This window comes from Myotis nattereri, assembly GCF_964212035.1.
Source record: "Myotis nattereri genome assembly, chromosome: 12".
NCBI classification, from domain to species: domain Eukaryota; kingdom Metazoa; phylum Chordata; class Mammalia; order Chiroptera; family Vespertilionidae; genus Myotis; species Myotis nattereri.
Genome location: NC_138087.1, coordinates 53,623,649 through 53,674,803, shown reverse-complemented (window position 1 = coordinate 53,674,803; position 51,155 = coordinate 53,623,649). Strand labels below are relative to the sequence as shown.

At 48.2% G+C, this 51,155-nt stretch overlaps 4 protein-coding genes and 1 long non-coding RNA gene across 5 annotated transcripts; 2 read left to right on the top strand and 3 right to left on the bottom strand.

Annotated features, from left to right (window-relative positions):
- Positions 1-264: 264 nt before the first annotated feature.
- VCP (valosin containing protein) lies at positions 265-16,665 on the top strand. The gene is made up of 17 exons (XM_081103273.1): positions 265-601; positions 5,142-5,253; positions 5,439-5,611; positions 6,652-6,794; positions 7,308-7,438; positions 7,952-8,083; positions 9,659-9,761; positions 10,367-10,500; positions 10,579-10,714; positions 11,297-11,409; positions 11,816-11,980; positions 12,078-12,200; positions 12,461-12,673; positions 12,866-13,174; positions 13,448-13,603; positions 15,667-15,821; positions 15,992-16,665. Exons 1-17 carry the CDS (start codon positions 585-587, stop codon positions 16,095-16,097), a joined length of 2,421 nt encoding a protein of 806 aa, XP_080959399.1. The 5' UTR covers positions 265-584; the 3' UTR covers positions 16,098-16,665.
- Positions 16,666-22,609: 5,944 nt separating this feature from the next.
- SPATA31G1 (SPATA31 subfamily G member 1) lies at positions 22,610-24,046 on the bottom strand (the record flags this gene model as incomplete). The annotated part of the gene is made up of 1 exon (XM_081103142.1): positions 22,610-24,046. One exon carries the CDS (start codon positions 24,044-24,046, stop codon positions 22,610-22,612), a length of 1,437 nt encoding a protein of 478 aa, XP_080959268.1.
- A 793-nt stretch (positions 24,047-24,839) lies between these two features.
- Positions 24,840-26,425, bottom strand: LOC308527727 (spermatogenesis-associated protein 31G1-like; the record flags this gene model as incomplete). Its single annotated transcript, XM_081103141.1, has 3 exons — positions 26,260-26,425; positions 24,950-25,774; positions 24,840-24,845 (listed from the first exon to the last, which is right to left on the bottom strand). Exons 1-3 carry the CDS (start codon positions 26,383-26,385, stop codon positions 24,840-24,842), a joined length of 957 nt encoding a protein of 318 aa, XP_080959267.1. The 5' UTR covers positions 26,386-26,425.
- A 5,433-nt stretch (positions 26,426-31,858) lies between these two features.
- On the top strand, positions 31,859-38,259 carry LOC308527847. The gene is made up of 2 exons (XR_013996653.1): positions 31,859-34,884; positions 37,798-38,259. It is a non-coding gene; the product is annotated as an uncharacterized lncRNA (long non-coding RNA).
- Positions 38,260-38,978: 719 nt separating this feature from the next.
- DNAJB5 (DnaJ heat shock protein family (Hsp40) member B5) lies at positions 38,979-46,647 on the bottom strand (the record flags this gene model as incomplete). The annotated part of the gene is made up of 4 exons (XM_081103272.1): positions 38,979-40,372; positions 40,505-41,106; positions 43,926-44,170; positions 46,466-46,647. 4 exons carry the CDS (start codon positions 46,645-46,647, stop codon positions 40,139-40,141), a joined length of 1,263 nt encoding a protein of 420 aa, XP_080959398.1. The 3' UTR covers positions 38,979-40,138.
- Between the last annotated feature and the right edge of the window lie 4,508 nt (positions 46,648-51,155).

Here is a 51,155-nt window from a genome sequence, read left to right as displayed (position 1 = left end):
TAAACTCAGGAGCCAATGAGCTGGAGCCAAGTGGGAGATCCCGCCTCTAAGAGATTGAACACTCCTTCCGCCAGTCGAGCTGGTCCCATTCCTTTTGTTGATTGGTTGAGAATACCAATCCGTCGAGGAAGCGTAGCGTTGCAGCCAATTGACGTGGCGATGCATACTTAAGGCGGGAGCCAGGCCAAAGCGAATTTTCTGATTGGCTCTGGTCCGTGGGTTGCTGGGGAGAGGCGCCGAGAGGCGGGCGGGAGTCCCTAGGGCAGGCGCTGATTGGCTGAGGTGAGCGTACCTCTTCTTCCGATGATTCGGCTCTTCTCGGCTCAGTCTCAGTGAAGCGTCTGTAGCCGTCGTTCGAGTCGTCGCTACCGCTGCCTCCTCGCGGATCAGGAGCCAACGTCTCCTGCCCGCCCACCGCACGGGTGCCGCTGGGAGGAAGCGACAGGGAGGCTGCCTGCGGGTTTGTCGCCGCTGCTCGCCACCCCGCCCGGGAGAGCCGAGCCCGGGTCCAGACGGTCTCCCGCCACCCCTCGTAGCCGTTACCCTTGGGCTGCCACAGCCGCCGGCCGGGAGAGGCACGCGCCATGGCCTCCGGAGCGGAGTGAGTGTGTGTGCGCGTGCCCGCCCGCTCGCCGCGGGGGCGCGCACCGGGGGGTCCCTTCAGCGCTGGGTAGGCCCGGCTGGGCCTGGCCGTGGGCGCGTCTAAGCGGTGGAGACCGGGAAAGAGGGAGACATGGAAGGAAGGAGACGAGAGGACGGGAGCGAAGGAGGGGCCGGCTGGGCCACGCTACGCACCCGTGCGCCCCCTAGGCGGGGTTTGCGTTGGGCCCGGGTCGGGGCCTGGGCCAGATCGTGCTGTGTCATGCAGGCCCGGCCGGCCTGATTGTCTCCCTTGGAACGGCCATGCGGGGCCCAGTGAGGTCTGCGGGCCCACGCTGCCGGCGCGGAGCCCTGGGGCCTGGAGCGCCCCCGACCCCCCTGCGACTCGGCCTACCACCCGCGGAAGGCCTTTGGTGCCGGGGGAGAGCAGGCCCCAACGCCCTCACTGGGCCCGGTGGGCGTGGACTTTGGGCCCCGGGAAGGCCTTCGGAGCCGGACCCGGAGGCGGAGGCCGTAGCGTGGGGGCCCGGCGAGCTCAGGGAAGCTCTCGGCACTTGGGAGCCAGTCCGCCCGGGCCGGGTTGGCATCCTGCGCCCCCGGAGTAGCGAGGGGGCGAGTGGGCCCTGCGTTTCGCCTCTGGCCTTGCTCACCGGAGAAAGCTTGAGTCAGTTTCCCTTGATGGCATGAAATAGGCGCGGGGAGAAAGGCACTTTTTTCTTTCTTTACTATATATTGCAAAACGTTCGAATATGAGTTCGTATTTTCTAGGCCTTCCTAGATTTCAGCCTTCGTGGTGTGTGTGTTGGTTAGAGTTGCTCTAACTCTCCCAAAACACACGGTTTCCGCGCCCCCAAATCTGCTGTGTTGAGAAATCCTGGGCCCTGCACCCGGAGGAAAGCATCAGATAAAACCTGGCCCCTCTGTCCACTGAATTTAGAATCAAGAGCTTTACTTACTGGGGGGAAGGCAGGAGACACCGCCATCCTATGGAAACTCCTCTATGCAAATCACCTTCCTGATTCAAAAAGACTTTTTGTTTTTGGTGTGTTCCTTTATTTTCGAGTTTCTGAATCTAGATGAAGTATTAGTCATCTATTTAAAAGGTCCACTTAGTAATACTTAAAATTTACGTTATCCAGTCGTTTGTTTTCAAAACTAAAAATCCGAAATTATTGGAACCTGGCAGCAGAGATGGTTTCCAATCCCTAGGTCAACGTCTCGATGACTCGAACCTGAACTCCCTCCAAGTTGTGGTCCTTTGGGATTCTGGAAAGGGCCTGACTCATGCAGCAGACAATAGGTGGTGTCTCCAAAGAGCCTCCAGGACTGCTGTTGGGTGATGTTCAGGCTGAATTCTCTCTTTTAGACCTTCCTTCCTTTTATCTCAGTAGATAGATGTGGGATTAAAGATCTTTATCTTAAGATGGGTGGGGAACCATTTTTCTGTCAACAGCTATTTGGATGTTTATAATACCATTTCTGGGCCATACAAAATTACCACCTGAAAGATTAGCCTGCTGTATTTGGTCAAACACTTAATTAACTCACCCCTGATGCCTTGGCCGTGCCAGACCAAATGATTTCTTGGGCCTTATGGCCCTCAGGCCGGATGTTCCCCTTCCCTGTTAAGGGAAGAGTATACCACTCATCTCCAATGCCAGGGTCCGGAATGGTAGGCAGATTGGAAGTATTTTTAGAATGTAGCCTTGGGTTAAAACACAAACCGATGATTAGAGGCAACAGTATTTTTTTTCCAGTACCAGTTCTATAGGTTAAGCAGGAAGATGGGCAGCCCTTGGAGGGTATTTTGAAGTGTGAGGGAGAATTGATGAGTCTAAATTGCCCTCAGATGTCACATTGACCATGATTGCCCTCCAGGGTGTTAAGGATTGGGAAAATTTGTCTACTCTGCAGCTTATGCCCAAAGTGCCACACTTCTGGGTTTGGGGAGGCAAGTTTAAGCCTAGGAAACTCCACTCTTGGAAACTAGTTTAAAGATGCAACCTGTGTAAGAGGATCAGCAGAAAATTCGCAGTTATATTAGAGAATGGGATTTGTATTTCTCTTGGGTATACCTGGACCAAAATATGTAAAAACCCCATAACTCCACAGCAGGTATTCTGGAGCATAGGGATCTCTTTCCTTGCAAGTTGTGAAGACATTTCTTTTTTTTCTTTTTTTTTAATATATTTTATTGATTTTTTACAGAGAGGAAATGAGAGAGATAGAGAGTTAGAAACATCGATGAGAGAGAAACATCGATCAGCTGCCTCTTGCACATCTCCTACTGGGGATGTGCCCGCAACCAAGGTACATGCCCTTGACCGGAATCGAACCTGGGACCTTTCAGTCCGCAGGCCAACACTCTATCCACTGAGCCAAACCGGTTTCGGCAACATTTCTAATAGGAATACTATTTTGTCTTGTTTTGTTGACTGATAAGTCCCTGGGTCCCAGAACAATACCTGGCATATAATACATATACTCCTTAATTTGTTGAATGGAGAAATAATCCATGGAAAACATTCTTTTTTTATGTATTTCTTCACTTCCTCCATTATCTGGTCTCCCTATTAGTAAGGCACATGTTTTCTTGAGCCTTACTAAGAGGAGGTAGTTCTTCAAAGGGGTAGAGCCCACCTAATTGAGTTAGTGAAGGCTGGAGATAAGCTAGTTAAAAAATTGGTGCCCAGGAAATAATTGAAACTGGACAGTATTATTTTTGGTTATCCTCACCCGAGGGTATTTTTCCATTGATTTTTTTTTTTTTTTTTTTTTTTTTTTTTTTTTTTTAGAGAGGGGGGAAGTTGGGGGAGAGAGAGAAACAGAAACATTGATGTGAAAGTGAAAGACACATGGCTTGTTTGCCTCCTGCATGTGCCCAAACTGGGGCGGGGATTGAACCTGCAACCCAGGTACCTGCCCTTGACTGGGAATGGAACCTACCTTTTGGTGCACAGGTCAACCACACTCTAACCACTGAGCATCACTGACCAGCGCAAAACTGGATAGTTTAAAGTGGTTTAGACTCAAGCAACCTTGATTTAGGAGAAAGGGATTTGGATTTGTTCCATGTCTCAGCATTTCTTGGTTTTGACTTTTTTTTTTTTTTTAATCTTCACCTGAGGACATGCTTAGTGAGAGGGAGGGAGAAACATCAGTGTGAGAGAAGCTTCGATCAGTTGCCTCCCGTAGGTGCCCTGTCTGGGAATCGGAACAGGCAATCTTTTGGTGCACAGGATGACATTCAACCAACTGAGCCACTCTAGCTGGGTGGTTTTGACTTTTGAACCAACTCTGTGGAGTTGTGTGTCTACAGAGATTACCATTTGAGCTTAGCCCTCTTTCTGAAGGTTCCAGATCTGTTCCTGTTTTTGTGTGTGTGTGTGTGTGTGTTTTTAACTATGATGGTATTTAAGTTTGACATTTCTATGGTATATAGAAAGCTCTGGCACTCAGCAGATTTAGCCAGTAAAGGAGGGTAGTGCTAATTTTGCTTCATTGTCCCCAGCCTTGCTTGGTGGTACTTGGGGCCTCACTGAGTCCTAAGAGAAGTTGTCTAGCTAACTTCATTCTTTGCCTTTCCCTTCTCCTCTCTCCCTTTGCCCTCAGGAGCGATACCATTAGCTTCCTCACTCCCAAGCATCCAAGGGCCCTTCCTTTACCTCTATAACTTATTTCCTAAACCCATTTCTTACAGAAATTACTTTTTCTACCTCTGTGATTTTATAAATAAATGTTCTTTTACCAAAAAAAAGGGGGGGGGGTTAACAAAGAAAGGGATTGTGCTTTGTTTTGCAGTGCTAATTAATCATAGTGACCATTAATATCATGTGCCAGGCATTGTGTTGAACATTTTGCGTTCATTATCTTACTTAGGATAATAATCCTGAGGTATATACTACTATATCCCCATTTCACAGATTAGGAAATCAACTTCCAAAGAGATTAAATAACTTTGCCAAGATCAAAGTTAAGTAATGGCAGGGTTGGAATTCAGACCCAGCAGGTCTGACTACAAGCCTCTCCTCTTAGCCACTATTCTATCCTAGGACTATTTTCATTTCTGTAATTGTACTTAATCTCCACTTGCATTTCATCTTTTTAGGTCATAGTTGTTTTTTTTCTTTATTGTTTAAAGTGTTGCATATAGTATTACATAGGTCTTCTTCTCCCCCACCCCCCCATCCCAACCCCCATTGACCTCTCCCCGGCCACCCCCACCCCCCAGCACATGCCCTCATCGCCCTAGTGTCTGTCTATTCTTTATACTTATATCCATGCATACAAGTCCTTTGGTTGATCTCTTACCCTTCCCTCCCCACCCCTCACCCCATAGTTTTTTGATCCTTGGGCTTTATAGCTAGCATACTAGCATCTAAGAGCTACTGGAATGGGAATTGTAATATGTGCTAGGTATTACTCTTCATGACCTTGGCTGAATTTCCACTTCATCTACTATTTCTTTTCAAGTGTACATTTTAGAAATTGGTGGGTCCCCGAGATTGGCGTATGGGACTGACTTCACTTTATCTTTCTAGTTCAAAAGGTGATGACTTATCAACAGCCATTCTTAAACAAAAGAATCGTCCCAATCGGTTAATTGTCGATGAAGCCATCAATGAGGACAACAGTGTGGTGTCCTTGTCCCAGGTAAGTTAGGTCCACAGTCTGGTCTTTCCTTATTTCACTTAACCTGAGGGTTTTTCCCAGGATTCTTTTCTCATTTTTCTTGCAGTGACCACAAATAGAATGGGGTTTACTGGGAATCCCAACCTCCAGGGCTGCTGCTTACCCCCTGGCCCAGTGACCCAAAGGCCTTAACCTTGTTTCCTCAGCCCAAGATGGATGAGCTGCAGTTGTTCCGAGGTGATACAGTCTTGCTGAAAGGAAAGAAGAGGCGGGAAGCTGTGTGCATTGTGCTTTCTGATGACACATGTTCTGATGAGAAGATTCGAATGAATAGAGTTGTTCGGAATAACCTTCGCGTACGCCTAGGGGATGTTATCAGGTGTGTGTGGGGTTCTTGGCCCCTCAGGGATGGGAGGCCAGAGATAGCCTGCCTTCTAGGCAGGACCCCTATGAAGGCCTTGGCAGCTGCAGGTATCAGAAGCCTCCTAACCATGGAAAGACTTATGTATCAGAATTGGCTTTAGGCTTTGGTTTTGCCTTCTTGGGACTTTAAACATTTCTATGACTTTTTTAATGCCTTTTTTTCTTTATTATTTTCTATAAGACATATAACTTATCACACCTTAGATCCTGGTTTATGATGCCATTTGAGGGTGTGTATCTGCCAAATAACATCACTACTGTGTTAGATTAATGATTTGTGTTAGGGCTCAAATGAGGTGGGAGAGTGGGTGTGGAAGTGGAACTCCTAGCAGGTCTTTTTAAGGATCCAAATTAATCTAGGAGAGAAGCATAGTTTGAGCTAACCCTAGGATAGCTGCCGTCTGAGTGATTTTGGACTTAACTTTGGAGTCATCTTTAGCTACTGCTGCCCAACCACCTGTTAACTGGCCATGAATATCAGACTTCTGATTCTTTTTTTATAGATTCTCGGTTTCGTGTAGCTTTCCTCCATAGAGGGGCTTAGTCACTTTTCTCAAGGTGCTCTGACCACCTGACTTGAGATTATTTTTTCATTTCTATTTCTCTGACCCTGGCGCTTAACAGGCTAAGACCTCCCTTTTCCATATTGGGTCACCAATATCCAGAATGGGTCATCCTTGGATCTCTCTCACTGAAGACTATCTCTCCTGTCTTCTTTGTAGGGGTTCCAGATATGTGGGTCTTCCTTTTAGTTCATTGATTGGTAGCGGGCAGCCCTGCTAATGACTTCTACCCTTTCCTGAGTGTGACCTTTCTTAGTTCTGCTTGGCTGTTCCTTTGTCCTCATTCCCACTCTATCCTGCCTCTCTTCACCTAAAGCCATCCCTGCCTTTTCTCTTTCGCTCGCCATCAGCTCTCTGTGCCAGGCCCTATCGGACACCCAGTGATTGGGGCTGCAGTGTGGTTGGTAATGTGGAGTCTGCTTGTCATCCTCAGCATCCAGCCATGCCCTGATGTGAAGTATGGCAAACGCATCCATGTGCTACCCATCGATGACACAGTGGAAGGTATCACTGGCAATCTCTTTGAGGTATACCTTAAGCCATACTTCCTGGAAGCTTATCGACCTATCCGGAAAGGTGAGAGACAATTTTAGAGACTGAGCTTAAGGATGGCTGTTTGTGGGAGTACTCGTCAACCTTAGAACATCTGTCTCCGTCTCATATGTGTGTATACATGTGTATTCTCTCCTTCCCCCTGCCCTCCTTTCCACTCCCCTGTTACCCCATTCCCACTCCCTGCTCCAGGAGAGTAAACTATCTTTTCTTAAATCTCTGGGCGATTTTGGCTGTGCTACAGTCCAGAGTATTTAATGTTTAGCACAGCTCTACCATTGGTGGGTGTTGTAAAACCCCAGAAGTCAAAACCTTATGGGCTTCTGGCACATCAAATTATTCACTGTCCCTCTTGACAGTCAGAAGGAAACTTCACAGGCTAGCTTTTCTTCTCTTGCCTGATGTTTAACAGAATTATGGGGGGTGGGGACAATATCTAGTGAATTTGGAATTCTAGACTCCAGGTTCTGATGAATAATTCTCCCTTAGTCTTATAGTTCACACCTCTAACTGTCCTCGTGCTGATTGTTCTCATAGGAGACATTTTCCTTGTCCGGGGTGGAATGCGTGCTGTGGAGTTCAAAGTAGTGGAGACAGATCCCAGCCCTTATTGCATTGTTGCTCCAGACACAGTGATCCACTGTGAAGGGGAACCTATCAAACGAGAGGTGAGTCCTCTTTCTGGTCCCAATACTGGACTATATGATATTCAGTGGGACAGTCATGTGGTGGTTATCAAGATAGGGTGCTCTTTGGAACTAAGCTTCTTGCAGAGGTGGGAAACCTCCCAGTTTTTCATTTCTGGGCTTAGGTGTTTCTTAGAAGTATCTGATACCAGTAATTTAAAAAATCTAGTTTGAACCAAAAGGATCTAGGTAGTTGGACTATATTTTGAAGACGTGATGCTGATGATGGAGCTGGAATTTCCATTTACCAGAAATTCTAGCTTCAGGTCTTAGGTGAGCCCTTCCCAGTAAGACTGAGGATAGTGTGAGAGGGAAAAGCTGTGCTAGAAATCTTTGCCTTGGGATTTTGAGTAGTTCTCTGAGACATAGTCCTCTTAGAGGAGAGTCTTCAATTACAGCAGATTTTCCCACACCAGATTGTGGAAGGATTTGAAGAAACTCTGCTTTTGCTGATAATAATATCCCTGCCTTCTCCTTTGTCTCCTCCATATTCAGGATGAGGAAGAGTCCTTGAATGAAGTAGGCTATGATGACATTGGTGGCTGCAGGAAACAGCTAGCTCAGATAAAAGAGATGGTGGAGCTGCCTTTAAGACATCCTGCCCTATTTAAGGCAATTGGTGTGAAGGTGAGCATCTGGGACTCTGCGGGATATAGTCTAGGGTGATGATTAATATATATATTACATATATAAAATAACTTTATAGATGTAAAAGCTATTCTTATGAACTCTATAAAAACATATCTCACCATAGTTTGCTAACTGGTCTAGAAGAGTGCTGACCAATGGAAGTAGAAGTTAAGGAAATTTGCAGTGTGTTAAGGGTCCTGAGTCTAAAACATTTGAGAACTGCTGGTCTAGAATGGAACTTCCCAACCATTTCCATGTCATGGGATATACTGAAGATGAAATTATTACCCCTTCCCCTAGTATGCACCATATAAATAACTCTATCTTCTGTGTGGGCACTTCCCATGTGTTGCCTGTGGATGAGGCCACAGAAAAGACAGCTTCAAAGAGGAAAACTTGGGATTGGCGGTAAGGAAAAGCATTCTAACATAATAAATCCTGAAGGGTTGTGATTACTGAAGGGATTGAGTCTCTGGCAACACTTTTTCTTGAAAATGTATTTTTATTGATTTCAGAGAGGAAAGGAGAGAGAGATAGAAATATTAGTAATGAGAGAGAATCATTGATTGGCCACTCTGTGCACACCCCAGACTGGGGATTGAGCCATAACCTGGGCATATGCCTGACCAGGAATCGAACTGTGACCTCCTAGTTCATAGGTCCACACTCAACCACTGAGCCGTGCTGGCCCGGCTCTGGCAACACTCTTTTGAGTAAGCTAGTCCTTAGCCCTTGTAAAGTCAAGCTCTTGGACTAATGGCCTTTTGCTTTTGTCTAATGCCAGGATCTTTAGACTCGATTGCACTAGTTTCTTGGTTTTCTCCGCCCTTTATTTTCTATCTATACTAATAATCTATATTAATAAAAGGGTAATATGCTAATTAGACCAGATCGACTGGACATCTTCTGGATGTCCGACTTCCTTCCAGACAAAGCCACGGTGGTGGGGGCTGAGCCAGAGATGGTTAGGGGTGATTAGGCTGGCAGGGGAGCAAGCAGTTAGGGGTGATTAAGCCAGTGGGGGAGCAAGCAGTTTGGGGTGAGATCAGGCTGGTGGGGGTGGGGGGGAAACAGGGGACGATCAGGCTGGCAGGGGAGAACAGTTAGGGGGCGGGCGATCAGGCTGGCTGGGGAGGGAGTTGGGGCCGATCTGGCCAGCAGGGGAGCGGTTAGGGGGCGATCAGGCAGGCAGATGAATGGTTAGGAGCTAGCAATCCTGGATTGTGAGAGGGATGTCCAACTGCCCCCAAGGAGTCCCAGTCTGGAGAGGGTGCAGGCCAGGCTGAGGGCCCCCCCCCCCCCAATGAATTTTCTTGCACTGGGCCTCTAGTGCAAGTTATAATCATAGATGTCAGCCTTCTATCAGTATTTTCTCTTCTGATAAGGGGAGTGAGTGTGGCCTAAAGTAGGCTGTCTTTCCAGCAGCTATGGCTAAGGACTCAATTTACTTGTATCAGGGTTGAGCTGTCATCCTCACCCTCAGTAAAACCCTATTTAAGCCATGTTAGGCTGGATGGGGTTGGGAGAAAGTGGGAGTCAGAACCTAATTATATTCTCTGTACTGGCCCTCAGCCTCCTCGGGGAATCCTGCTCTATGGACCTCCTGGGACCGGGAAGACTCTGATTGCTCGAGCTGTTGCAAATGAGACGGGGGCCTTCTTCTTTTTGATCAATGGTAGGAAACTTGGTTCACCATGAGTTTGGCTGGACGTAATTCTGAGATTAGCATGACCCAGTCTCCTGAGCTGGATAAAATCATGGACACATTCATTTGCACACATGCTCTTGTGTACACTTCAGCATGTTTTTTTCTGCTGGGATGCATTATAGACAAATAAGCAACAAGGGAAAGATATTTTCCTCTTGTGTCCCCAATATATCCCTCTTTGAGAAGGATTATAGACAGGCTGAAAACATTTATTTATTATAGAGGGTTTGGGGGAAGGTCAACTAGATCTTTAAGAATGCTATTTAGCTGTTAGAGGTCCAACTGGTGTGCTGCTTCTACTCTGGCCAAGAGGTCTTAGAGCATCTTCTATCATCTTCACACTTTCAGCTCAACTGTGAGACAAGTGTCCTAGGTCCCTTGGTTTCTCTCCAGTCTGGCCTCTTGGTTATCCTGGGATAGTGGCTAATGGAGTCTGTGAAAAAGTAGGCAGAAGTTATCTACCATCTTCTCATCCAGGACCTGTCTCTGGTCTTAGTAAACAAAATATCTGCTTTCATTTGGGAATGAGGAAGGATATAGTTTGTCATTGACTCTATTCTGAATCCTTTCAGGTCCTGAGATCATGAGCAAGTTGGCTGGTGAGTCTGAGAGCAACCTTCGTAAAGCCTTTGAGGAGGCTGAGAAGAATGCTCCTGCTATTATCTTCATTGATGAGCTGGATGCCATTGCTCCCAAAAGAGAAAAAGTAGGGCTTTAACCCAGGGGATTAGTGGGGGGTTGAAAGGTCTTGACTTCACTCTGACCAGATATCCTGTCCTGACAGACCCATGGGGAGGTGGAACGGCGCATTGTATCACAGTTGTTGACCCTTATGGATGGCCTTAAGCAGAGAGCACATGTGATTGTCATGGCAGCAACTAACAGACCTAACAGCATTGACCCAGCCCTACGGCGATTTGGTAAGGACCCCAAATTTCTTTAAACTCTGTCCTTGCTCATAGGGAGGTCATAACTCTACTTGGCTAATTTTTTTTCCTTTTTAAAAATTTTTTTTATTGATACCAGAGAGGGAGGGAGAGAGAAAGAAACATCAGTGATGAGAGAGAATCATTGATCAACTGCCTTCTGCAGGCCACCTACTGTGAATCAAGCTCAAAACTTAGGCATGTGCCCTGACTAGGAGTCGAACTTATGACCTCCTGGTTCATATAGGTCAGTGCTCAACCACTGAGCCGGGCTTTGTTTATAATCTTTTTAATCCCACATCTGCATTTATCTAAATCATCTAATCCTGCTCATTTATTGAAGCTCTTTGTAGTGAAAGGGCCCAGCTGTCCTTTCCCTGACTTCATGCCCTGTCTGAGCCATCCTGGTATGCCTGAAACGGAAGGGTTTTTCAGGACGTTGGACACATGGGAGTTTGAGTGCTAATGTCAGAACAGTCCTGGGTGTAAATTAGGATGGTTGGTCACGTTAGGCCTATCCCTTCTTCCCTTTGAACCAGAAATAAGCCCTGTGTAAATTCACACATTGTCCCACAGGTCGCTTTGACAGGGAGGTAGATATTGGAATCCCTGATGCTACAGGACGCTTGGAAATTCTTCAGATCCATACCAAGAACATGAAGCTGGCAGATGATGTGGACCTGGAACAGGTGGAGTAGTGATGAGAGCTGACCAGGAGTTTTAGATATCTATTTCCAAGCACTTGAAGGGAACTGTCTAGGAATATAAACTTAAGATGTGAGGAGACTGATTCTGATTTTGGGGCAGAGAAAAGGAAGTGATTTGAGATTGAGTCCAGGAAACTGGAATTGGCATGTTCTTGGTTGACATTGTATTAGAGCAAACCAGAATTTTGAGGGCAGCTTTATTTCCAGGCCCCAAGTCTAGGTTTGAATACTTAAATCTAGCCTCTGAAAGGACTGCTAGTATGTCTTCTAGTAATTGGGAGGACCCAGAAATAGGAATCAGGGGAAGGGACTAGAATTCTGTTGTCTTTTACCCCTTAAAGCAGCCAGGTCTTAGAGACAGTATAGTAAGTAGAGTTTCTCTCTGCAGGTAGCCAATGAGACTCACGGGCATGTGGGTGCTGACCTAGCAGCCTTGTGCTCGGAGGCTGCTCTGCAAGCCATCCGCAAGAAGATGGACCTTATTGACCTAGAGGATGAAACCATTGATGCTGAGGTCATGAACTCCCTGGCAGTAACTATGGATGACTTCCGGGTAAGGACTGCACTGCCCTCTTGGGTCCACACATGTGCACTTTCATGCCTTCCCTTGCAAATTTCATTTCCAATTTTACTTTTTTTTTTTTTTTTAGTGGGCCCTGAGCCAGAGCAACCCATCAGCATTGCGGGAAACTGTGGTGGAGGTGCCACAGGTAACCTGGGAGGACATCGGGGGCCTGGAGGATGTGAAACGTGAGCTTCAGGAACTGGTCCAGGTAGGGTATCTTGGTTCAGGATGAGTCATTGCTTCAATACTTGGTAACTGAACTGGCTAGTCTTGGGATGTTGGCACATTCATTGCAGGAATTTTAAGAAAATAATTCAGGAATCTGCTATTCTCAGGTCTGAGGCACTAAAGGAGCCTGCTAGGGAAACTGGTTCTTAAACCAGGGCATGGTAGGGGTAGGCTTCTGTTTGATTAGGTTTCTTTCAAAATGTAGAGGTATCCCTGAACCCTCTTTCTTTTTCCTTCTAGTATCCTGTGGAGCACCCAGACAAATTCCTCAAGTTTGGCATGACACCTTCCAAGGGAGTACTGTTCTATGGGCCTCCTGGCTGTGGGAAAACCTTACTGGCCAAAGCCATTGCTAATGAATGCCAGGCTAACTTCATCTCCATCAAGGGCCCCGAGCTGCTCACCATGTGGTTTGGAGAGTCTGAGGCCAATGTCAGAGAAATATTTGACAAGGTGAGCTACAAGCAGTTGGGCTATCTATTCACTTGCTTGAAGACAAGATAGAAATAGAGGCTGTTTCTTTGGGAGAGTTAAAAAACATCTCATTCTGGCAGCTCAGCTGGAACAGTGAAGGTCTCTTTATTTTCCTTCTCAGGTCTGAGAGACCAGTGTACTAATGCTTGAGTCCATCTGTCCCTCCCATAGGCCCGCCAAGCTGCCCCCTGTGTACTGTTCTTTGATGAGCTGGATTCAATTGCCAAGGCCCGTGGTGGTAACATTGGAGATGGTGGTGGAGCTGCTGATCGAGTTATTAACCAGATCCTGACAGAAATGGATGGCATGTCCACAAAAAAGAACGTTTTTATCATTGGCGCGACCAACCGGCCTGACATCATTGATCCTGCCATCCTGCGACCTGGCCGCCTTGATCAGCTTATCTATATCCCGCTACCTGATGAGAAGTCCCGTGTTGCCATCCTGAAGGCCAACCTGCGCAAGTCTCCAGTTGCCAAGGCAGGTGCAAGATCATGGGCCATGGGGATGTCTATGAGTCCTCAGGCTAGTGTGGGGTGCTGTTTGGTTTCCAGACAAAATTTCATTGGGATTTCTGGGATGGGGTTGTAAAGGGAAGATGGAAGATTTGAGGGTGTTAGGAGAATCTAGAATTGGGAATAAAACAGTGGTGAAAGATGGGACAGATTGGAATTGGAAGTGCTGTGGTGGCTCAGAGATGGTGTTTGTGTATCATGGGAGGAGAGACTAAATGCTAAGATACTCTACTTTTAGGATGTGGATTTGGAGTTCCTGGCTAAGATGACTAATGGCTTCTCTGGAGCTGACCTGACAGAGATTTGTCAACGTGCCTGTAAGCTGGCCATTCGTGAATCCATCGAGAGTGAGATTAGGCGAGACCGTGAGAGGCAGACCAACCCATCAGCCATGGTGAGTTTGCATCCTTTCCCCAGATGTGCCAGTCATGGGGTGCTGGGGGATAATCCCTACCATGCCCTAGAACAGCAGTTGCCAGCCTTTCAGACCTCAGGGACCACAAGTGGTCCACGGGCCACCAGTTGCAAACGCAGTTCCAAAGGTTTCCTTAAACCAGCGGTCGCCAACCTTTCGGACCTTACAGACCACCAGTGGTCCTCCAACCTCGGACCACTGGTTGGCAACTGCTGCCCTAGAAGCTTGTACGGTTTTGAAAAGATCATCCGATTTAGGCAGTTAGCAGGGCATCAAAGAGAAAGAGTAGCTGAGGATTAACTTCAATCTGGAATTATAAATGGATGGATGGATGGATGCTTTCTCTACCTTTTGGAGGGGGTCTGTGACATCCCTCTCGACTCCCATAAAAGCTTAAAAACTACTGATAAACTAATCCCAGGGAGCAGTCTTTTTTATTTATTTACTTTTTAAAAATATATTTTTATTGATTTCAGAGGAAGGGAGAGGGAGAAATAGAAACATCAGTGATGAGAGAGAATTATTGATTGGCTGCCTCCTGCATGCCCCGTACTGGGGATCAAGCCTGCAACCTGAGCATATGCCCTTGACCAGAATCAAACCCGGGACCTTTCAGCCCGCAGGCCGATGCTCTGTTTACTGAGCCAAACCAGCTAGGGCAGGGAGCAGTCTTATAACTCACAGCAATTGGAGTGGCTTCTCAGTGGGAAAGATAGGATTTGAGCTGGGTTATTGAAGGGAGAGTACAATTTGAATAAAGAAAATAAGCCCATATAATCTGCTGCTAAGTAGGATTACAAAAATTGGGAAAACCTGGGTAAATTTAAGAGGGCATATGTTACTGAAAGTGAGGCCACTAGGTAAGGTGTAATTCAGATGTGGTAAACACAGAGGCGTTGATATTTTTCTTATTTATATTTTGTTAATCCTCACCCAAGAATATTTTTTCCATTGATTTTTAGAGAGTGAGTGGAAAAGAGGGGGAGAGACAGAGAAAGAGAAACATCGATGTGAGAGAGACACATCGATTGGTTGCCTCCCGCACCCTGACTGGGGCATGAGCTCTTGACTGGAATCGAACGTGTGACCCTTCATTCTGCTGGCCAACACTTTAATCACTGTCCCAAACTAGCTGTATTTTCTTTCTAAAACTTGGATTTACTGGGGCATAATCCACATATAGTAAAAATGCACTGTTTACATCTTTGACAAATGTGTATAAGTTCTGTAACAACTACTACTACAGTAGAGATAGAAATTTCTGTCATCCCAAAAAGTTCCCTTGGGCCACTTTAGTCGGTTTCTCTTTTTTATTTTTATTTTTTTAAAATATATTTTACTGATTTTTTACAGAGAGGAAGGGAGAGAGAGAGAGTTAGAAACATTGATGAGAGAGAAGCATCGATCAGCTGCCTCCTGCACACCCCCTACTGGGGATGTGCCTGCAACCAAGGTACATGCCCTTGACTGGAATCAATCCTGGGACTCTTCAGTCCCCAGGCCGACGCTCTATCCACTGAGCCAAACCTGCTAGGGCGGTTTCTCTTTTTTAAAATTATTTATTTTGGGGGGGGTGTAGTTAATCCTTACTCGAGGATATTTTTTTCATTTTTAGGGAGGGAGGAAGAGGGAAGAGAGACACAGAGAGGCACACACATGTATTGGGATTGAGCCTGCAAACCAGTTACCTATCTTTTACTGGTTAGCAAGCCTGAGACCCTTTGGTCTGCGGGCCAACGCTCTCACCACTGACCCACACCAGCCAGGGCAACCAGTTTCTTTTTTTTTTACTATCCTAAGTCCCTGGCAGCCACTGACGTGATTTCTGTCCCTACAGTTTTGCCTTTTTCAGAATGTACTGACAGGTTTTTAAGCAGGGCAGTGATTCAGTTTTATTAAGATTGCCTGGTGACTTGCTTAGGTTGTATTGGAGAGGCAGGAAGACCAACAGGTTACTGTAGTAATGAGGGGCAAGAAGGCCAGGGAAGGGATCCAGGCTGAGCCTTAACTACCCTTGTGGTCTGTGTTTACCAACCCTACAGGAGGTAGAAGAAGATGATCCAGTGCCTGAGATCCGCCGAGATCACTTTGAGGAGGCCATGCGCTTTGCCCGCCGTTCTGTCAGTGACAATGATATTCGAAAATACGAGATGTTTGCTCAGACCCTTCAGCAGAGTCGGGGCTTTGGCAGTTTCAGGTAATTAGGCGACAGTGGGGAATGCTTAAATTGCCTTGGGGAATTACACAACCAAGTTAGTGGGAGTCCTAAGGAGGCTGGAGGGGTAGTTTTGAAAGTCCTATACAGGTCCTGTCCTAACCCCTACCTTTAATTTTTTTTTCTTCTTCTTCTTCTGCTTTTATGCACAGATTCCCTTCAGGAAACCAGGGTGGAGCTGGCCCCAGCCAGGGCAGTGGAGGCGGCACAGGCGGCAGTGTATACACGGAAGACAATGATGATGACCTCTATGGCTAAGTGACGATGGCCAGTGTGCTTCGGGCTGGCCTGGCTGGACCTTGTTCCCTGAGGGTGGGGGCGCTTGCCCAGGAGGGACCAGGGGTGCGCCTGCGGCCTGTTCCATTCCTCAGTCTGAACAGTTTAGCTACAGTCAGACTCTGGACAGGGGTTTCTGTTGAAAAAAAAACAAACACAAAACAAAAGCGATAAAATAAAAGCGATTTTCATTTGGGAGGCAGAGAGTGAATTACCAACAGAGAATTGGGCCTTGGGCCTACATCATTTCTCTTGTAGTTGGGGGCAGTGCAGGGATCCTGTGTGGGTGTGGAACCAAGGCACTACCGCCACTCCCCACAGTAAAGCAACTGTACTTCACTCAGTGCTTCTTGAGCCCTCCCTTCTTCCCCCTACCCAACCTGGGCAGGAGGATGAAGGGCCACAGTTGCTGGGTGTTTATATAGAGAGTAGGTTGATTTTATTTTACATGCTTTTGAGTTAATGTTGGAAAACTAATCACAAGCAGTTTCTAAACCAAAAATGACATGTTGTAAAAGGATAATAAACGTTGGATCAAAATGGAGCCTGAGTCGTGGCCCCTGTGCCTGTTTCTTTTTCTGGGAAGGGCCTTGGGCTACCCCTCACTGCCAAGGCATTCTTCCAGTGTAAAATCCTATAAAATTCTGCTCTCTTCCCCTCCTGATTAACATTGGTATGATACTGCTGCTTAGCCCCAATGTCTTCAGTATCACTAGAGAGGACCATGGTAGATGGAGGATAGTCTGATGGAGTTCCAGATATGGACAAGGTGGCATCCTTTGCCTACATTTGAGGTGGATGGTAAGGCTAGGTCTGCAGAGAGTCCCCTTTCCTGACCAAAGACTGAATTGGGATTCCCTCCAAAAACCTTAGGGTTGCAAAAAGATAGAATCTCTGTCTCAAAGTGGGTGTTCTTTTAGTGCATTAAAAATCCCAAACATTCATGCTCTGGTTGAGGATCACTTACAATTGTGTCCACCTTTATTTTATGTAACTTGTATTATAAAAAAAAACAACAACAGTGTTTTCTAAGACAAAATTCTAGTATTGGATGTGTTTTTTCCTAAATTAAACATCCTCCCCTGCTCTGTTTTTTCAGATGATTGTTTGAATAGTTTTATCCAGGTATAGAGTGTACTATTCTTCAGCAGCTACCATCATAAATCATTTAGTGCTTCTGGGGTCAGTACCATGATGCCTTACCCAAAAAAGATTACGGTGCAGAGAAAATTATTCACAGTCAAATTTGTGTTGCTTGTCTTAGTACTTACACCAGGCTCTCATCTGGTCTAAACAGATAGAAAATCTTCACCAACATAAGAACATTCTGTCTTATCCCTAGGTTGACAGTCTATCCTTAGAGCTAAAGATAAGGAAAGATATTTAGTACCCCTGCATTAAGCTATGGGAGCATAACAGAAGGCAAGTGATATTTCCCCATAAATATGTAGAGATAAGTAATAGAAATTTGTGTTGGAATGATTGCTTTGTTTTCACTTGTCACACAGTGTGTCTATATGGAATATAGTTGGAACTCCATAGATTCTCTTTTTGAAATATATTTTTATTGACTTCAGAGAGGAAGGGAGAGAGAGAAACATCAATGATGAGAGCTAATCATTGATTAGCTGCCTCCTACATGCCCCATACTGAGGGCTCGACCTGGACATGTATCCTGACCAGAATTGAATTGTGATCTAGTTCATTAGCTGATGCTCAACCACTGAGCCACGCCAGCCAGGCTCTGTAGATTCTTAGGAAAAATCAAGATCAGACTTGTAGTGAGAGGCCTAGTTCTAGTGCTGGCACTTGAGCTTATAGCAGTGTAGCTTTCTGATACAATGATTGACAGTGCTTTGTAAACTGTAAGAAGCAGTGAGGGACTATTGGTCACCTTTCATCTGCAGAAGCCTGCATACTTAAACCAAGAGGCAAGTTGTATCAGCAGTCTGTGCTTTTCCCTACAGTGTTCCCAGAAAGAAATTGGAATGTAGTCTTAACTAATCACTTCTTCCCATAGGGTAAGTGCTATGATTAAAAGATGGGTTTTTGACTAAGAATATGGCATCAAATACATCACACAGGACCAACAGTATGCCACAGATGGGACTATAAGTCTAACATCTTGAGATACATTTGTATCTAAGATATTGCTCCTACAAATTGCTGTGAGACTCTAGTGATTATACAATGCCCACGAGGAACACTGACCTGCCGGTCATTAATTTGGTCTAAATGTTTTGTTACTCTTGCCCGGTCCTACAACCTACTGAGTCCTTAAAAAGACAAGACTGTAGGACTTGGATTTTTCATAAAGCTATCTAGAGATGTATAGAGTCATTAAATATTTCTGTGTCAAGTAGAAATTCAGAATTGCATTGTCTTTGTGACTCAAGTGGTGGTGGGGGCAATAGGTGGGAAGATAGAAAGGACTTTCAGTTCCACCCTTAGCCAGCAGGTGGTGAGTTTTGGACTCAGGCCCTCAGGTTTGGGTTATAAATAAAGCTTTGGAATAGAATAGTGACATTGGTGAGAAGAGACAGAGGAATAATATGTACCTTCTGACTGGCTGTTTTTCTGAACCAGATACAGAGTAGAGGGAATATTGTAGAATGGGGAGAATACTGGATTGGGAATGTGGACTTGACCATAGAATCTCTCTTTGAACGGCTTATTGCCATACTATCAGGAAGCAAGTGCTATCGACAAGGTACACATTGTTACGTGGCTGCAAGGAGGGGTAAACCAAACCAAGATAGGAAGGGTAGTCTGAACTGGGCATTAAAGGAAGGTGGGAGACTTGACATGGAGAAGTGCAGGAGAGCAATTAGCAAAAGGCACAGAGGGAAGAGAATACAGAAGAAACATAGGTTGGCTAGCAGGGGAGCCCTGGAGTGAATTTGAAGGGGTCAGAAGTCACATGAAGACCCTCATATGCCAGGAATGAACTTCAGTCCAAAGATATCTGGGGGTTTAGACAGGGAAGTGAGTCAGATTTCATTGCTAAGAGGATTCATTTTTGTGTGTGTCAAAAAGCCAAAATTTACCTTACAATTCCAAGTGTACAGCATAAGCAATTCACTTTCAAAATAACCTTTTATTTTTATAGAAGCAGTAATGTGCATTGTAAAAATTTAAAAAAATATATAAGCATATTTTTTAAATGAATATTCCCAATAATCAGAGACCACCATCTTTAGTTGCTGTTTTTCAGTCTTTTTCTGTGCATGTGTGCAAATGTGTATGTCTATACATGTGGTGTTTTAAAATCAAACTAAGATCATCCTGCTTTATATCTTTTTATAACATTAATCTCCACCTTTTCCTCTTAAAAGTTTTTTTTTTAATGTTACTGATTTTAGAGAGGGGGAGAGAGATAGAAACATCAATGATGAGAGAGAATCATTAATCGGCTGCCTCCTGCACACCTCCTACTAGGGGTTGAGATCACAACCCGGGCATGTGCCCTTACTGGGAATCAAACCACTCTATGGTTATGGAATGGATTTAAGACATCATACTCATATTTATTTATATGTATTGATTTCAGAGAGGGAGAGATAGAAACATCAATGATGAGAGAATCATTGATTGGCTGCCTCCTGCACATCCCACACTGGGGATCAAGCCTGCAACCTGAGCATGTGCCATGACCTGGAATCAAACTGTGACCTCCTGATTTGATTCATAGGTCGACTCAACCACTGAACCACACCGGCCAGGCAAGGAATTCTATATATTTTTAATTATACTGGTAAAATTGGACATCTATTTTGTGGGAGACTTAATTTTTTGCCTACCATACTCAAAAATTAGGTTAACCTAACATCCTATATAATAAAAGCCTAATATGCAAATTGTTTGACGGGGAGTTTGACCTCTCTATGACATGTGCTGACCACTAGGGGGCGATGTGGAACATGGCAGGTGTTGGCAACGCAGTGCCAGCAGTGGGCGGCAGTGGAGGTTCTGCTGGCCCCAATGGGCCCAGATAAAAGCAGGACTGCAGAGGGATGCTGGAGCAGGTGAGCGGTGGCACCAGGCCAATGCAGGTGCAGGTGGGGGCCTGATTGCCCCACAGACAGCGACAGTGGTGGGGCCCGGCCCCAATAGAGTGCCCTGCAGGTGGGATGGTGGAGCAGGTGAGGGGGTGGCGCCAGGCCATGGCAGGGTGCCAGAAGGGACTGCGAGCTTGGGGGTACGAGCTGGGGCCTGATCCCCGTAGGCCACCCTGAGGGACCCCACCTGTGCATGAATTCGTGCACCGGGCCTCTAATCCTATGTAATAAAAGGTTAATGTGCAAATTGCCCCTTTGGGAGTTTGCTCATTATGATGTGTGGTGACCACCAGGGGGCGGCGCAGAATGAAGGAAGTCCGCAGCTCGGGGAAGGAAGGCCCCGATCTGCCCTGATTGCTGGCCAGGCCTAGGGACCCTACCCATGCACGAATTTCATGCACTGGACCTCTAGTCTATACTAATAAAAGAGTAATATGCAAATGGTTGGGACACCCTCATATGTAACGACTGATCAGCTGGAGGCTGCTTGTGCAGCAGGCACGGGTGGGCGGGGACTTGCAGTGTCAGGGGAGGGGGTGGGGCCACGGCCGAGGCCTCTGTGCGCCTGAGCCAGGGGTCCACAGGCCTCCCTGGCTCTGGCCTACCTCTTTGGGGCAATCCATTGAGGAGCCCCGGATGGGTGGGTGGGGCCTACCCCTTTGGGGTGATGGATCGCGGGGCTCCTGCACTGTGACAGGGCACAGGCCAGGCTGGGGGACCTCCCTCCACCCTAGTGCACGAATTTTGTGCACCAGACCACTAGTTGATGTATATAAGTACCAGAAAAAAATATTTTAGAAGCCACTGAAGGAAAACGTTGGTAAATTGTATTATATAAAAATTTTGGCCGAAACTGGTTTGGCTCAGTGGATAGAGCGTCAGCTTGCGGACTGAAAGGTCCCAGGTTCGATTCCAGTCAAGGGCATGTACCTGGGTTGCGGGCACATCCCCAGTAGGAGATGTGCAGGAGGCAGCTGATTGATGTTTCTCTCTCATCGATGTTTCTAACTATCTCTCTCCCTTCCTCTCTGTAAAAAATCAATAAAATATATTTAAAAAAAAAAAATTTGACCCTAACAGGTTTGGCTCAGTGGATAGAGCGTCGGCCTGCGGACTCAAGGGTCCCAGGTTCGATTCTGGTCAAGGGCATGTACCTTGGTTGCGGGCACATCCCCAGTAAGGGGGTGTGCAGGAGGCAGCTGATCGATGTTTCTCTCCCATCGATGTTTCTGACTCTATCCCTCTCCCTTCCTCTCTGTAAAAAATCAATAAAAATACATTAAAAAAAAATTTTTTTTTGATCTTTGGTAGAGTAAAATTCACCTTAAACAAAATTAGAAAATAAGCCACAGATTGGGAGAAAATAACTGTGCTATACATAATGGGTTGTGGTAGGCAGGATAATGGCTCTCCCAAGATGTCCGATGTCGTAATCCCTGCAACCTGTGAATATGCTATTTTACATGGAAAAGGTATTTAAGGCTGTAAATGGAATTAAGGTTGTTAACCAACTGACTTTAAGATGGGAATAGTATCTTGGATTATCCAGGTGGGACCAAGTATTTATCGTGTCCTTACAAGTGGAAGAGGGAAGCAATAGAGAGCAGATTGATATGATATGAGAACTAGCCTTTGTTAGCTTTGAAGATGGAGAAAGAGGCCCAGTAGCTAAGGCTCCTTCTAGAACCCAGAAAAGACAAGGAATGAATCCTGCCCTGTGCCTTCAGAAAAGAATGCAACCCTGTCAACCCCTTGATTTTATTTTTCTGACAAAGTAAATCTGTGTTGTTTTGTGGTAATTTGTTATGGCAGCAGCAGAAAACGAGTACTATATCCAACAAATAGTGCAGCAGTGGAAAAATGGGTAAAGGATATGAACAGGCAATTCTAGAAGAAATCCAAATGGCCATTAAACATGAAAGGCACTTGTTTTTGTAGCCTTGGGAATGAATGGTTGTTGAGTTGACCCAGGGAGAATAAGAGTAGAGGGCTGAGAAGAGATGGAAAGATATGTGGAGAACTGTGGGTCGAGCGGGTGAAGAAGGGGACCATACCCAGGCATACCCTGGGTCTGCCTAGAGACCAAGACCAGTTGTGCTCATGTGAAGAGATGTATTTTTCTTCTGTTCACTTGCTGTGAAGTTCTTCTCAAGGGCAGCACTGGACTGTGCTCCCTGGCCTTTAAGCTTCACCCCATAGAGTAGGGATGTGTGGATCCCAGATGGATCATCTGTCTGTGAAGGGCTTGAGAAGAAAGTTAAGCTTGCAGAATCCTGCGCTCTCTATTTTAGGGACCTGATTCTGAGGGAATATGGTTGCTGGAGAAGTTAATAGGGAACTGACATTCCCAGTACCCCAGACTCCAAAGAAATCATGAGTTGGATTTGTCTAATTTAGCTAGTTTATTAGGATTTCCTCTGCTTGTCTCCCCAGCCCTCAGGTGCCAGTACTATCAGCTTTTTTCTCATGCTGACTGGATTTGGTGGGCAGGGGTCCATGGGTACCTGGGAGCTTGGCAAATATCCTTTGGAGACCCCTGCTAAGGGGAGGCTGAGGTGTGGGGGAAGAGAGATGTTTTTCCATTTGGGCCCAGGGGCAGCAGTGCTTACAGTGCCGAGGGATCAGGATATCACCAGCTCTCAGCTCTGCTCCTCGCTTATCTTGGGGACCTGCAGCCTTAGAGTGAAACTGCTGGGGGAGAGCAGTGTTGAGAGAGCGCTGGTTCCTGTGCCGAGATCTTTGGAGAAGTCGGCTTACAGGGACCTCCACTAGTCTGGCCTGGGCCGGATGGCGCTTTCCTGTAACTGTGGATGACCCCAATCTTGCATCCCCTCCTCTGTGGTCTCCTGATTTGGGTTTCCTGAGGTTCTCTCTCCTTTTGGCTGATGCTAAGACTGAAGCCTTGTTCTGTCTGTTGACCGAGACTGGAACCTCAGGGTTGGAGGGCTCTCTCAAGCCTGGGCAGTTCTCATCAGCCTCCATTTGAACAAATTGTCCCTGAGGTGAGACCTGGGCCACCCGGGCCACCATCTTTGCCTTCATTCTTTCCTCTTTCTGAAACCTTTGTTCTGCCCTACCAGACCCTTGTGGCTGAGGATGGGAAGAGGAGTGGGAGTCATAACAGTGGGAGACCTGGACAGGCTGAGTCACTGTGCTCTCAACTTGTGGGGGTTGACAGCTTGAAGACTGGGAGCACAGGCTGGGGGGATAAGTCTGCTGGGAAGAACAGGAAGAGAGTCTCCAAGTGCCGGGAGTTGTGGAGCTCAGGGCAGGGGAACTGCCAAATGATTGACTTGGACCAGGGGATCTGGGAGCAGGGCTCAGCTGTAGTTTCTTCAGCCTGAGTTCTAATTCTCTACTCCAGTGCCACGCCTGGATCCCAGACTGGGTGGATATCTCTAGGACAGCCTCTCTCTGGGAGTGTGGAACCTGTGCCTTAGCTCCTGGGAAAAGCTCTTCCTTGGGTAGACCAAGCTGGTTGGGCTCAGTCTTCAGAGCTTCAGCTAGGGTGGGAGGCCAGTTTATTGGCTGCAGGGGATCCACTATTGGAGGACTGGGGCCTTGGGGGCTCTCTCTTTGTTGCACATTCCTCCAGACAAACTCGGGGTCAATGTGTGGACCTGTTAGAGGAGCAGAAAGTGTGTTGGGAGATAGGGCTGGTTGCTCAGTGGTCCAGCTGTTCTCTTTCTGTTCCAGTGCTTCCCCCCCTTGGTCTCTTATAGGCTCACTTAAGTGAGACTTTGACATAGAGTTTGGATGTGGGCTAGGGTCCCAGAATGGGGACACAGGAGCACAACAGATATTTTTCTGCTTCATGTCCCCCGATGAAGGGGCTGTAGACTCAGAGGTCCAGAGGTTCTCTATCTGCCTCATAGTCTCCCCCAAAGCCTTGGACTTAGATAGGACTCCCTGGGGGCCTGTTCCTAGAGACTCCAGCAGACAGGCTGAAGGAAGGCTGGGAGATGAAACTGAGTCTGCAGAGACCCAACGATGTTCTCTCTTTTGCATGCCTTCCCATAGAGTCTCAGATCCTGACGGGATACATGCAGGGCTGGTTCCATAGAATCCTGGGTTGAGGTCCAAGGCTGGGGGCTCAAAAGCTTGTGGATTTCCTCTGCATCCCCAGTGAGGTTTGTGTCCAGATAAATCTCCCAGGGGACTGCCTCTCTGGAGTTCTTGCTGGAGGTCTGAGGGAGGACAGGGGGCTGGCATTAGATACCCAGAGGCCGGAGGCTTCTGTGTGTATTCTGTGGTTCCCCAGAAGTCCTTAGATGTAGGTGGTCCTTCAGAGCTGACTTTCTGGGGTTCTGACAGAGAATCAGATTGGTAAGGTACTGGCATTGGTAGTTTAGAGGCTTGAGAACTCTGTTTATGTCCTGTGGTTCTCCACTGAGACTCACATCCAGGGGGTACTTCCAGGTGTCTAGTTCCTTGAGGCTCTGTTATGGGGGCTACAGATTGGAAAGGGACCAGGCTTGGAGGCTCAGAAATCTGAGGATTCTCATTTTGTCTTCTGTTTTCCCAGTGGTCCTCAGCTCCATACAGGTCTCCTTTAGGGTTGACTCCCTGGAGTTCTGGCAGAGAGGCTGGGGTTGGGCTGGGAACTAGCATTGCTGTCTCAGAGGCTTTGGGGTCCTCCTTTTGCACCATGGTCCTCCATGGGGCCTCAAACCTAGTCAGGACTCCCAGAAAGTTAGAGGGAGACTGCAAAGAGGCAGAGAGTGGATCTGGGATGTGTTGTGGGAAGCCAGGATCCCATGGCCTCCCCCGCCAGACCTCAGATGAGGGGGAAACATTTGAGGGTCTGGTTCTTTGTAGTTCAGGCTGCGGGTGCAGGGCTTGATCCTCAGAATCCTGAGGGGCCGCTCTCTGCCACAGAAGCCACTCTGTATGTGCCTCAGCACCAGAATGGGCTCCTTTGTGGTCTATGGGAAAGCACTTAAGATGGAGGGGTGGTGATGGGACAGAAGGGGAAAGTGGAGAGGGACGTTGCTGAGGATTAGGGGCCATCTCTTTCAGATCTTTTGTAGTATGGACTTTAGGGCTAGGAAGCTGGGTTAGGGAGCAATACTGGGGAAACAGCAGGTTGGACCTATGCAGGAAGGAAAACTTGTTGAAGCAGACAGAAGGACCAACAGGTAACTTAAGGGGAGAGGGGCCACCTGAACTCAGGATGATGGCCTCCAAGGACTCACTGTGCAGAGAAGGGAGTCCCCAGAAGAGCTGGCTTTCTCTCTGCTGTAGACCACTCCCTGATGTCTTATGCCTCATAGGCAGGTTGGTCAGGATCTGAAAGGTGGGGAATGATCTAGGAGGGCTTGGGGTCTGTCTGAGTACTAGCTCTGTTGTCTCTATGGCCTTGTGGAGGCTCTCAGGATCACAGGATGGTTGGGATGGAGCTGTGGTGGCTCGCTGTCCAATAGGAGCTTCTTTGGAACGAAAATTTGGCTTCAATGGACCCAGAGATACTGCCTCTTCTTTCTCCTCTTCCTCCTCCTCTTCTTCCTCTTTCTCCTCCTCTTCTTCTTCCTCTTCTTCCTCCTCTGACTTCTGCCTCCACAGATGACCAAGGAAAGCCACATGGTATAGAAGTGATAGGCCCTGGGAAATGGAGAAAAATACTGTCAACCTTTTCAGAGTCAAAAGGTGTATCATGAAGCTCTCGGTCTCTGTTCCATGTCCATAATGAACAGTTACTCAACTGGCCCCACATCTGTGGTCCAAACAGTCATTTACTCATCCAGTGTTAATGGCCATTACCCAGCGCACCGGTGGAGATCAGCATTTCTTACATAATCCTACATCTAGGGTAAGTCACCACTGATCTGGCTTCAAATCTAGTTTTAGTGGTCAGTCACTCTGCCTCACATTTCAGGCTTATAGTCACTTATTTGGGCTCACATCCATGTCAATGATTCCTCACCAAAATTCAGATGTGGCGTCAATAGTTATTCAGACCTCTACACATCTATGTCACCCACCTTGCCTTGCATGATGTCTCCAGAGTACCAGGGCTGAAGATGTCGCCAGTTCCCAAGTTGCCACCATCTCCGGATCTGCCAAACCATGAACAGGAATAGTATCACTATATTCCCTGTACTCTGGAGGCAACTGCTGCCACAGTGTCTGCAGGTGAGGGAATGGGTCAGCTGGCCCCAGAGAAGCCCCTTGTCCCCCTCAGCCCCAAGCAAGCCCTCTAGCAGCCAGTCCATTTTTCTCAACCTAGTGGCAGTTTATGTTGATGTCATCACTGCGTCACAGAACAAAGAACTCCCAACCCCCACATGCCTAACGGCCTTCTCTCTGAACTTAAGGTAAAAAAAAATGTGTCCACGAAACAACTCATTCTTCACACTGAAACCTGGGTGATCCTCTTTTGTCTTGATTGCCATGGTCAGAATTACGGTTCCAGCATTGTGGTTCAGGACATGAACTCCAGCATTAAAAATGCCTCATTCAAATCCTAGCTCTGGCCCTGGCTAGTTTTGCTCAGTGGTTAGAATGTCGGATTGAAGGGTCCGGGGTTTGATTCCAGTCAAGGACACATGCCTGGGTTGTGGGCTCAGTCCCCAGTAGGGGGCGTGCAGTAGGTGGCCAATCAATGATTCTCATCATTGATGTTTCTATCTCTTCCTCTGAAATCAATAAAAACATTTTTTAGAAAATTCTAGCTCTGTCACTTACTACCCATGAAATCTCAGTCAAACTTAATCTTTCAGTGCCTCAGTTTTTTCACCTGTAAAAGGGGAATAATATTACCACATAGGGTTGTTTTGAGAATTAAATGTACACATTTATATGCTTAGGATTGTACAAAGTGTACACGCTATATTAAAATTTTATTTCTTTTAAGGTTTCCCATTACAAGCCTCATTCCATCTTTAATAAATTGAGTCTGCTCCCTCTTTTTTTTTTTTTTTCTTTAAATCTCTTGTCAACTGTGAACTGTCGTATTTGACTTTAGGTTGCCTGCGATATTGTTGGCAAGCATTCATGTTAAGGATGACAAATAAAATGGGGTTTTGAGCTTGACCATTTTTCTTCATTTGCCCCTCTTTACCCTAAAACAACCACTCCGTTCCATGTCAACTCTTCTTTTCAGGGCCCGCAGTCTCTGCCTTCACGGTACAAGTTAATGCCTCAAAGGCCAGCTTAGTCTGGTAGAAAGAGCATTGAACTATGATTGAGGATAACCTGGGTTTTCTAGTTCTTAGTTTTCTCCATTGCTACCCTAAGTTGGATTAGCTTAATTCAACATATATTTATTGAGTGCCTAGTTTGAATCAGGTATTGTGTTCAGTCTCAAGTAGATAGAAGTAAGACAGAGTCTCTAAAGTAAGTCCTATTTCTGGGGGAAAATCAGTCAAGTAATCTATATATATAAAACCCTAATATGCAAATAGACTGAGCGCCCAAACAACCAGTCGCTATGACATGTGCTGACCACAAGGGCGCACGTGCAGAACATGGCAGGCGTCTGCGGGTGCGAGTGGTGGCAGAGGGAGTGGAGCTGCCAGCAGACAGGGGACTGGGGGCCGCAGTGGGAGGGGCCAGGCGGGGGCACGGAGGATGGGCCAAGGCCCGCCCCTGTGCCTACCGCAGCCTTGCAGCCCACAGTTCCTTTCAAGGTGCACAAATTCATGCACTGGGCCCCTAGTAGACAATAAAATAGAGATATGCACAATGGAGGCAGAAAAGGTTATCTAACCAGCCTGGGGAAAGGGGTTGCCTGGGGGGGGGGAGGGAGGAGAGAGGGGGTATGTCCCAGAAGAGGATTACTGCTTGGTCTGAGGAACCAAGAAAATGAGAGTGTAGGGAACAAGGGAAGGATAGTCCAAGCCGTAGGAAGAGCCTGTGTAAAGGTGCTAGGGTAGAGGAAAATGTCCCGTTAAGGAAATGAAGGTAATTCAATGTGGTGGGGGTTGAGGAAGCAGTAGGAGATAGACATGGAAAGACAAGATCACAAAGGGCCCTGAATACCAGTCTAAGGAGTTGAAATTTATCCTGAAGGTAATGGTAAATCATTGAAAAGTTTTGAGCAGGGAAGTGACAACATCAAGCTTGTGTCTTGCAAAGAACGCTTTGGCTATAGTGAGGGCAAAAAGATTAGAGAATGAAGGCAAGAGATTAGTTAAGGAGCTCTTGCTTTAATTTAGGCAAAATAAAAGATGAGGCCTGAGCCAAGACAGTGATGGTGGGAATGAAGAATAATGAGTTCAAGTAGAATTCCTCAGATATAACATTATACTTTGTTACCAGTGGGATGGAGTGGAGGGAGAAGGAGTTGAGAATAACTCCAGGGTTTCTGACTGAGATAGGGAACACAGACCTGGAAACCAATTTAGCATGTGTTTGGGGTTGATGGGTTCCATTTTAGACATTGGAATTTGAGATACCTGTGACAAGGAAAAGCTAGGCAAGAGGCAATTGGATACTTGGATCTGAAGCTTGGGAGAACAGTCTATGGAGAAGATGTAAATTTGTCAGCTGACAGCATATATGTAGCATAAAGATGACCAACTGAAATACAACATTTGTCTTAAAGATGACCAGCTGAAATGTAACATTTGGCCCAGACAATGTAGCCAGTAGTGTCTTTAAGAACTTGAATAAGTAGCCAGTACTGTAAACTTAACAGATTGCACATAATAATATTTCAAGTTTAAAATCTGACAATACTGACTCTCATTCCCACTAAGTACAGACCATTAGAGTTAAGTAGCAGTTGCTCCCTCCCTTTTAAGTGGACAGGTGCTCTCCAATTCAGCATGGTTCTCATCATAGTTTCATTGTTAATGCCCAGGCTAAGGGTTAGTTGCTGTTTATCATTTTGTTTCCTTATGTTTGTTCATTTTTTTACTCATTTGTATTACCTGCCTGGCATTTGCATTTGCTACCTCTGGATGAAGAAGATTGAGTGCTTAGAGAAGGCAATACTGGATCTTATTCTGTGCTAGTTAATGTACACTATGGCAGGATAATTTACCAGTTATTGATTGCTTTCTCCTATGTCTTGCCAGTGGAATGAAAAGGTAACTATTGCCCTAGCTCCGTGGTCGGCAAACTGCGGCTCGCGAGCCACATGCGGCTCTTTGGCCCCTTGAGTGTGGCTCTTTCACAAAATACCACAAAATACCACGTGTGGGCACGCATGTACAGTGCGATTGAAACTTCGTGGCCCATGTGCAGAAGTCGGTATTTTGTGGAAGAGCCACACTCAACGGGCCAAAGAGCCGCATGTGGCTTGCGAGCCGCAGTTTGCCGACCATTGCCCTAGCTGGTTTGGCTTTGTGGATCGAGCATCAACCTGTGGACTGAAGGGTCCCAGGTTTGATTCTTGTCAAGAGCACATGCCTGGGTTGTGGGTTCGATCCCCATTAGGGGGCATGAAGGAAGCAGCCAATCAATGATTCTCTCTCATCATTGCTGTTTCAATCTCTCTCTCCTCCCTTCCTCTCTGAAATCATTAAAAAATATATATATATTTTTAAAAGGTAACTGTTTTCTTTTATTACAAGAATTCTAGGTTTCTTATCTCATAGAATTGTTAATGGATTATTTTTTAGTCCCAAACTAAAGTTGCAAGACAACTTGTCTACAACCTTATTCAGGCTCTTGTGTGGGAGGGGAATTTAATTTAGCTGGGCATTCTTTTTTTTTTTTTTTAAATATATTTTATTGATTTTTTACAGAGAGAAAGAGGGATAGAGAGTTAGAAACATTGATGAGAGAGAAACATCGACCAGCTGCCTCCTGCACACCCCCTACCGGGGATGTGCCCGCAACTAAGGTACATGCCCTTGACTGGAATCGAACCCGGGACCCCTGAGTCCGCAGGCTGACGCTCTATCCACTGAGCCAAACCGGCTAGGGCATGGGCATTCTTGAAAAGGAGAAGATGGAGGATGCTGGGTTGAAAGAAGAGGAGTTGCCCAAATATAGCAGTGGGCCCAGGGACTTGGGGAAAAAGATATAGTGATGGGTAGTGATGGGTTCACTAGGAGGCATCAGGACTTCTAATGGGGAGAGCTGATTTAATAGTTAGGGTACTTTTATTGTATAGGATTGGATGTCTTTGAACTCTAGTAAGTGAGAGTTTTGAGCCAGATTTAATTTTAGAAAATTTAAGTAATTTGATGTTTCTTCTCAGTGTCATGGAACAAATTTATACACTTATCATCCCATTTAATCTTCACAACTCCTTGAAGTGAGTGTTGTTCTCCCCTTTCATGTAAGGGGAAATTGAGTTTGGAAGGCAGAGCTAAGGATTGAGAAACCCCCTTGTCCTGTGAGGAATCATTTGGGGTTTTTTGGGGTTTATTTGTGTGTGTGTGTGTGTGTTTAATATATATATATATATATATATATATATATATATATATATATATATATATATATATTGATTTCAGTGAGGAAGGGAGAGGGAGAAAGATTGAAACATCAATGATGAGAGAGAATCATTGATCAGTTGCCTCCTGCGCATCCTCTACTGGGAATCCAGCCTACAACTCGGGCATGTGCCTTTGACCGGAATTCAACCCAGGATGCTTCAGTCCGCAGGTCGACACTCCATCCACTGAGCCAAACCAACTAGGGCTGTGAGGAATTATTTGGATATAAATGACAGAAAGTACAATCCAACAGGTGTAAACAAAATAGGAATGTATGACATAACTGAAAAGTCCAGGGGTAAGGCTGGCTTCAGGTAGGAGGATGGATGCAGGGACTCAATTCAATGTCAGCAGGACTCACTTTCCACTTCTTGGCTCTCTGTCTTCTATGCTGACTGCTCTCAGGTTTTGTGTGGTAGCAGTACCATTGATGCTAAAAATGTGATGTCACTCTGACAACATCGTGACTTACGGGTTTCAATTGGTATGTGTCCATCCTTGAACTACTCATTACACTGCTCACAGGGGAATGGACTGCTTCTTCTGACAGGTCCGAGCTACACATACACCCCTGGAATAAGGGTGTGGAGGGAAGACCACTCCACCTGCACATGAACTGAGACTGAAGGAGTGGAGTGTGGTAGTTCCTTCCGAGGACATAGACATACTGTTTCCAGAAAGGTGTATGCATGCTGGTATAAAACAAAGAAAACAAAACAGATACCCACTACAGCCCTCCCTAACTTCCCCATTTTGGTTTCTGGCCCAGAGCTATCTCATTATTCTTTTATGATTTAAGGCATAACTTGAAGTATGAATACAAGTCCTCTGAAGGTTGGGAAAGAGTCTGGATGGGGCCCAGAGCAGGGATCTTGAAGGAGGGGATCTATGGGAGACCCAAACATCTGTGTGGATAGACCATTCAATGACCTAAACTCTCAATTCCTAGACCTTTTCATCTTAGAGTCCTTTACTTCTGCTCCAATCCAGCTGTGGTCATATCTGAAGCCTCATCATCAGGAACTGCTTTGCCTTCCAGTCTGACATTTCATCCTCTGACTTCAACCTTCAGATTTGTCCTAAAGATGACAATTCTTCAAACTTGTCAGGACGTCCATTCCACTGATCTTCCACTTTCTCCCAGTGCGTCAGCAACCTCTTGCCTGCGTTTCCTCCCTCTCCACAATGACTTCATGGTCAACCTCCCAAGCACTTCTCAATTCATTCTCCTTCCATCATTTCTACCTGGCAACATCCCAACTCTCTGCCTCTGCCAGACCTACCCTGTAGGAAGTGGCTCAGCGCTAATGGATAAAATCGCACATGAGTGAGTTGGTGCCCCCATAAACTCAGTCTGCAATTAATGATCAGCTCCAAGCATCACTTGAAAAGCTTTTATTCATGAGTTCCATTTATTAAGTGCCTCATGTGTGCTAGTACTGGTCTAAGTACTTGGAATACATTGTTAATCAAAACAGGAAAAGCTCCCCGCCTGTGGCACTTACATAATTCCTTAAAAAAAAATCCTTTCTACTAAAAAATCAATTCAAGCCTTCTTCACTTTTCTCAACTTCTCTTTTCCTCGCACCCCCCTACCCCCCAGCTGATGTGCCAGACCTCCACTTTTCAGAGGAATCAGAAACCATTTCCTGCCACAGTGGAAGTTGTCTCTCCGGGAGGCCTTCCTTGACCCTCCCAAGTTGGGCTGGGTGCCCTTATCCTCCCTCTCCTCCCCCACCGGTACTTTCCACACTAGATTGTAGCTTATGTCTTAATTATCTGAGGGCTGGAACTTTGTCTACCCAGTTCCCTGCGTTAACTCCAGCATCTGGTGTTTGGTATCAGGTTAGAGCTCAGTAACTTCTGGGCGAATGAATGAGAAATGGGCGGGATTTTTGTTGCGGGGAAGGGCCTGCAGCGGGACTCTTCCTCCGGCTTCCTGGTGGCTAACGCAGGAGGCACCACCTCTGGACGCCCGAATCAGCCTCCTTGGCTTCCTTGGTACCGGAGGTGGGCAGTTAAGCTCGGCCGAGATTTTGATGGGACTTTTCAGATGCCTAGGGCCAGTCCCGCTGTGGGACTCCCCCACCTCAGTTGGCGGGGGCTGTGGGTGGGGCGGCTGCGCCCAGGATCCGCGGCAGAGCTGCTGAGCGTCGATGCCTGGCCTCAGCCCCCTTTACTGCCCAACTCGCTTTCCCTCCGCCTCCCGGTCCCTCTCCTCCCTTCTTTCTTCCCTTACTCCTCCCGCCTCTTCCCTCCCCTCCCTTTCCTTCTCCATAAGGACGCTGAGTTAAGGGCCTGGCCAGCGGCCCACCTCCACTTGTCCCGAGCCAGTACCCTGCAAATGCCGCGACTGGTCAGAGGACAGTGAGACCTCCCAGAACCGCCCTCTGGGAGGGGTCAGTTTCTCAGACTGCCTGCCGAGCCAGCTCCCACAGAAGGGATGATGCCCACAGTCCCGGGGGAGTTGTTTCAAAGCAGACGAAGGAGCTGAGAGGCTGGGGATTGGGGTGTGTGTGTGTGTGTGTGTGTGTGTGTGTGTGTGCGCGCGCGCGCGCGCGCGCCCGCGCAGTGGGAATGGCGGGTGGAAAGCCAGCCTAGGCCCCTCAGGGCAGTGTCAGTGGGCAGAGGTGAGGCTGAGTCCTGATGGGCAGAAGCAGGCTCGTGATTGAGTGGAGGTCCACTGTGGTGAGGCATTCTAGCAGACAGGACAGGCCTCCGCCTTCTAGAAGGGAGGGAAATTCAAATGCCTTCACACCCAGGTATTGGTATTTTACTGCATTTATTGACAGGCTACTATGTGTCAGGTCCTGTGTTTGACAGAAAGAAACACTAGCCATGTCCCACTAGAGATTGGCGAAAATATTGCTGTTTTAAATAGTTTTTCCCATTATGAAAGTATATACTGAATTTAGAAGATATGAAAAAGTATAAGGAGGAATCCCATAAACTTCTAAAGTCAAAATAATTTCCATAGCATTTTGATGCATTTCTTTCCAGATGTTACTATTCAAATTTTTACATTGCTTAAATAAACATAGGTTTTTGTAAGGTAGGAAAGCAGTTAATATTTAGCATAAACCTTTTCTACACACTATAAACTCTTCCTAAATGTAATTTTTAATGCCTGTGTTACTCTCCGAAGTAGGATCTCTGATGTAGTGAGGTAGCTATTTATGTGGTTAGTTATTTCAGCACTGACTTCTATGAGCTTGTCTCATAAATCCCAGTTCTTGCTAAATATCCCTAAGCTCCATTTCGCATAGGCACCCCAGGCCTAACATCTTCATAACTTAGGGCATTTTCTTCTTTTGACTCAATTTGCTCTTCCTGTTGTATCCCCCAAAGTAATTAGTATCATTGAGTCACTCAAGCTAGAAACACAGCAGCCATCTACACTGCTCGCTCTTCATCTTTCCCATAAGAAGTCAGTCACCAGCTTTTGCTAATTTTCTCAGCTGTTTCTCAAATCTGTCTCTCTTCCCCATCCTTACTGTCACCCTGGTAGAGAGAGAGGAAGGGAGAAGAGAGAAATATCAATGCAAGAGCGAAACATCAACGATTGGCTACCTCCTGGATGCCCCGAGCCAGCGGGGATTGAGCCCACAACCCAGGCATGTACGCTCACCAGGGAACCCAACCTGCAACCTTTCAGTGCTGGGGACAGTGCCCAACCAACTGAGCCACACTGGCCAGGGCCCATTAGTATTTTTTAGACGTAGTTTTCTTTACTTTTCTGAACATATTTTAAATAGCTGGTTCGAAGTTTTTGTCTAGTAAGTTCAATGTCTGGGCTTCCTTGGTGTCACTTTTAATTGATTGCTGTTTTTCTCCCCATGTATGTGTGTGTGCCATTTTTTTAAAAATTTTATTTCTTTACATATCTTGTACTTTTTGTTGAAAATTGGACATTTTTAATAATATAATGTGGCAACTCTAGAATTCAGATTTTCTAGAGTTTGTTGTTACTGTTGTTTGCATAGTGATTTTTCTGAAGTAATTCTGTGAAGTCTATATTGTTTGTTGTATGTGGCCACTGCTTGGTTAGCTTAGTGGTCAGTTAATGACTGGACAGAGGTTTCATTAAATCATTGGAACCGATGAGTCTTCCAGTCTTTGCTGGATGATGTATATAATTTTGTATGTTTTCATTCTTCTAGGGCTATTTTAGAGTCACTTGCTGAAATGCGACTATTACAGAGCACTGAAGACAAACCAGAGCAACTGCACAGTCTTCAGCAACTCTCACATCCCTAAACCTGGGGGGACCATTTACAACATAATGAAGCCATCTCTTCTAGGGTCTTCCCTCTCTGCTCAGTGAGTCCCTTGTAGCTACCGACCTGTTTTAGGTGGTTGTTTCCCACTGGAGGAGTCTTCCTTTGCTTTGTCAGGGGAATCTCTAACGCCCACTCCTCTGCCCCTTAGTTTAAATGAAGGCTAAAGATTTCCCATTGCTTTCCTAGCGCCAAACCCTGCTTCATTCCCAGCTCCTATCTCAGGCACATTCTTCCTACCATTCCTACTACCTTCTCCATTCCTTTTCTGGAACCTCAACTGAAATTTAATACCTGTTAGAGAAGCAGATTGAAAATTTTGGGTTTTTACTTTTTTTTCAGTACAGCCTGGCCGACCATGCCTATGTGTCAGTTTCCATTCTTCGCATAGAATTTCCTATAAGCAGTAATTTGGAACAAGAAGAGTTCTACTTTTGAAAGAGTCCCACTTAACACTAGTGGTCCCTGGTCTGTAGGATCCAAGATACTCTGGCACTGATGCAGCCTCAGGGTAACTAACAGACAAATCTTAGCTAAGTAAAACCGTAGACTTTTAAAGCCTGTTGTGTTTACGTACCAAAGCAGCAAGGATCTAAGAAAGATTGGATTGTGACATCCAGGAAGTTTCCATGTGAAGGGCCCAGCAAATTTCCAGTTAGGGAATGACTTAGGGAAAGGTCTGAGGCAGAGCCCGAGAAAGGGTTCCAAATGTAAGCTATGAAGGAATTCAGAAAGTTGCCCAGTAAAGGTTTCGGGGGCTGATTCTTCAGAGGAGATAAAAAGTGACTTCGAGTCATGCAGGGAATGGGTCAGGAAATGACTTGTCAATGTTTTCAAAAAAAGAACCTAGACTTGAAGCAACTGAAAAATACCCTAAAGATTTACTTGGGCAAGAAGCTGGGGCAGCTGGATCAAAGTGGGACCTCTAGAAATCCGTGTGCACGGCTTTCTGCCAACTCTACATTGCCCCCTTCTGGGAAGTCCGTGGAAACTGGAAATTTAGTACCCTTCATTAATCAGGAACACTGCCTGAACACCTCTTGGAAGCTTTCCTTCCTTAATGTAGGCATTAGATTAACAAGCACCAGGAAGCCTAGATTATATGGTTTTGAGTGTGGCAGAGGTAGAGCTTACCTTTCAAGGTCCTTGCGTACATAAAACTGTTAAGTAGATAGAGACCTAATCATAGCTCCTTCCCCAGTTTACTTTCTCTCTCAGCCACCCATGTTTAAGGGATGGTCTTCAAAAGAAACCCTTAGGCAGGTCAGGAGACAAGCTGATTACAAAAAAAATTCAGTTCATACCTGGATAGTTCTCATCCTTCCCCTTCAGCTTTGAGCCAGAAAGGCCAGAGGCCCCTGAGATGTTAATCATGGCTCATGCAGACCCTTAGTCCAAGGAGAAGAGCAGACACATTTCTAGCTCTTCATACCCATTAAAAGGGATAAATTGTGTTAGAGTATGAGTGTATGAGGAACAAGAGAGACAGTCCAGAGTCACTCCAAATCAAACAATGGCAGGACATGACCCAAGCGATGAAAGTGGAGTTGTGTCCCAACAGACGCCAGCAGTGCCCCAGAGGCAGAGAACAGAGAGAAGAGTGTCTGAAGAGGATCACCACAGAGGTCAGCACCTTCTTGGAGTTTCCAGTTTAGGAAAAAGATGTTGGAGATTATTTAGGAATTCTTTCAAGGGCCAGAGAGTTCAGGGAGATAAGTGAAGTCTAAGAAGACTCCAGCTTCTAAGCCACAATCAGAAGATGTTATGAGAGTCTGGGGGATGCCCAGAAACTAAATGGCTATCTGAGTGGACAAGGGGCTCCAGTGACCAAGGAATGCTCCCTGTCTACCCCCCACCCCTCAAATTGCTGGTTGCCCAAAATTCAGGATGGCCAAGCCTTAAATATTATGGTCATACAAATAAGCTGATGATTGTCATAGTACTGTCATTACAAAGTCACACATACACACACCACCTACTATAAAAGGATTCAGGGGCTTGTCAAAGTGAGAAAACCCAATAAAGACCCCACTTCTTAGGACCTGGCTGAACCGGAATTTCCCCCCAGTTTCTTTACTGTCTTGACTTTTATACAGGGGTTTTTTTCTCTCTCTCTCTCTCTCTCTCTCTCTCTCTCTCTCTCTCTCTCTCTCTCTTTCTCTCTCTCTCTTTCTATCTCCCTCCTCCCTTCTCCTCTTTCTCCCTTGCTCCCTCCCTCCCTCCATGTATGTGTATGGTGACATAGGCATTAAAAAACCATAAATCCTCCATGTAACTTTAAGGGTAAGGCTAAAAGTGCAGGCAAAGCAAGCTTCAGGTCTTTCTCATTGAAGTGCCCCTGGCCTCAGATAGCTTGGCTTCTAAAGTCTCATAGTCCCATCTCAGAGATTGCCAGTAGGGACATGACAATTTCCTGTATCCTTTGTATTCACATGGAGGCCAGAGGCAGGTGTCTGGCCCAGCAGACCTGGATCCCAAAGCCTTAGGCCTCAGGGAAGAGCCAGGACAAGAGTTTAGCCCCAGTAAAAAGGCACAACCCTACTAGAAGATCCAAAATAGGAGAGCACTGAGTAGGAGATGCAGGATTGGGGCTCTCCCTGCCCAGGCCATGGGATTAGCAGACATCCTTGTGAGTAAGAGCCCTTGGTTTCTGCACTGGAAGGAGCACGCTCCTTCTGAAAGTACCTTGAATAAAAGGACGAAACTGTTTTCACTGGCATTGTCCCAGGGAAAAAGGCAAGGGCAGAAAAGCCTATTCAGTGTCAACTTCTGTGGAGCCCAGGACCAGGTGAAGGCAGAGCTGTCTTCATGGCACTGGGGACACGAAGCCCAGTGGGGCATGGTCATCATGGGCTGGATCCTGGGGAAGAATCAGGGCTTAGGTGCAGAGGAAAATCAGCCCCAGGACAAAGTCTAGGCCCAGCAGAGCCCACAATAGGCATTCCTTCGACTACAGGGCTCCTCTCTACCAAGATCCAAGGAAAGCGACGAGTGCACCCTGCAGTCAGCACAGCACGCAGGCCCTGAGGACCAGAGCTGTCTCAGCAGGACAGGTGGCTCAGAGACCAGGACACACATCGCTGGAAAATTATGGGATTTGAGGATCAGCTACGATGTCCATGCCTCCCAGGGAGCCTATGTTCCCAGCCAGACCCCACCAGCATGGACCAAAGATCCCAGGTACCTCCAGCTCTCCTCCCCACTGCCTCAGGCTCTTTCTGTGGGGATATGTCTTTTCTAGTCATCCAGAAAGTCCTCTTCTGTCTCCTCCTATGAGGGAAATTTCTCTTGAAGGAAAATTTAGTTCATGTAGAGAAAATCTTTTCATTCGTGTGATAGCACATCCTTCAAAGAGGATAGTCTCTGTTTCTCATAAAAAAGGATATTTATTATTTCCAAATAGATTTGTTTCTTCTTATAGTGAGTGGTATCTTCTGTCTTTGTTGTGTGGAGTATGTTTTAGAAATCCCGGAAGTCTGGGCTTAGAGGAAGGAAGGAATCGGCTTCACCTTATACTGAAGTCCTGTTTGGCTTCTCAAAGGGGACCAGGGCCCCGGAGGAAGGTTGATAGTGGCACTGCACACCCACCTCCAGCCCAGGCTCATTGCTTCTGGTCAGATGATTATATATATATATATACACACACACACTAGAGGCCCAGTGCACAAAATTCATGCACAGGTAGGGTCCCTAGGCCTGGCCAGCGATCAGGGCCAATCAGGTTCCCTGCCTCCCCACCTCCTCCTTCCCTCGCTCCCTCAGCGCCCCACTGCCACTGGTCGCCCGCCATGTTCCGTGCTGCCCCCTGGTTCAAGTGATCGAACTCCCAGTCTCCCGGTCGAACTCCCAAGGGGACACTTTGCATGTTAGCCTTTTATATATATAGATATCCTTCCCTGAGGATGTTTTTATTGATTTGAGAGAGAAAGAAAGAGAGAGAGAGAGAGAGAAACATCAAGAGGATCAGTTGCCTCTCATAAGCGCTCCAATTGGAGATCGAGCCTCTCTTATGTGATCAACTGGGTATGAAACCTCAACCTAGGTATGTGCTCCAACCAGGAATCGAACCTACAACCTTTTTGATGTACAGGATGATGCTCCAAACAACTGAGCCACCCGGCTGGGGCTCAGATGCCATATTTTTAAAATATTTTATTTTTTTCATAATACTGTCATTACAAAAAATACAAAAAAAAACCTACTATAAAAACATTCAGGGGCTTGTCAATGTGAGAAAACCTAAAGACCCCACCCCAGGACCTTGCTGAAGCAGTCTTACCCTAGATCCTGCACTACTGGATCTTTCACATCTCTGGGAATGGGGTGGAGTCACATAGGCATCAAAGGGCTGGAAATTTCCCACACAGCCTCCATGAAGGGTAAGAAATAAGTAGTTACACATATCACAAAAATGGGATTTGGAAGTTTTGGGGTGGCGAGGCCCTGAGTTCAGAGGTGTGGGGAGAAACCTGTGACCCTGAATCTCTTGCTGGGGAATAGCTGCCACCTGACCCCAAAGCCCTTTCCCTTCCTGATGAAGGCTGGGAGATGGATCCTGCCCCCCACCTCTTAGCTTTAATACAGCAGGCGCCCTTCCCCTCCCTCCATGCTTGCACACTCCTGAGAGTAACAGGGAGGACAGAGCTTTCAGCTCTGTGGGGTCTGGGCAGGGGAGCTTTCCTGGAGGCTGCTGAGGGCCCGGTTCACCTCCCTGCCCCAAATGAAAAGTGTCTCGTGCTCAATGGCCCGGTTATGGACCTTCCCTTTCTATCTCAACCTGGGAGAGGCACAGACAGCTCTAGGTGTGTGTGAATATGTGTGTGATAACCTCGGACACTGTGGACCAGGGGGTGGGGCTGGGGTGGGAAAGCAGTGTCCTTTCTATCCTCTTCCTCCCCCATAGGTGGGAACCAGAGGGAAGGGAGAGGCGAGGTGTCAGCAAAGCTGAGCAGGGAAGGAGGGTATGCTATTTACAGGCGTGGACAAGGAATCTCTATATCTTCAAGTAGCACTCAGGTCACTCTCCAGCCACTGGAGTGGGAACTGGATTCAAAGCTAGTGACATGAAAATTGACCCCTGGTCTGGGCTAGTTCTCCCCACCTCCCTCCCACTCCCCCAAGGCAGCCCAGCTCTGAAAGGGGTCAGGGACAGGAACATTTTCCTGAAAAAAAACAGTGGCTTTTTTTTGCATTTAAAAAAGTTGCCAGTGTCCAGTGGACATCAAGTTGGGTGCACATTGGGTGGGGTGAGTGAGGGGGTATTGCTGTGGTAGACTCTGGGCTGGCTGGGGCAGAGCCTAGGAACAGGGCAGGTGCTGCTTAAGGATCTGTCGTGTCTGTGGTGTTAATCTGTCTGGGAAGCGAACTTTGAACTCAACAATGAGGTCTCCCCGTTGGGTGGGCACCTTGGGGAAGGGAAGGCCCTCCCCACGGAGTCTCTTCACGGTGCCTGGCTTGATGACATCATTGCAGGGCAAAGCGATCACTCGGCCATCAATGGTGGGAATGTTCACGGTACAGCCACACAGTGCCTGGGGAAAATGAGGCAGATAGTGAGGAAAAGGTGGGGTAGAGTGACTGGGAAGAGAGAAAAAGATTAAAATGGGGAAAGAACGTCCCTGTTACCCCCCCTCATCACACACACAACCTGACCCAGGCCGCACCTCCTTGAGGCTGATCAGGGCACTGTAGAGCACGTTGGTACCATCTCGGCGGAAGTGAGCGTGGGGCTTGTCTTTGAGCACAAAGACTATGTCAGCAGGGATGTTGTCAGGTGTGGCATCACCCTCTTTGGGGAAGGTGATCTTGGTGCCTTCCTTCCAGCCACGCTTGATAACAATGTGCAGGATCTTGTCCTCGGTGCGCACAGTTCTCCCATCAGGGTTGAGGCGCCGCCTCGTGATCTTCATACGCTTGGTGGAGCCGTGGTAGATCTCCTCCAGGGACACCCTCAGCTCATGCACCACAGGTGGGTCCTGCACCTTGCGCCGAGGGTACAGTGGTTCGGGGGCTCGCCTTGGACCCCTACTCAGCCCATTGAAGCCAAAGCGGCCGAAGGCGCCAAATGGGTCCTCATCATCATCCACATCCATGTCATCTGGATCAAAACCACTGAACGGTCGAGTGGAACGAGTGCTGGCAAAGAAGATATCGAAGGGGTTGGAGCCACCAAAGAAGGAGGCAAAGGTGGCATGGGGGTCCCCGTGGAAGGTGTAGTGAAAGGAGCCACTGGAGCCACCTGACGAGCCACCGCCAGTCTTCAGGCCTGGAGGGAGGAGAAGTTAGGGACAGTGTGGCTGGTATGGGCCCACCCCAGTCTCCTCTCCCTGCTTTCTAGCTCCCAACTCATGGACCTAGAGAAAGACGAAATGTTTAATTCCCAGAGAGAGGGCTGGCCTAATACAGTAAGAAAGTTCTCTGGCAAGATTAATTTTTATTCTTAATTATATTTTTAATAAAACACATCTGAGGTTCAAAGAGGCTGAGTTTCCCAATGGGTGGAAAAGCTAAGAGTAGAAGTCTTAGAGGATGTGACATCCAGTCCTGTAATCTCTCCCATGTAACCATGACTCAAAGATGTCTCAGAGCTTTGTGGCTGGCCTGGGGTCACATTACAAGTCATATCTGGCTCTGAAATCTTTGCTTATCTCCAAAGACCCACAGAGCATGAGGCAAGTGGGCAAGATTTGATGACACAGGGGCTAGTAAGTGACTTGTCCTAAATCATGTGGGGATATGGTCCAGGAGGAGGCCCACTCTCACTCTGCTTCTAGCAATTTCTTCTTTCCCTGACTTCTGCCAAATGGGAAATAAGGAGGGCTCCCCAAAGCAGGAAAGCTCATTAGCTTGGAGGTGAGGAGCTACTTCTTTAGAAAGTTTTCAAATGCTTTGTTCCCATAGTCAGGGCTCACAGTGTTGCACAACTGCAGGGGGTGCCATTCACACATTGTATAGACATAGACTACAATGGGAATGGAGTTCCCTGGAGTTATATAACACCAAGCCTTCCCCTCACAATATCAGAGCAGCCAAAATGCATGAATGAGCTGGCACATTGTGGGTGGGGACCCCAGCTGCTCTTGCTGGAGTTAGGTCCTGTCTAAGGAGGCAGCCTTAATGGGGAGATGGCAGTGGTGAGGATGGGGATAGTAGGGCACAGAGGAAGGAGCGAGGTGGGTATTAACACTGAGAAGTGGTCTATAACATGTAGACTTAGGGTGGAGCCCAAGCTACGGGAAGGGACTCTTTTTTTAAGGCCTTTTATCTAGAATTTCAATTGGCTATGGAAGCCAGAGCCTGATTTAGCCTCTTATTTCATTAGATTTGGATTTCATTAGAGGCCAAGTGGCAGGCAGTTCAGAGACTTGTGGCAGCGGCCTTTTCACCCCTTCCTGAAGACGCGGGGTCTGTTCTTTCCTTCTGTTGAGGTGTGATTATCAGGTGAGTTCAAGAAGCTTAGCAAAGCTCAGCAAAAGAGGGAGGTTGGACTAATGACAACAGGAAGGGGTAATTTCTCTGTGGGGATTCCTGCTGTACCACTACCACCCCCTTTTCAAGCTGGGAACAACTTGTCCCCAGCCAGGGCTGAGTACAGAGTCTATGTGCACAACTGTTCTGTCTGGCTGATGGGGAGGAGGCAGGGCGGACAGAAATATAACCCACATTTCCAAGGCTGCTTTTCCCTCCCCAGGCTCTGGCTGTCTCCTTAAGGCTGTGCTGCATCCTCCTGGGTTGCAGATCTGCTTTAGAACCCAGTGTCTGGGCCTAGGGGCTGAGCTTTGCCCTTCACTTAGGCTTGGCCATGCAGGAGGGTTAAATTTCCAGCTCTCTCCCAGCTCTCACCTTCCTAAACAAAGGTGAGGCAAGTGGAGGAATGAGTGCAATTCCCAGAAAGGTCACATGGTGGCATGGTGTCTGCAACTCGACCCTCTTTCCCCACCTCACCTCCCATTCCTCCATCCCAGAGGAAAAACAAATTCTTAGCTAAGAAAGTAACCCCCCCCCCCCCCCCCCCCGCCCCGGCCCAAGACGCCCGGTGAATCTGGGAGTTGGTAGGTGAGCAGGGGAAAATGGAAGGAACTAGTGGCATGGAGACATACGAGAGGGAGCTGGGAGGACTGGGGTGCCAGAAGATAATGGCCTGGGACACAAAGCAAGGAGGAGGAGAGGAAAAGAACATTCTTTTGAGTGCCTACTCTGTCCCAGGCACAGTGCATATGGTTAGCCTATCTAATTGGAGGCTACAGTGGGGAGAGTAAGGGGGGAATGTAAAAGAAAGGTGCATGCAGTTAGGGAGGAAGGACAGTTTCTCCGGGAAGGAGAGTCCTCAGCTGTGACTATGTCTCTTAATATAGCCTGACAGGTGCCTGTGGCTGGCGGGTGGCAGGCGGCCCTGAGGGGCAGGCCCAGAATTAGCTGCTACATCATGCCCGTGGGATGTGCTGGGAGGGGCCGCCCTCTCAGAGGCTTTATTTGGGCCTTTCCTGCCACCCTGTGCGTGGCCACCAGCTACCCCAGGGAGGGGGCAACATGCCAGCAGCAGTTTCCCTTCCACCCTTGGATCTCTGCCACTTCCTCAGGGAGGCGAAGCCATACCTCTGTTCTGATGGCCTCAAGTGGGCAGAGAAGGGAACAAGCATGTCTCTAGCTCAGTGCTCCAGTGGTTAGTTCCCAGGCTGCTTAAGGGTCAAACTTTTATGCTGATGAATGTAAATGCTCTGTCCTCAGAGAGCCACACACTCCCTTTCCCTAACCTTCCTCATCAGCCAATGAAGCAGCAGGGACTTCAGGCTGGACTAATAAGGGCTGGGAAGGGGGAGTGGGAGGGGGAAGGCCTCTGATTCTAGCTTCAGACCTCGCTCAGACCTGAACTTAAGCAGGGAGAGGGGCAGAGAGAGGTGGGGGGAACTATGGTAAGCTGAGGCTGGGAAGTGGGTGGTCTCTTCTTTCCTCTGGGTGTCAATGTTAGGAACACTTGCCTCCCTCACCCTTACTCAGTCTCCAGTTCCTGGTTATGAGAACTGGGTCACCTGGGACCCCAGACAAGGACAGGGGTCCAATAGCAGGCTGGAGCGCTGCTCTTACCTTCCTCCCCATACTGGTCATACAGGCCTCGTTTCTTAGGGTCACTCAGCACATCATAGGCCTCTGCAATTTCCTTAAACTTCTCCTCAGCATTGGGTTCTTTGTTCTTGTCTGGGTGGTACTTCAAGGCCATCTTCCGATATGCTTTCTTGATCTCATCCTCATTGGCTCCCGAAGGGATCCCAAGAATCTTGTAATAATCCTTTCCCATCACAGCCACTGGACCGGCACTGGTCTCCTTGTTTCTGAAAGAAATCCAGGGCCAATCCTTGGTGCTTCTATTCCCTTCTGCCCCAGTCTTGCTCCTGATGATCCTGCAATCCCTAAAAGTCACAGTGTGACTTTTCTGTGGGCCTCTGTCTCCCCATCAGTAAAACGAAAGGTTTGGACTAGATGATCTCTTCCAGCTTGGACATTCTAAGATTCTGTGATTCTTTCCTCAGTTCCTGGGTTTTCCCAGCAGCAGGCGGGGGGCTCTGGCCCACTTCTTGGAGCTAGGCTAAGGCCCACATCCTTGGGTCGAACTGAGGATCCCCAAAAGGACCTGCTGAGTGAGGTGGCACCATGGACTGACAAAGCCACGCACCGAAGCTGGTGAAGATCAATGTACGGGGTGAGGTCACCTGAGTATCGTGGTCTCCTACGCCATGCCTCAGGCATGGTGCCCAGGCTAAGGGCAGCTGGGGCAGTGGCCTAGGACTGGGGACAGGCCTACATCTTCAGCCAGCTGTCCTGGCCAACCGGGCTGAGTCAGGGTGTGGGTGCCTGGAGTTCTCTCTGCATTGGAGACCCCAGGCACCCCTGCTCTCCATCCCCAGACTATGCTAAGCCTCACATGTGACTCAGATCAGAGGATGACTCACAGCCTTTGGTAACTGCCATTTCTAACTCCCTCATTAGTAGGGGATGATCACTGTCCTTCCCCCAATCAGGGCAACTGTTCCCTTTACTCATCTCCCAGTGTCTACACACAAAATGTGTGTGAAGACATGTCTGTGCCGCCTAAGCACTAATGTTAGGGAACAAAAGCATCCTGGTGACAGGGCCTTTTAAACCTTAGTTGTTAGGAGGCAGTTGGGCACTAACCACCATTTCCTTAATACCTACCCTCTGTCTCACCTGCCCAGTGGTTTAGGATCTGGCCCACACTCCTCTGATAGTCCCTTCTAAGCTGGATGCAGGGCATTTGTTATATGAGGGAGAAACATGAGGCTCCAATTCTTCCATGCCAATCTCCCTCCACCAATGACCCTGTGGTGAATATGCAGGGAAGGGGACATTCCTGTATCTAAAGCTTTTTGGGAGAATGGCCAGAAGCCATTCTCCAGCCCTTCTGAGATTTGGCCAATGCCAACCCCTACCAAAGCCCGGAGAACCGGAGTCTTTCTAGCAATGTCCTGGGCTAGCAGCCACAGCTAAGGCCTGCTTTTCTGCCTCTGACTACTTCAGCGAGGGGTACAGGGTTTCCTGGCAGGAGTGAGGGCTGTAATGGGTATGGTAGGTAGGTACTCCAGATAGGTAGGGACTATGGCCCTAGCTCCTGCCCCCACAGGGCTTGTTGCAGGTGGCTAGGTTGACTCATGGTTCTGGGAGTCACCTCACTCTGACAAAGAGAAGGCTCCCAAAAGGTGGGTACTCCCCTCCTCCCCCGTATCAGTATGTCACGGCTGGTGGGGGAGGCGGGGGTTGGAGGAGGCAGAGAAGAAAGAGCAGCTGGGGGAGGGCAGCCATTTTCGGAAGCAGCAGTAAAAGCCGTTTGAGCGGGAGCTGGGGGTGGTCTGCCATCTCTGCCTTGGCCCACATCTTCTTTCCCCAGGGACTGGGAAGGAATCCTAGCACACCAGCAGGGTGCCCCAGGGAACTATAGCAGCTTCCAGGCAGAGGGCAAATAAAAGACTTGCCACTTCTCCCACCATCCTCTTGATGTCCCTGCATTACCTCTTCATTTGGCCAGCTTCCTCCCTGGCACCCACCTGCTAGCTGTTCTAGATCTATAATTCTCTTGCCTCCACAGACACAGGGTGATCTCTTTCAAGAACTGCCCTTTTCTCCCTCCCTCCCCCTACCCAAAAGCCACGCGTTGGAATGACAAAGGAGCCCCATGGCATGGCACTGCCTTTGATGGAGAAGAAAGGATGTTAATGCTGAGGCAGGAATGAAAAACGAGGAGAAATGGCAAGGGGGACTGGTTTAGGGAGGGGAGATGGCTGATACAGAAAATGAAGTACTGATGGAGGGGGATAAAGGGTGACCAATGGCAGTGGCTGCGGTAGAAAATGGGTTACCAGGGGGTTGAAAGAGAGATCCAGAGAATTAAAATACTGGAGATGTTTGTGGAAAATAAATGGATGCCTGGAGGGTTTGAGATGAATGATAAGGTGTACACTTCATTCAAATGTAGGGGTGCGGTAGAAGGCACTTACATGTAATGGGAAGGAGATGAGGATGAAATGGAGGAAGCGAGGAGGCAATGGAGGGGGGTGTGATGTGGAGGATTTGACTTGGTACGGGCATGAGTGCCATTCTCCGGAGGGACTTACCGAAACTTTACAAACCCATTCAGCGTCCACGCTCGAAGTTTTAAGGGCTCCAGCTGAATTTTAAACATCAAGCTGGCTAAGAAGTCTTCTCCCCAGAAGTGTGGGAAGCTCCGGAAAGCTCCTCGGGCCTGCAGTGGGGATGCTGCTGGGGATGGGCAGGAGAGCACTGTGCGCTTAAACATGCCCAGCCCAGCCCCTCACCTCTGCTCGCTCCGCTGGAGCCTGCTTGCAAAGCTGCAGCTCTGGCAGTCACCTCCTCGGGTCCTCAGAGGCACTTACCCAGCAAGGCCTGTCCCGTGCAACAGGAGCTGGACCTGATGCCCAGGCGTGGAGAGGGAAGGGATGGGGTCCAGTGGCCACCAGCTCTTAAGGGCGGCAATGTCTGGCTGCTTGTGAATGGCTGTGTGACCGTGTGGCAGTAAGGCTGGCAGTGCGAGCGTGCGTGCGAGTGGCAGCGTGTGTACCTGTGACAGGTGTGATTGTCTGTGAGGGCCCGAGAAGCCCTAAGCTCCTCTGCCTCTCTGTCGGGGAGGACCCGACCCCAATCCCCCAGAACCTACTCAATGAAGTCACTGACAGGGAGTCTCCTCCCTCGCAGATGGGCGGGGAGGGGAGGGGCGGGGCAGAGCCGACCCCGCCGGGACAAAAGGCGCGGCGAGCAGAGGGGGAGAGAGAAGGGGGCTCGGGCGGGGGAGGGTGGTCGGTGATGTCACCGGTGCTGGGTGGCTGGGCCGGCTCAGAAACGCCTCCTCCCCGGCGGAACCCAATCCGACCTGGCCCGACCCTCCCCCGGCTCAGACGCTGGCCGTCCCCTGGAAGAGGGTCGCGGAAAACGAGCACCTGGCAGAGCCTGAGTCCCCGCCGCCCTACCGCAGAAGAGCCGATGGGCCCTCAGTGTCCCAACCCCCGGACACCAGGACCCCTGACTTCGCGACGCCCACACGCCCACGATCCCCGAGTCCTAGATCGGCGCCCTCACCGGTGAGGAGCTGCGGGCGCCTCCGCGATCCGTCCGACAGCCACTGCCCCCTCCCCCGGCTCCGGCTCCGCAGCCTCCACTCGGGACAGGAGTCGCCTGCCCGCCGGCCGCAGACAGCGGGCCCGGGAACCCGCCCCCACGGCTCCGCCCCCACGCTTCCCATTGCGCCGCCTGCCCGTCACTCAGCTCAAACCTCTGTTGTAATTGGACAGTTTTCTACGAGTAGCTGGGCGAAAGCCGCCCATTCTCCACCCCTGTCACCCGGCCACACGCGCACACACTCCGGGCAGCGATTGGTGGGGCTCTGATTGGTGCGCTCGGGGATCCGTCAACCACGCCTCTTCACGATCGCTCTCTGTCATTGGTGAAGGGGCCAGAGGGTGGCAACTCCACGCGCCCTTTGATTTTATTGGTTCATTTGCGGGGCTCAGACCCGAGCCGGGAGGTGGGGTGCGCTGCTATATTAGTCCAATCTCCGGTTTGGGAAGGTGGGACGTACTGGCCACAGCTGGAATCCCGGGAGAACCTTCTGGAACCCGTGCAATGTCAAAGGTAGCCTTAAAGGAAAAGCGCGCCCACCATGGGCGGTGACCCTGGGCATTTCCCCCTCATCATTTTGGAGGGTAGGAGAGAGAATAGTGCACTCTGGGAGGTGTAGTCTCTGGAGTGGAGTCAAAAGGTCGCCCCTCCTTAACCTGTTTTCTACCCAACTGTGATCTGTCTTCGACCTGATTTCGCTTTACCTGACGTGACCTTTCAAACAGGCCTGGATTTCAAAACAGGCCCCGGCGGACACGCAGAGTTTGAGGGCCCTGCTCTCGCCTTTGCAACCTGGTAGCTCCCCCAGGTCTAGCGCCGCCCTGATTCCCTTTCCGAGTCCCCTTCTCTTCTCGGTATAACCCCGCATCCCAGCTGCCTCACAAGCACCCCACAGCCCCCATTAGAGTTCTCTCTATGGTCTTTCACCCCATTTTCCCTTTGAAGTCCTACATTTTACACCCCCACCCTTGCTTTTCCCTCTTCTTGACCCCATGTGATCTCCAGTCTCCCCCCCTGGCCCCCCCACCCCCTCACCCCCGCCAAGATCCCCTGGCTTATCCTATTCTTAATTCTTTCTGCTCCTATGATCTCTCCTATCCTAGCGCCCCGCCTTAGCCCTTCATCCGAGTTCCACTTGATCTCAACACCCTCGGAATCGTACATTTCAGTCCCACCCCACCCCCATTCCCCATTAAATCTCAGCCCGGTGTCCCCGCTGTTCAGAGCAGGCAGGGCTGCGGAGGCGGTCACCAGCGGAAGCCGACGCTCGAGCAGACACGGTGCCTGGCGCCCACGTCACTGTCTCCCAGGCCCATCTGTGCTACAGAGAAGGGGGCGGAGGTGGCGGGGGATGGGGGGAGGTAGCCTCGGGGTGAAGAGGGAGAAGGAGTTCTTGGAGGGTTTGAGGACAGAGGAAGGGCCAGGGCAGAAGCTCTCACCTCTCTTTCTTGGCCGTTTTTTTCAGAGACAGAGTGTGGACACCCATGAGGTCGTGCAAACTGGATAGAGCTGGAAACTGAGGCTGGTAGAGCATCAGTCCCTAGGCTACAGAGCAGAGCAGGAGAGGCGGAGGGGACTGCAGTCTCCACTACCTGTCTTCTTTCTGGTACTCACTATGGGTGTCCAGGTGTAAAGAACTGTGAGGTCTGAAGAAAGGAAAGGAAGTGGGGTGGGGTGGGGTGGGGGATGGAGAAGAGGTGGGGTTTGGGGGATAAGGAGAGAAGGGAGGGAAGATAGGATGAGATCCCCTGACCGGTTTGGCTCAGTGGATAGAGCGTCGGCCTGCAGACTGAGGGGTTCCAGGTTCGATTCCGGTCAAGGGCATGTACCTGGGTTGCGGGCACATCCCCAGTGGGAGGTGTGCAGGAGGCAGCTGATCGATGTTTCAAACTCCCTATCTCTCTCCCTTCCTCTTTGTAAAAAGTCAATAAAATATATTTTTTAAAAAAAGATAGGATGAGGGGGTTGAGGAAAGGAGGGGAGGGGAGATAGGTAGGAGATGAGAAGATGAGAAGGGGAACAAGGAATAGAAGGGAGGGGATTTGGGGTGAGCAGCAAAGGCATGGGAGAGGTGGAGTGAGGAAGACTGCGACAGGGAGGGGAGGTGGGGGATGAGGGAATGGAAGAGTGGGACCTGGAGATGGGCAACGTAGGATAAGGGAGCCAGGACGGGTGCTGTCTCCTTAGATCTGGAGGCTCTCGCTCTCCTAACTCCAGACGCATGGGGGCCTGGTTTGTGGGTGGTTCTGTTTCCTCCTATTCCAGTTGTGTATTTTGCCTCCTCCAGCCTTGCCTGTGCCAACACGGAGGCAGAAAATTTAGTCACCGGCCCTTAACCTGGTCCTTGTGAATGCTAACGTGTAGGCTTAGCACTCTGAGGGTTCCGGGCTGTGTGTTCAGGTATTGGTGGCACGGACTCCATTGTCTGCTGGGTTCCCTATTGCCCCGATGTGTCAAGTGTGTGTGTGTGAGGAATCAGGGTGAGGCCTAGGGCAGGAAAATGGAAGCTCTGGAGACAGATGGTTGACCTCATGAGGTTACTTGCCACATCTGTGCCTCATTTTCTTCTCTGTAAAATGGGGATGGACAACAGCAGTACCTCATGGGATTATTGTGAGGGTTAATTAAGGTAACACATGATGCACCTAGTTCTGAGCCTGGCATATAGATAATCCTCACAAAATTAACTGTTAGCCTGAACGATCACAGATATCTGGGTGTGTGAGTGCATCTGTGAATGGTTGTCTGGTTGGGAGTTATTTGTACTGTTATATCTGTAATGCAATTTGTGAGCAAGAGAGAGTGTGTGTGTAATTAGTTTTGTGTGGTAGTGTGCCTGACTCTGTGTTATTTGCTGTAGGTGTGTGATTTGTGTTAGTGTGCACGTGTGATGAAATGACTGTGTAAGCCTGTGTCTGTGTGACAAAGAATGGATGAAGTGTGGCTTCATGGCTGTTGACACACTGACATCGTGTCTGCTGGTGTATGCATGCATCTGTGATCTTGTCAGTTCCAAACACCCCATTTACCCTCCCTCCCCATGGGATGTCATAATCCTAGGTGTTCCTCATTTCCTCACCCTGAAGGAACCGGAAACCTGGGGGCACACGTGGGGGTGGGTGCCAATGGGGAGGTAGACAGGAGCACATGTTCCATCCCAGACTGTGTATGGGAGGGGGAGCCCCCTATCTTGCACATATCCTAAAAGCTTCGGGGGAAGTGCTCCCCCTCCATCCCATGCTCAGTTCCCTGTCTTGTTACCATGGCAGCAGTTGCCAGGGGCTCCCTTGGTTGCTAAGATCTGGGTGTGGGAGGCTGCCAGGCACTGTTGCCAGTAGAAACAGTACCCTGGGGGAAAGGAAGACTACCCCCACAGCTGCCAGCTCTCTGCAGTGACAGGACTAGCTAGCCCTTTGACTTCTCCGGTCCCCAGATTGTACTTGTGATTTGTATGTGACAGTATTAGGGTTGGTAGGGAGCTTTAATAGGGACTAGAATACTGAGATTTACCTTCTGAGGAGAGAGGGGGCCCTAGCTTGCCCATTACTATCTTTAAGGTTGGGAGGCCTTTAGAAATTAGTGACTACCTCATTCTGTCCCCCATACCTTATATTTATCCCCTGGCAATATCTGTGCTGCGTTTTCCAGTGCTGGTGCTTATCACCTGATGCT

Coding starts and splice junctions, on each gene's coding strand:
- VCP (XM_081103273.1), top strand. Junction 5,254..5,438: donor GTGTGGTGTCCTTGTCCCAG/GTAAGTTAGGTC, acceptor TTGTTTCCTCAG/CCCAAGATGGATGAGCTGCA. Junction 13,604..15,666: donor AGACCAACCCATCAGCCATG/GTGAGTTTGCAT, acceptor CCAACCCTACAG/GAGGTAGAAGAAGATGATCC.